The sequence below is a fragment of the Saccostrea echinata genome, unplaced genomic scaffold, assembly GCF_033153115.1.
Source record: "Saccostrea echinata isolate AGI-Se365-2 ecotype Australia unplaced genomic scaffold, CSIRO_AGI_Sech_v1 ptg000014l, whole genome shotgun sequence".
NCBI classification, from domain to species: domain Eukaryota; kingdom Metazoa; phylum Mollusca; class Bivalvia; order Ostreida; family Ostreidae; genus Saccostrea; species Saccostrea echinata.
In genome coordinates this window covers 1,737,394-1,809,482 of record NW_026889763.1, presented here as the reverse complement: position 1 = coordinate 1,809,482, position 72,089 = coordinate 1,737,394, and the positions used below count along the sequence as shown (strand labels likewise).

At 32.5% G+C, this 72,089-nt stretch overlaps 2 protein-coding genes across 2 annotated transcripts; both read left to right on the top strand.

Annotated features, from left to right (window-relative positions):
• Positions 1 to 16,714: 16,714 nt before the first annotated feature.
• LOC133187104 (probable glutamate receptor) lies at positions 16,715 to 60,056 on the top strand. Its single transcript, XM_061322464.1, has 13 exons — positions 16,715 to 16,782; positions 43,244 to 43,384; positions 44,634 to 44,963; positions 45,137 to 45,330; positions 46,032 to 46,208; positions 47,371 to 47,475; positions 47,627 to 47,848; positions 49,250 to 49,353; positions 50,877 to 50,967; positions 54,273 to 54,588; positions 55,063 to 55,280; positions 58,912 to 59,177; positions 59,613 to 60,056. Exons 2-13 carry the CDS (start codon positions 43,276 to 43,278, stop codon positions 60,007 to 60,009), a joined length of 2,529 nt encoding a protein of 842 aa, XP_061178448.1. The 5' UTR covers positions 16,715 to 16,782; positions 43,244 to 43,275; the 3' UTR covers positions 60,010 to 60,056.
• A 7,629-nt stretch (positions 60,057 to 67,685) lies between these two features.
• Positions 67,686 to 70,885, top strand: LOC133186978 (thrombospondin-1-like). Its single transcript, XM_061322356.1, has 5 exons — positions 67,686 to 67,743; positions 68,432 to 68,617; positions 69,147 to 69,317; positions 70,423 to 70,587; positions 70,797 to 70,885. The coding sequence occupies exons 1-5, from the start codon at positions 67,686 to 67,688 to the stop codon at positions 70,883 to 70,885; spliced, it is 669 nt and encodes a 222-aa protein (XP_061178340.1).
• The last annotated feature ends 1,204 nt before the right edge of the window (positions 70,886 to 72,089 follow it).

Here is a 72,089-nt window from a genome sequence, read left to right as displayed (position 1 = left end):
TATATTAAATAAAGATGTACAACGAAAACCAGCCCAAACCAACCCCATATCCACCCCTCCCTTAAAACGGCTAAATAATTAAAAAAAATTAATAAAAATACATAAGTTGTTAAACTAATGAAATAAATTAAAATCGTTGATTAAGTATAGTAAAAACTTTGGAACTTTAATTTACTATATAAAATCTTTGGAACTTTGATTTACTATAGTGAAAACTTTGGAACTTTGATTTACTATAGGGAAAACTTTGGAACTTTGATTTACTTTAGTGAAAACTTTGGAACTTTGATTTACTATAGTGATAACTTTGGAACTTTGATTTACTATAGTTAACTATAGTAAACTATAGTTAACTATAGTTTACTAAAGTATTTTTTTGGTAGGGGGGTACCAGTTGCGCCCAGTTATTACCAGACCTATGTTTGTATTTAATGTGAAGCAGAATTTATTCAAAATCTTATACATGAGAAGAAAAAAACACTAGTCTTGCTGTGGCCTTCAACTCGACATTAAGATATATCGACGACGTATTATCAATTAACAATAGTTATTTCCATTCATATGTATATATACGATATATCCCAGTGAGCTTGAAATAAAAGATACCACAGACTCTAACACATCGGTTTCATATTTGGATATTTTACTAGAAATAGACAATAATGGTAACCTAACAACTCTGCTTTATGATAAACGTGATGACTTCAGCTTTTCAATCGTTAACTTCCCTTTCTTATGCAGCAATATACCATTCTCACCTACATACGAGGTTTTTATCTCTCAGTTGATTCGATATGCAAAAGCTTGCTGTACGTTTGAACAACTTCTAAACGAGGTAAATTATTGACAAACAAGTTTATGAAACAAGAATATCAACAGTCTCCTTTGAAGTCATCATTTCGCAAGTTGTATGGTCGATACAATGACCTTGTCAGCAAATACAATCTATCATTAAGTCAAATGTTGACTGACGTTTTACATACTTATTGTTAGGCCATTACTTTCACGCTGAATTGTCAACGGATTTTTGCGTTTTTTCCCGATCATGACAAGGAGCACACGGTGGGTGTGACCGGTCAGCAGGGGATGCTCACTCCTCCAAAGCACCTTATCCCACGTCTGGTGATTTAGAGGTCTCTGTTTGCTCTGCTCCTGATTTATATTTCTAAAATGGACTTTTGGGCTTGATTACTGTTCGTTATATCAATATATTTCATCTTAAACATTATAGATGTAATTACTGATCATCTTTTGCTTATATCTATACTTATAAATTAATAAATTTTGCAAAAAAAAACTCCTAAACGCCTGCACCATAATTCATAAAAAATGCTCTATTATTCCACAAGTACTAGACATGAAATGATGTCCGCAAACTATATTCAGATTTCATTCGCATACTAATTATCGTAAATTTAATTAAAATTCTACTTTTATTTTCGATAAACAACCTTAAAATGGCAAAAAGAGAGTACGGTGGTGGTTATGGTTGCAGATCTTTGTTACTGTCATTTTTTTTATGAAATTGACGACAAGCAAGCGTTTAATTTTTTTGATAAAATGTCATCCATGAATTATTCAGTGAAAGCTTGATTTACGTTATACAGAAGAAAGTAGTTATGATTACTGATTAAAAAAACAAAATGTGCAAATCGTTTTCGCCAGTATCCGATCTTAGTTTTATACGTCTACATCTTCTCCGAAATTTCTAGAACATCAGATGGTATCGAACCAAATGTTGCATTAATAACACTACATGGATATAAAAATGTTTTTGATGTGAATGCTATATGGGCATGGAAAAAATGGTAAAGCAATTGATAACACTAAAAGGATCACTTCTAGGTAAATATATGTGTTGACCTATAGGCCGATATTGGTTTCAGTCTTTAGAAAAAGCTTATCGATATCCGTTCCGGTCGTTGACGTTAGGCCTCATGCGTGTAGTTTCTTGTTTCTCATGTATCGCTTTAGTTGTAGTCAACTTTGTGTTTATATGACCCTACCTCGGTATTTACAGATACATCCTTTGTATGAGGGTCCTTACTTGATGCCTGGGTAATGGCAACGAGACATAAAACCTTAACTGACCTTACCACATTCTTTTCTAATCCTGCATTTTTGACATAACATGTCGCCAATGCACACAATTTTCCCGAGGAATGAACTGCATCTTCTCTGCATAACGTAGTATCTCTCCAACTGGCACAACAGTACTATTACCCAGAGATGTTCTTGAAAGACAAACACAGCAATTTTTTGCTCGGTATGATTTTTTTGTCGTGACACCTGCAGTATCGAGTAACACAAAGTGAATGATTCGTGTCCTTGAACAAAGTGTGCTTACACTGAGGTATAGTTCCGGTTGATTGCGTTTAGTTAAAGAGATTTTATGATCTGCATTTCCATAAATGTCTTTTATATCAACAACAAACATATATTTAATGAAGAAAATAGAAGTAAAATGCAAAAGCCTGTATAAAAAAAAATTAAATTCGTGTTTATACGGGTGAAAATTTGAAAACACAAAAGTATTCCAATACGTGGATTCGAACCAGGACACTAAAAATATTCATGGTGAGAGTCTGCTGACTATCTTTCTGAGCTATACTGATTATGAATACAGATGTCATAGATATGAACCAGTATGATAGAAATAGGTTTTCGCATTTTTTGTAGGTTTTTTACGAATTTCAACCCTAGGGCAGGGGTGTCCCTAAAAAAAGTCTTGTTTTAAATTATTCCTTAGATCAAAATCTATCAAAATTTCATAATTTAATTTAGGGGCAGGCCTGCCCTGATGGACTTCTATGCCAAAATTCACGCAAAAATTAGTGCTTTAACGGACAAAATACAGACTGGTTTTGATCAACTTCGGAGGTTAATTTCAAAGTTGCAAATAAATAAATTTAGGTTCAAAATGCAAATTTCAAAAATTTAGACAAACATACGATAGAAAACAACTAAAGAGCATTGATTTTTAAATGTAACTTTTTCCGGAAAATTGTTCTCTCCTTTAGGTCAAATCTTTTGTTATAACGAATACATCCTTTGTGAATACATGTATATCGACAGAAAGGAGTGTTAACAAATTTACCAGTAATACAGTAAAATGTGTATATTCACCACTGAGAGCTTCGTGGCAACGAACCCGAAGTTCAATTTGTTTATATAGTAATAATAAACTTGCCAAAAAAAATGTCCATTAATGAACATGATTAATACGGTCTTATGGATGAATAAGCTGTTAAAATTTCATGCTTTACTCAACTTTTATGCATGAAGTCTTTTGTATTAAATAATGGGACTATGCATAGTTTAAGGTGTGAAAAGCTAATTTTAACATCCTTTCCCTTTTGGTATGACAAATTCACGTAAAATCTGCACATTCACTTATTTTTCCTTGATGGAAATGAAAACAAGACACCCTTGAAATACAATACGTATTAAATAATAGATCAGGTATCAAAATAAGTGTTGATAGCATGTAAAGAGAAAACGTCAATTAATTAGTGAAAATTTAGACTTTAAAGGTAAAAAAAAGACGGAGAGGAGGGGGATATCTATCTATTTATTCCGTTATATGCCTGTAATTAAATGTCAGTAAAAACTATGATATATTACTGGAATTATTCCGTCGTTCAATTCCCCGAACTTACGCGGGATTTCATCCAGTTTACTTTTATTTCACTCAATACTTATTATCGTTAATTTGATGTAGCCTCTGTGATCTTAATAATATACTTGATATTAAAGGACTAATTTTATGAGTCAGTTTTTCGTGGTTTGAGCAAGAAAGCAATTGGTTTGTGGGGATTTAAATTCATGCTTGAAGAAGTCCTTAGACATTATGTACATGTATTTGTTTTTTTTTTTTTTTTTTACATTTCGCGGAGGGCATGAATTCGTGGGTCTGGTCATTCCACGGAAATAGCGAAAATTAACCATGAAGAAAAGAAATGATTTCACGGTTTACTCATAAGTCATCTGGATTTTTTGGATTTTACAATCTTGCGCGTGCGCATTACATTCACGCTAAATCACGGTGTTCAAATCAATCTCCCTTGCAGAGTTGTCGTTCGTTTCTCTCTTATACACGAATGTGTGAGCCGTTGGTCGAGAGTGTGTTCAAATCAGAGAAGACAAAAGTAAATACTAAGTAGATATATATTTGTTATTGTATAATTTCTCTAATAAGAAATCATTAATGTATATGAACAGAATATATAGCAAATTTCCAATGAAAATTTACACGTATTTGATTTGTCATAGGCTTCGGAACCGGGGGGGGGGGGGGGGCTAGGGGGGCTTAGCCCCCATTCCCCCCCCACACTTTTTTTGCAAAGATTGGCATAATATGGGCATTGAAAACTGGGGCTTACCTTTTTTCGTTGGTTTAGCCCCCCCCCCCCCCACTTTCAAACAGCCACCCCACTTTCAATTTGCTTCTGACGTCTATATGTTTGTATTATCGAAATCGTTTCTGAGTTTATATCCATACAAATGTGATATTGTGGCCACGTGGGTAATCATTCGCCATCTCGGAGACACATTTATTATATGTTATTTATATATCTGGCCATCTCAACGGAGGCAAAAAGCTAATGATCATAGGAGCAACATTAATGTAACTACCCGATTTATTTTATCCCTCCTTTCTTTTATGCTTTTTTGAGGGGAACTGAAGGGGGGTGTTACAACTCCAGTTAGAATCACATCTTAGTGAAGTAGGCATTCTTTTTCCGCCAAAAATTACAATAACTACTATATAAAAATTATAGACTCGAATTTTTGGCCTTTAATACCGATAAATCGGAAGAATACTGTCTTTTGTTTTATGTATTTTAAACATTATTGGTACTTGAAGATTACCAATTTGTTTTTATTTTTTCTCAATTAAGCTTCTATTTTTATTACTTTTTCTATGTACTAATTCAAGGATATTACATTAATTTTCATCAAAACAGACAGTCTTTTACAGACTATATACCTGTCTATTACCTGTGTATATATAAAGTATATGTACGAAAGCCCAGAAGGCTCATTCGAGATTCGAGTTTCGAAATACGAGATTCGAAATTCGAGATTCGAAATTCGAGTTTCGAGATTCAAGATCCAAACTAACCAATCAAAAGGCGGATTCAATATTTGATTACTTCCCTTTATTAAGTTTTTATAATCAAGAAATCACTGAATATATTTATAACAAATTGGTCCTTTGATTAAATAATAATGCAAGATAAAATGTTATATGTATCAAAACAATGTAAAAATGAATTTTGGGTCACGTTTTGAAAAATGTATAAAAAATCTTATTTTCCTCATTAAACAAAACAAAAGATACATCTATAGAATATTATATGGTCTTATAGTTGAATTGCGAAATTATGTAACTAGTACATGGATGAGGGAGAAAATTATTATTGATATGAAATACTAAGGATCGTCTTTACACTGCACAGTAGTTTAATTAAGGATACATTTCATTACTTTTAAGGGTGCAAGGGTTAAAATTGTTACAAAAATTTTTACATCTTTACTTTAATAACTGCTTGTGTAAAAATACCAGCTTATCACATTTCTTCATTTTCATTACTTTGCTTGATATGTATCAGCAGTGTGCTCAACTCTTTGCTGTTGTCATATTTTCAATGAACATCCATAATTTCTTTTATTAAATTTGTTTGGAAAGGTGAAATTTATGTAAGCTCCGGCGTGATTCGAACTCAAGACTTGATTTATAGCTAACTGGTGTCAAACCCATTCTGCGCTACGCCGTTACGCAACAATTAAAAAAAAACAAAACAAAACAAAACAAACACAAAAAAAAACCCCAGAATTATATTAACATTCATTGTTTATTTCAAAAATACCTTACAATATGAATGTGTCGATATATCTATTTTATAAATGTCCGATATGCACATGGATGCATTCATAACAATGCCAACCCGTGCACGCACGGGTCAAAGTCTAGTAGAACTGAAGACAAGAGGGGAACGTGACGCTGAATCCCACCTATGGAATTTTAGGGGTGCGTACTTAATGCCGTGTTCATAGATTTGTATTGTTTGTAGGTTTTTCGAGATCGATCATTGTTCTTTATCATCAAATTATTCATTTTGCAAGGTTTGTGTTTGAATCCTTTTTTATCCCTCCTGCCACTTCCATTAAAATGAAAGTGAATTTACATGAGTTCATAAAATGCAATTAGAAGAGATAATTGTAAACTGACTTCAATTTTGCTCAAATAAAATCATATAATAAGTGCACAACAATTGTCCCCTCAGCCAAGTAAGTTTTGTCCTCAAACTTGATATAAACAATTATTAGAACAGGGGTTGTAGTTAATGACGTCTGCTATTTCAGGCCAATACTTTTTGGGAAGTCAAAAAGTTATTTCCGTCAATTGTCACTGGAACTTACAGGTTACACTTAAAGTTACACCTGAAAATGTTACCTCTGACTGTAAACCGCGGCAATCATCAAGTAGATATAACTGAAAGCACTATCAGACTTGTTCGTAGACTCATCATTGAAAGTTTTTAAACTATCATTTTCTTCGTTAAGTTTCTGGTTTTCCCACAAATGAGGGATTTCTTTGTTGGTTCGACTCACTTTCTTCAGAGTAGCAATAGTCTTTTCGTAGTGCAGGCTTTCTGGTACCTAGAAATAAATTCTTCCATATGTTTATCTTGGTCACTTTTGGCGTTCATCATGGAAAATAATTTTCGGCACGTTCCGTAATTCGCTGTCATGGCATCTTTCTGTTTAAATAGTTTTTGCTGCCATGCAAAATAACGAACACTACTCATCATATGAAGATTTGACCGCTATTTATTCAATTCTCAGTGTACCTTCAGGGTTGATACACTGCTGAAACGCAGCTGACCTTAGTGATCAGACAACAATTTGCAGCTACTTTGAATCTTTATTGAGCCTTGATAAAGACTAATAAAAGATTAAGAAAAACAAACCATTCTCACAAAAGAGGACACCTTATTGCATTTATGCTATAAATAAACTATTAGGAATATATCTCTAAGTAAGTGGTAACCAAAGGTACATTTGGAATACATTTTAAATGCAGCAAAACTGCTGAAAAACGCTCAATATTCACTAATGATAGGCATTACATGATCGAACTCGATTAACAACTCAAGAAAAATAATAAAAATATTTGACCTTAAGCAATTAGGTATTGGCAGTATTTTTCCAAGAATAACTTACATGGTTGCCATGGCAACACAGTGTAGTCATACAAAATTTGTTGCTTAGTTTTGGTTTATGTTACTGAGGAAAAACATGGAAATTCAAGACTGACAAATGTACATCTATAGGACTGTGGTAACACAGATAACATATGAAAATTCGGATTAATTGCTACTTTGCATTGTAAACATGGAAACAACGTACCAGTGGTTTAAAGTGATATATTTTTTGTTGCTTTAGGAATTTAGTTACCTTTTAATCAAGAAACACATTATTTGACTCACGTTTAATAATAGGCGCGGATCCAGGAATTTTTTCCGGGGTGGTAGTGAGGGGGGGGGGGGGTCACCACAGTCAAAAAAAATTTTCAACCCAAAAATTTCTTGACAAGCAGAAAAAAAAATATCCAGAAAATTTCTTGACAAGCAAGAAAAGAAGAAGGAAAAAACAACAACAACAACAAAAAACCCATTAAAAAAAAACAAAAACAAAAAAAACAAAACAAAAAAAAAACAAACAAAACAAAACAAAACAAAAAACAAAACTTCAGTTCCAAACGGTGAAAAGTACCTATTTCGTGGTTCGTGGTGGTGATGATGGGGTTCACATTTTCTAGGGGTGGTCCAAAGTCATTTTTTATTTGCTTCAGTATATACTTTTTGTAACTCTGCAAATTCCGGGGGGGGGGGGTGGGTGGTCAGGACCCCCTCCCCCCCCCCTCTAGATCCGCGCTTGAATAATACATATCTGATAGAACTAAAGTTGAATATCATATATTGGTGAAGTTTGATGAAGAAAATAACACTGTTGCTATGGTTACCAAGAAGAAAAAATGTTTGGTTTTGTTAATAGCAATATTAAACCCCACGTGGTAGTTTCTTGCATCCAGTTAGAGATTGTGTGGTAGTCAAAATCAAAAGTCAGGTTAGTTGTTCATAAATATCAATCATGTAAATCATATACGGTACCAATTTTGATGCACCAGATTCGCATTTCGACAAATTATGTCTCTTCAGTGATGCTCATGCCGAAGCGTTGGAAATCCAAAACATTTAAATAAAATAGACTTTGAAGAGCTGAAAAAAGTGCCAAAGACTGGAGCCCGATACTTCGAAGGATCAGAGCTATGCATGAGAGAGATAATCATTTATTTTGAAATAAATTTCTTAATTTTACCACAGCAATTAAATATATATCCGTATTTTCAAGCTAGTACCGAACTACTTAGCTACTGGGCTGTAGAAAACTCGGGGACTTACAGTTCACCAGCAGAGGCCTCGACCCAGGGGTCATAATGTAAACCATATACGGTACCAATTTTGATGCACCATATGCGCATAAAAGTTTTTGGAATCTATATACAAGAGTATGTATCTAAGGAAACAAAATCTTCTCTTTTTTTTATTTTTTTTTTTTTAGCTTTTTATGCATATTTTTGTGATCGGCTTGGGCCGATCACAGTTGATTCCATACTAGGCATCCGACAGTTTAACTATCTGAGCACACATTAATATTACACCCTGCAACACTTTGTTTACTATGCACTGACGGCTTCATGTAAATCTTTCTAAATTAACTATTAATTACTAACGAGCATTATTTTGATATACATGTATCTATCTTGAGATGCATACGTTTATACAATTGCGTAGTGAATAAACTTACATTTTCTATACATACGTAAGAACTTCATTCGGAAGTACTCCTCCAAAAGGTTGAAGTTTATTCGTACATTGCTGTTTCGGGAAAAAATTAAATATGCAAGTCAAATTAAATTAATGCCCTCTTCACACGGAGAGTTTAATTCACAGTAAATTAATGCGAATCAAACTATGCGAATTCAGGTACACATTTTAGTGATTAACATAATTTTCCTTTGTTTTCCACTCAAAAATAGCACAAGTACCTATATTTGACCATCGACATGTGGCCTGTGACTTAATTCTGTCCTTACGCATGCGTCAGAATTTAATTCGAATTAGCTTCGCTTAGCGTTCACACGGAGCTTATACGAAGTAATTTAATGCGCAGTAAACTAATTCGAATTAAACTAATTCGCGTTAAATTCTCCGTGTGAACGCGGATCAAATTTAATTCGCAGTAACTTACGTTTAATTCCAATTAAACTCTCCGTGTGAACAAGGCATTACTTCGCATTAATTTACTGCGAATTAAACTCTCCATGTGAACAGGGCATTAAATTCGCATTAGCTGTCATTTAAACGCAATTTATGCCCTGTTCACACGGAGAGTTTAATTCGCAGTAAATTAATGCGAAGTAATGCCCTGTTCACACGGAGAGTTTAATTTCGCAGTAAATTAATGAGAAGTAAAATGATGCGAATCAAACTAATGCGAATTAAATTGCGTTCACACGACAGCTAATGCGAAGTAAACTAATGCGGATCAAATTTGCATTAACGCGGATCAAATTTAATTCGCAGTAATTTACGTTTAATTCGAATTAAACTCTCCGTGTGAACAGGGCATAATTTTTTTTATTTATACAGTAAGGCTATTTGGTGAGGCTATTATGATGTCATTTTCAAATCATGTCACCTTATGTGGAGCAGATCCATTTGACATTGTCTGCACACATTTCAGTGATTGACATAATGTCCCTTTGTTTTTCACTAAAAAATAGAGTAAATACCTATATCTGACCACCGACATATGGCATGTAACTTTAATTTGTCATTACGCATGCGTCAAAATTTAATTCGAATTAGCTTCGCTTAGCGTTCACACGGAGTTATGCGAAGTAATTTAATGCGCAGTAAACTAATTCGAATTAAAATAATTCGCATTAAATTCTCCGTGTGAACGCGGTTCAAAGAACTGGGTACGTTACGTATAACAGAGCGGCCCTGTCTCCAAATTTGATTTCAGTTTCTTACAAACATGCCTATGATGTGTCCTTTCAAAATCATTTTATTTTTTTTAATTATCATAAACCGTTTTTCCGTCAGAGGTCTCGAAAAATGGGGAGTTTTCTTTAGAAATTACAAATTTTGACGTGATAACGTCATCACGGCGTAACTGATTTTGAAAGAAATCTGTGAATTCTCTGAGCCGGAAACTAGTAATGAAGCTTGATTCATCCAAACAGACGAGACAAGTAGTACTTCTTTAATTTAAAATTGTGCTCGTACCAAATTTATCATTTTTTATGTAAAAATTTCCTAATGATTTCTTCAATCATTTTCCGCATTGTCTATGAAGTTACATTAAAAATTTAAAAGACATGAATCAATATTAAAAAGAAAATTGGTACAAAGTTATCAAAATTGGATTTTTGGCAATGAAAAAGCCATCAACACCACTCCCCTTTTCCATTCCAACAAATGGCAGCGCTAATGATTTTTTTTTTAATAAGCGTATAAATTACTAACTATTACGGGGTTACGAGGTGTCTTAAACTGCGTTAAAAAATTTCTTTGATGTTAGGATTTCTTTTATAGATCGTTATTCATTCATTCCAGTGGATCCGCTTTACTGCATGGTTCATGTAAAATACACTAACCAGGAATAATCCCCAATATACTTACACACAATCACTTTCCATGTTAAAACCACAAGAGGAGATCGGTTATAAGAGTCCTTTCCAAGTTTTTTCTTTGTTTAGCGTCCATCCTAAATTCGAAAACATATCTTCCTATTCAAGAAAACACAAACAAAAAGGGAAAAAAACAACATTTTCAGAACAGTTATAGAATTTCTTATTATCATTTGAGACCTCTCCTCGACATAAAACTAAGTTAAACTACTAGTTTATTGAAATAAAAAAATTATACACCACTTAAAAAAAAGAGAGATGTAAATCCCAAAAGAGTAAAATGCATTTCAGAGATTCGTATTTGTTGATTTTAATTTGAGTTAACTTTGTGTTTGCGTTTCAAAGCTTTGTATTTATCAATTTTAATTTGTGTTTGTTTTTAATTTCATAACCTCACCTCAAAACCAATTCGTCCGCGTACGCTGCACATAGAAAAAAAAAACTTGGAATGCCCTTATCATAACTTGCGTTTACAGACCTTAAAAAATTTTGCTTCAAATAAAAACCGTGAATCTCCGAAGGCTTTTAAAAAGGGTGTGCATTTTGTTTAGATCCATTTCTCCCTGAACAAAATATTTTATATAGCAAATGCTAATAATTTAATTTTAGAGACAAATACACTACTATACATGTACATACTCATTATTTGATTAACAAAATCGAAGATTACATGCCTAAATCTGCGTAGTAAATTCGACAGGAAATGCACACGAATTCTCGGGAAGGGATTCAGATGCCTGTAGTACACTCTGACGGGCATAATTCCCTAAAAACTAAAAGTTATTAAAAAAAAGGATATCATATTTTGTGTATGATTTACATATAGAGTTTATCCACATCAGCTATGAAAATCTGCGCGTGTCGTCTTCAAAGCAATGCTGCATGAAGCGGCAGACACTTGCTTTGATATCGATCAGTAAAAGATCGATCAACGGTCACAGTCGAGTGGGAAGCCACAGGAAATTGGAAAGGGATGTATTTAGTTTTAAATCAAATTCTTGATATAATTTTTTTTTTTATTGGTATTCATTACAGTACATGTATAACTTGATTATCAGTAACACCCCCCCCCCCCCCACTTCTATTTACATAGAGACAAAATACAAATAATCGAGATGCACAATAACAGAACACTCACATAAAAGATCAAAATTCACTTTTGATAAGCTACATAGAGATTTTATTTCTATTTCAGTTATCAAATTATACGAAATCTGATGTTATTTTGTTACTTGTGAGAACAATTCGCAAAACACGTCATAGTGCTTCCTTGAGTTATCCTTGCCATTCCCGGATTATAATATCACTAGCTTGATTTTGTTTCTTTTTCATGTTAGTGTGTGATAAAAAATCTTTAAAAATATACCTAACAAACTGCTGACATGACGAAACATCAGATCTAGTCATCTACTAAGACAAAAACTGCATTAAAATAGATAAAGATTTTCTTTAGAACTCCTCCCTATGTTTACATGTTACACAACCGTAGGTAAGATATTTGAAATATTTCGGTGACAATGATAATTTTATCACTTCATTTGGATACATTAACTCTCTGGGGCATTTCCTTTGCAGTTCTTACAATTGTCCTTGTAATAACGATAAAATACTTTTAATTTTTTTTTTTCTGGAACGGATTATCATCATAGACCGACTTTGAATTTTTAAAATTCAGAGATAATGTGCACCGTTTTCAAAGAGGTGATATTGGACAGTACGCTCCTCCAGCCCCGATGAACATCCATTGGAATACTGAACATATTTCCTATGAAATGTGTTATTATTATTTCATGGATAATCTGGATAAAATCCTTTTGAAAATACTCGCTTACTTCAAGATTAACAACAGTGTACATGTAGTTAATATGTACATTCGTTTTTTTTATGCAGATAAATATCTATAGAGTAATCTTTTTTTTCATTTCAAGACTTGGGATGCCTTAAAAATGTATTAGGAAAGTAATTTCTGAAAAAATAGTAATCGAGTTAAACCATTGATTATGGGGCGGAAAGGGGGGTGTCTTGTCCACAAGTAATGCAGGATCGTGTTTGTATTTCTTACAGAACTAGGAACAGATAATCTTTATTTATAGACAAAAAAAGGTTGATTTTATCATGTTTCACTTAAATTTTCGTAGAAAATGCCGGAAGCGTACATCACTGTATACGTTTTTAAGCCTTATAAACTTGGTCAACATAATTATCTAAAATTCCTTGTAAATTATAAATTAAACCCGATTTTACTTGAAAACACCGATGTCAAATATTCCGATCAGCATCATAAACATATATATATAATTAATAATATAATCATCCATTCCCAGCTGCTGACCTTCAGTAAGTAAATGTAGGTCGGCAGTGGCAGATTTAGAAGTATTTAGTCATATATAAAACACTTCCTGATTATGCGATAAAACACTAGAATCCTTTAATTCTGAAATAAAAATCTGCAACAATACAGTAACAAGGATAGCAAGTTTTGGAAAGAAATGTTCAAGTGGTGACTGCTATACGCCAAGCTTCCCATCTACCTCCCCCCTTTCCCCGCCCCAATCATTAGCTATTGTCTTTGGATATTCATGAATCCCAGACATATATAAGTTGAAAAAGAATAAAACATACTTAAGAAAGCTGATGATTTTAAATAGAAATATTAAAAAATCTTTTCTTGAAGTCAGATAAAGTCAATGTCCACCATGAAGGAGACGCGCGTTTTAATTGGAGGTGCATGTAGGATTAAATGAAAATTAATTGTCTGAACCATCCTAACTGATGTCGTTAAATTATACTTTTTCACGCTATAAATATTGATTGAATATTTATCATAGTTGCGAAGACTGAAGAATTTGTTTCAAGTACATATTTTCAACATGATTGCTCTTTGTGACGTCATTTTTTCAATGCATTGCGTCATTAAGTTACATGTAATGTCCCATAATAAATTTCACTGAGAAAGGTTTATATGGTTTTCATTTGCATAAATAATTATATAAAATCAATTTTTTTTCAAATGCAGAATTGAATTTAAAAGACAATAAAAAATATTAAAGCCTTCAGATACAGAATTAAGCAATTAATTTCTTTAAAAATATAGATTTTATTGTGGAGAAAAGGTGACGTCTATCCAAAAATGCAGCATTTTTTACTTCAATATTTTGTAAAAACGGATGTGGCCACACTTTTGTAAGGTTATTTTTTCTCTTTAATATTAAAAATCGTAGTATATTTGTTCTTTCTGCAAAGTTTGGCATACATACTCGGATGCGGCCATATCGAAATATAGACCTGAAGAGGAGGAAAACGTCCAAAACAGGGGAATTCCGGAATATTAGACCGGTTTTGAACGTTATATTAATGAAAGGGCACGTGAGTTGAGAAAAATTGATTCCTTTTTCACACACAGGGAAACCTTAACAGTTAATTGATACAATTGATAAAATGTAATCGTGCGTTTAATTTTTGCCGATTTTACATGGCCGTAAATCGGTCTTAACGTACCCAGTTCTTTAATTCGCAGTAACTTACGTTTAATTCGAATTACACTCTCCGTGTGAACAGGGCATAAGAACGTGCTAATATTCTGTTTATTTATAGCATTGAGGACTTTCAGCATATTATCTTTTTTTAAGAAGTTTCAAATCTCATCATTTCAGTCTAGATTTATTTTGAATTTTACCATAATGTTGATTTTTAAGAGTGCTTGACACATCACATAGTCAAAACAAGAAATCACATTGCCCCACCTATCTACATGTAGGTGAGGAACTGAGCAGAGTACATGCATGACTGCTTAAGTTTTATTTCCTTGCAACTTTAATTAATAGCTCTGTAAAAAGTTTGATAGTTAATTTATCTGCAGAGTTATTTTTCTCTACAAAGATTTTTGTCAATTTGATTTCATGTCCTGTTTCACAAAATCAACGTTACATATTTCCGGTTACAAGAAAAATTTTGAAAGGCAACATAATGTGGTCATACTACTCTATATAACAACATTGCCCTGTTAAAATTTGTTCTTGAATTTAAATTTGGTATGGCTTTACACGTTATACTCGGTTGAGAAAAATTGTGAAATTAAATATATACATACATACTCATAGAAAAAATATTAATTTAAGTTAATTAAAATAAAAGATATATCTAAAAACGTATTTCAAGATATTTTATAATGCTAAATTTAAAAGGAATATTTCTTTCTGCTTATTTCAACAGTAAGGCTCTATTTAAAGAATTTAATTTTTTAAAGGTGAAAATTAAGACAACACCAATGCCTTTGAAAGTTGATCTCCAGTTATATAAAAAAAAAAACTAAAGTGCTTTTTAAACAGATAGGATCAGATTAAAACAAACAGAGCGTAAATTTGAAATCCCTTAGCAGCATTAAAACCATGACAACCTTTGCATTCAATAAGAAATATCACATTTTGCCCTTGGTATGTGTTACAAGGATCTTTCTCTATTATTTCGTTGTATTTTAACCTATAAGTGCTTATATTACTTATTTCAAGATATTTTATAATATTGACTTTATGATCCAATGCCGATCATTCTTTTAAAAGGAATATTTGTTTCTGTTTACTTCCATAGCAACGGTCTATTTAAAGAATTAATTTTCTAAATGTGAAAATTAAGACAACACTAATGCCTTTGAAAATAAATCTCCAGTTACATAAAAAAAATTAAAGTGCTTTTTAAACAGAGATGATCAGATTAAAACAAACAGAGAGTAAATCTGAAATCCTTTAGTAGCATTAAAACCATGGCAATCTTTGCCAATTAACAAGAAATATCACATTTTGCCCTTGGTACATGTATGTGAAACAAGGATTTTTGGATGTATTTTAACCTATAATTGCTTTTATTTTCAAGTGAATGACTTTTTAAAAATGAATGAGTAAAATAATTACATTTGAATACTTACATGTAGTTTCCATAGTAACACATATAATAGCTGATTTCACAGATATGTTTATCATGCATTTAACTTCAGGTCTTCAACTTTTGTTAAGTCATTAATACTTAAAAATACTTAATAAGCGTTACCTATGGGACTCTGAACATGTTAAAAATGTCATTTTTCAATCTTAAAGGCATGTTGCCATGATAACCATGACACATAGCAACCTATTTTTGTCTGATTGGAGTTTATGGTATCAAAGACTTTTATCAGAGAGAGTTTGGGGACATTCTGAGATTATGCGGTCCACAGCTGCTATGTTAGTTGCAAGTCATTACAAAGAATGACTCTTAAAAGACATATATCATAGAAACCTGAACAAGGAATACCTTCTTCGCAAAGGTTTTCGTGAAATAGCCGGTTTGAAAATATCTTTCTAGGGGGATCAAAAGAAAAAAAAAACCCAAGTTTATTATGAACTCAAGTTAATCCTGTTTTTATCGAGAGTTTTATGACAATTATTGAAATATTTTATATAAGTCATAACAATGTAGTTTTATACGCATCACTTAATTAAACATTTTTTTTTATTTTAATGATTACCTTCAGCAAGTAACAATGTTACATTGAAGATCGATACCTTGATAAAAGAGACACAGTTCTATCCTATTTGAGATCATCCTTTTAGACGAGTGAACCTGGTAGCGACTATATTGATTAGTGATAGACATTCGCTAGAAAGTTTGTGATATGCAGTTTAACACAATAATGCATTTTAACTTGTTATGTTTCAATTCAATTTACATTAGAAAACAACTCAATAATCAACGATTATCAATAATTAGGTGAAAATACATTAACTTTCGCATGCTAGGAGGAATTATAAAATTTTACATCGAAAAAGATGAATATATTGATGCGAACCTTAAAAAAATGTATGGAAATTTGATTCCACTAGGAATATGTATATTTAATCGAAAGGAAACATAAATGGAAACTACTGACATGTCTTTAAAAGTGATTCTTGTGAAAAAGAATGGACTTTGGCTTCCGGTGTTTAATTTACTTATTGTACTTCTCATTATTTGTTTTGTGGGAGGATCCAACATAACTATAGGTAAGCAATTAACTAGTATATATAAAAGCTTTTTTTGGAAATTAACTTTTATTTGAAGAGAAAACGTTAGATTATCAAATATTTGTCAAACGTTAAAAAATTTAAATGTTTTTCAACCACAAGGAAGAAATTCTTTGATATGGTTAAGGCTGCAGTTAATTAAACTGTGGGTAAAGATTCAAAATTACGATTGAATTGAAAGGCAGATTACCTGTACCAGACGGAAGCGCCTCTTGATAAAATACTTTTGCGAGTAACACCTTTTTAAGAAATATATTGAGACTTTTACTACAACTGTGACACAATAGTTTCTTGTATTTTTAAAGTTATACACGTATACGTGTCTTTGCTAGTCTATTTCATAGTACCCCCCGGTATTCATTCACAAATAATATACTAAAACCAGACCTACAGCAAATATTCATCCAATGTCACGCGAGCACAGAGGCATTTTGCGTGTGTGTATTTTTTTGTATTTTTTAACAAAGGGTCTGATATGACCTTGATATTTTGATACTTTTTTTCTATCCAGTAAGTTTATACATGTATATCCTAAATGTATGGGTGTTTAAGAAATATTTGTGAATATCTTGGACTTATTTTTAAAGGGTCTACGCTGTTGCTTTTTAGTCAATAGCCATGGTGTGTTAGTGGGGCAGAAATTTCAGATAAATGTCTGTTTCATCTACATCCATGGATACATCATCTATAACAAACCTTCAAAAAGAAATATACCTATCCCATAATAAAGAAACTTCTATTGTTTCCTTTCCTCCAACATATATATTATCCAGTTGTATGTCCTTTTGTTTGTTTGTCAAACATTTTGTTTTTCCAAGAGCATTTTTGTTAATTTTATGGTACACACATTGTTCCTCTGATAAGACAGTTTACTCTCATTTGGAATTGGTGATTTTTATTCCCTTAAACTATTGTAAAGTTAAAAGGTAGTTGTAGTAAAAAGTATGCTTAAACTTTTTAGCATTACAAGCATGATTTAAATTGATTTTGAAAAAATAAATAGAATGAAAGCAATATATATATATATATATATATATATATATATATATATATATATATATATATATATATATATATATATATATATATATATATCTTATAAAACAGAGGGGGGGGGGGGTTGGGGGGGGATTAACCTTAAGAGATGAGATTGTTGGTCATTTTCAAAAGCGTTAACCCTTAAGTGACTAAAATTCGAAGCATATTCTAATTTCTCAAAGCTTTCTCTTAAACTTTGAGAATGAAATATATGGAGATAACGAACAGTATTCAATCTCAAAAGTCCATTTAACAATACAAAATAGGAGCAGAGCAAACACGGACCTCCAAACATCAGAGGTGGGATCAGGTGCCATGGAGGAGTGATTATCCCCTGCCGACCGGTCACACCCGCCGCGTGCTCCTTGTCATGATCGGGAAATAACGGAAAAATCCGTCGACAATTCAGTGTGTAAATAATGGCCTAACAATTAGTATGAAAAACGTCAGTCAGCATTTGACTCAATGATAAATTGTATTTGCTGACAAGGTCATTGTATCGACCATAGAACTTACGAAATGATGACTTTAAAAGAGACAGCTGATATTCTTGTTTCATCAATTTATTTGTCAATAATTTACCTCGTTTTAGAAATTGTACATACGTAGAGCATGCTCTTGCGTATCGAATTAACTGAGAGATATATACCCCGTATGCAGGTGATGAAGGTATATTGCTGCATAAGTAAGGGAAGTTGACGATTGAAAAGTTAAAGTCATCACGTTTATCATAAAGCTTGGTTGTTAGATTACCATTAACGTCTTTTTCAAGTAAAATATCCAAATATGAAACAGATGTGTCAGAATCTGTGGTATCTTTTATCTCAAGCTCACCAGGATATATCGTATCGACATAAGAATGGAAATAGCCATTGTTAATTGATAATACTTCGTCGATATATCTAAATGTCGAGTTGAAGGCCACAGCAAGTGTTTTCTTCTTTTCACGTACAAGATTTTGGACAAATTCTGCTTCATATGAATACAAAAAAGGTCTGCTAATAACGGGGCGCAATTGGTACCCATAGGTATTCCAATAGATTGTTGGAAGACCTGGTCTCCAAAAACCACATAGAAATTGTCAATCAGAAACTCAAGCATCTTTTTAATGTCAACTTCAGAGTACTTGTGTGTACAATCAGAATGTTTTTAACAAAATAATTTTGAAAATGACCAATGATAAGGTTAGTATATTTACGAGTTCCATTTGTATTGAAAAAGCAGCTGTCAATGATATCAAAAAGCCTGGACTTTAATTTATCGTGGGGAATGGTTGTGTATAAAGATGAAAAGTCATCATAAGTTTTTAAGCTGTTGATTCTGGTAAAATCTTGTGATTTCAAAATTTCCAAAAGTTCCTTGGAATTTTTAAGTACCCACATCTGATTTACACCACTTCTCGAATATATTGTTGCACAGTACTCTTGAAGTTTCTCCTTCACCACTGCTAATATCTTAGTGAGGAGTGAAGATAGAGGCTTGGTTGAACATTTACTGGAACGCGCTATGTATCTTTGTTTGTAAGGATTTTTATAAAGTTTCAGAATCCAATATAAATATGATAAATCAAATTCATTTTGGTTGTTTGGAATATTAAAAATATTCAAAACTGACATATGATTTTGAAGAATTTCTTCCTTAGAAAGGGAACTATGAGTATAAGAATTAAGACATGAATCTATTACTACATGTATGAAATTTTGACTTACCTAAAAATCATTCAATATATCAATTTTCTACATATTTTCTTCTCTTATTTTTTCTCTGCCATTATTAATTATTTCATACATTTAATATAACACTATGTTTATGTTGTATTCTATCATGAAAACGTAATAAACCTGCAATAGAATTAATATCGAACATTTGGATACAAGCTGGGACAATGGCTTTAAGAACCACAATTCTCTCATTCAAAGTAATGGACCATACGACCTGTAGTGGCTGAACCTTAAGCCTTGTCATTATTTTCAGAGATAATGCCATGTTTTATGACAATGAATATCATAACTAGTATTTATTGACGGAACCAGAATAGTATGTTGTTTAATATATAATGTACTTAATAAACATATATTCAGAAGTCCTTGAAGTCTAACTAATGATACTCCTTAGAAAAGTGTTTCCTGCATAATTTTTCACTTACTCTTTCAAACTATTTTGCGAAAGCAATTCACATCAATCGATGTTTGACCTTATGTTAACATTTCCTTACTTATCAATATTTCATAGTGGCCTTTATTACGGTCATTATCTTAACAATGGCAATTTAAAATTCTACCAAGCTTGAAGTCATGTCAGGCATTTTGTTAGGAGATTCACGATTGAATACTCATACTTTTTTTTAATATAATTGAATTGTGATCTAAGACATGTACGAAAAAGAAATAAAAAGATTTTTAAGTACTTGCATTCACAAATAATTTTTTTCTGGATTGATTGATTGTATATTGTTTTACGTCCCATTCGAGAATCTTTCACTCATATAGAGACGTCACCATATAGGGCTTCAAATTTTGACCTTTACTCGGCACTCAGGGCCATTGAGCAGTGAGGGATCTTTATCGTGCCAACGCCTGCCGTGACACGGGGCCTCGGTTTTTAAGGTCTCATCTGAAGGACCCGCAACTTTCACTTCAAAGTGCCGAGCGCATGGCGAAGGAACAGTTGCTACCTATTTTTTATCGACTTAGGTCTGTCGCGGCCGAGATTCGAACTCACGACCTCCCGATCACGGAGCGAGCGCTCTACCGACTGAGCTACCGTGAACGGTTTTTCTGGATTGAGAAGGAAAACTGACATAAAATTTTTATTTTTACAAATTTTTATTTCGTAAACATAAATCGTATATTAAATGTTTATATTCGTGAAACATACTTTATCTTCAAGATGTCTAACAGATTGGGAAGATTCCGTGACGTTTTCCTTACTTTTATTATAATAAAACAAAGCCCACTTGTGAAAGTTAGCATCTAACCAGTTTTTACAATCGATTGATAAAGTGTTGATGATGATAATGAGTAAAAAAAAAAAAATCCACTTCACGTCATTTTCTCTGTTCGAAGATAACAATGCATTTAAGTCGTATTAGACGCAATTCTAACAAACTGAACATAAAGTAGAGCCAAAGCTTTTAAATTTTAGTGAGTGAAATTGATATCATCTCGCAAAATCCATTGTCTAATGAGTTATTTAGGGAAAAGGTGATGTTTGATCTCAATAAATGTAATGATCAAACTCTGTAAACTGCAATTTGTGTTTTTCCCATAATGCCATGGCATCTCAATTCCATGAGACAAAGAATAGCAGTTATATAAAAGTCAACTCAATGCTCTACTTAATCTTCTTGCGAAAGTATTGCTTTTTTACTGTTATAGGTTTAAATGTAATCAATATTTCAAGAAATTTACCCTTTTAAGGATCATAATTGTCTCTCTCTGAACACTAGTTTTGTTGTATTATTTTTGCTTTAGAAGAGGAAAATGCCCTATTGCGTGTAGACAATGTTCTCAACATACGAAACATTGATTAGTTTTGTCACTGAATTACAGATTTCATGTTTGTCATTTGCCAACAACTGTAATTTACATGGATGAGATAAGCATTTATTATATGTGCATATGGTAATGAGTAGTTGTATTGTGTTGCATTACATTTTTTTATGAAGTTGAGGTATCAACGAGATGTGCAATTGGATGTGTTATTGTTGATAGAAAGGATATTTGATAATAAGTGACATATTGTTCTTTGAAATCATTGCAAATTAAATTTGAAAACACTTATCAGGAGCTGGTGCCCTCTTAAATATTGTCTGCATGGTAATAACTATACACTTTTCCAGAGAGAGAGAGAGAGAGAGAGAGAGAGAGAGAGAGAGAGAGAGAGAGGGAGAGAGAGAGAGAGTGAATAGGTTAAAGGATATATTAGACTCTTATTTAAATTTCATTCTGTATTATTTTTTATTTACAAAACCAAAATCTTAATCGAAAAATACTTAATACCTGACATAAATTTTGAGGTAAACGTACATGATGGCATGGTAATTTACAAATTAAAACAAATAAAAATCACATCAATGTTTAGAGACTTGTTTCTCTTGAGGGACATCATAAAACCAATCGACATCAGTGCACTACAATTATTTAATAAACCCGTATTGAGTTTTTCTGACATCAGTTATAATATCAGACGAGACAAGTGCATTATTTCAAAAACTCACAATGTCAGAAGATTAGGTCTCTAGGTCATTATGCACTGGGTGTTCTTGTTTCAATTGTTTATATTATCTAGAGTTTCTTTATTGCCTGCAATCAATAAATATTTTGTTTTAACGTCTTTAAACACGATAATGAAATATATAGAAGATAATGATATAAATGAATAGAAATATATAACACATTTTATTTCCTCAAGAGAAATTTTTTTTCTGAATATCTGAAATTGTGATTTTTTTACTCTCCATTTTTGAAAAAATATACCGCCTAGATCCTCTTGCTTTTAATTCATACTTCTTATCTCTCCACTAATAATTGAACTACGCATAATAGTTTGACATTCCTGTTCTCAATTCCATATTTAAACACTCAAATTTTAGCTTAGAGACCATACTTTGATTCAAAATTGTTTTCAGAAATGGTTTTAACTTATCGAGATATACGGCAAGCTCTTAAGGGTCTTGATCTCATTAGCCCTTATTGACAATATAATACGGAAATTTCTGCATAAAGGGAATGTCTTAGAACATCAATTTTAATAACTTCTTTTCAATATCCTTTCACGAAGTAATTCTAATGAATGAAGTATTTGTGGGCAAAGATCTGGACCACAGCCCTTACTTTTCTACAAATATAAATTATTAGTTAATATAAGAAGATTCAGAATGTCAAAATGAATAACTTTATAGCAGGAATGTATTTCAAAATTTGGACTTTCATAGAAAGTGAATAATTTTCAGCCGTTTAAATTTACTATAAGGGACCTGGCCCTTTTTTTTGATATTCATCAACAGAACTAAGAAACTCTTCGTTCTCCATGACTTTATAATTAATTACTCTTAGTTTTTAGATATAAGACGAACATTAATTAAGGGATTGGTCCCTTCTGCCCTTTTTGGTGATATATATGGATATATACAAACTGGAATTATTTAAAATCGTCAAGTGAACAACTTTATTCAATAACTTCCTCTAAAAAATATAAATGCGAACAATGTATCACAAAAGAACTTAAGACCAAAATCTACTTGACAATATACATCGTTGATTCTTTTCGTTAATGAAATTCTGATTTTCATGAAACTGAAAAACTCAGCTTTGCAATTTTTATACAAGTATAAACTTACAAATCTATGAAGTTGGCAAAGAATTGACGGGGAAGACACCATGAAATTCAACCATCTTCGAAAGATCTTCTGTACATAGAATTTAAGGAGAGAGAGAAAAAAGAATAAAAAGTTAAAAAGACAGAAGACGCTAACAACAAGGTCTTTCGTCGAAGACGGAGGACCTTAACAAATCAAAATCTCTGGAAATCTCTAATGAATCTTAAAAGTTACATTTGTTAATCTTTTACCACGTGTATCATCCTTAATGGCAATGTCTTAATATGAAATTATATCGGTATTCTCATAAATCGTGGAGGTTTTATCATGAAGTAAACTGCAACATTATTAGACTAGGCATTACCTTTGTGATTTCAATCTTTCTGTATATAATATATTCTTTTTATTTTATTAGACATGTGATTTATTTATACATGTAATCTAACATGAAAGTCATCAGTCTTTACCTTCTATTTCATTATTAATCACATTTAAGGAATATCCCTAAAGAAAAAAAAATACCGTCTGTTTGTACGTCACATAATCGTGGTTGGGCCATCATTTTTTAACCTTTTAATGGAATAAATGCAAAGTTAATATTTATTCTGTCCCAGATTGAGATGAAAATATAACAATTTACGGTAGATAGAAATTCAAATCCTTGGTGAAATTTAGTTTATCGAAGTTTAGTAATTTAGAATTTTTAGTTAACTTTATACTTAAGAAATGATATTGATAAATCATCAAAGCTACTTATAAAATAATATCAATTTTTATCAATTTGTAGAGACATCTGAGCGTCTAAGATAAATTAAAGTGCTCCTCAAGGACGTCATCATGTGACGTTTATGATGAAATATATGGAGATAACGAACAGTATTCAAGCTCAAAAGTCCATTATACAATACAAAGTAGGAGCAGAGCAAACACGGACCTCCAAACATCAGAGGTGGGATCAGGTGCCATGGAGGAGTGATCATCCCCTGCCGACCGGTCACACCCGCCGCGTGCTCCTTGTCATGATCGGGAAATAACGGAAAAATCCGTCGACAATTCAGTGTGTAAATAATGGCCTAACAATTAGTATGAAAAACGTCAGTCAGCATTTGACTCAATGATAAATTGTATTTGCTGACAAGGTCATTGTATCGACCATAGAACTTACGAAATGATGACTTTAAAAGAGACAGCTGATATTCTTGTTTCATCAACTTATTTGTCAATAATTTACCTCGTTTAAGAAATTGGTCATACGTAAAGCATGCTCTTGCGTATCGAATCAACTGGGAGAGATACACCCCATATGCAGGCGATAAGGGTATATTGCTGCAGAAGTAAGGGAAGTTGACGATTGAAAAGTTAAAGTCATCACGTTTATCATAAAGCTTGGTTGTTAGATTACCATTAACGTCTTTTTCTAGTAAAATATCCAAATATGAAAAAGATGTGTCAGACTCTGAGGTATCCTTTATTTCAAGGTCAATGGGATATATTGTGTCGACATATGAATGGAAATAACTATTGTTATTTAATAATACTTCGTCGATATATCTAAATGTTGAATTGAAGGCCACGGCAAGAGATTTTTTATCTTATGTATAAGAGTTTGAATGAATTCTGCTATATATATGAATAAAAAAATAGATCTGCTAGCAACGGTGCGCAATTGGTACCCAGAGGAATTCCAATAGATTGTTGGAAGACCTGGTCTCCAAAAACCACATAGATATTGTCAATCAGAAACTCAAGCATTTTTTTTAATATCAACTTCAGAGTACTTGTGTGTTCAATTAGAATGTTTTTTAAAAAAAATAATTTTGCAAATGACTAATGACAAGGTAAGTAAATTAACGAGTTCCATTTTCATTGAAAAAGCAGCTGTCACTGATATCAAATTGCGTGGACTTAAATTATTCTAGGGAAAAATTGTATACAGAGTTGAAATATCGTAAGTTTTTATGTAATTGATTTAGTAAAATTTTGTGGTTTCAAATTTTCAAAAAGTTCCTTGAAATTTTTAAGTAATATCCACATCTGATTTACACCACTTCTCGAATATATTGTTGTATAGTACTCCTGAAGTTTCTCCTTCAATGCTGTTAATATTTTAGTGAGGAGTAAAGAAAGAGGCCTGGTAGAACATTGTAGGTTTTTTTCACTTCTGAATTGGTGAACACAGAAGGATAGATGGTTTTCATATTGCTACTCAATCGTTAATGCGAGATTTTGACATACATCTGATACAATTAGTACATTCTGACAAAGTGCCAAGGTCTTCTTTTTCATGTCTGGCCCATCACCTGGCGTAATCTTCCACAGAATTCAAAATATTTATGAAATTATGATTCCAGTTGAAAGATTGAGGTTCCTAAATTTTGGCCCTTTTAAAATAATAAGTAATTTAAAGTCCTCATTATTAATTATGTTTACGTCACCTGTAATAACGTGTCCAAGAGGACTTTAGTTGTAGGTTGTTGGAGGATTATGTTTCATAACAATGAACTCAGTTTGTTTGAATAGCTCAATGTCCAAGCTCTGTAAAGTTTTCTTGTAATTAAAAAGTTTGGAAGCAAAAGTCAATGTAAACTTGTAGGATATTCTGGGTGTAGACTTCAAATGGAAATACGATGGATGGAATACAAGATTGGACCCTTTAGAGATTAAGAATATTACTTAATTATATTAACCTCGTCAATTCATTTGTTGGCATATTGAAGTTTAAGGACAAAAAGGATGGATTTAGTTGTATTTTCTTCTGTAAAACTTGGCTGTTTAAAAGCCTAAAATTTGCAACATCCATAACCACAAATCCGAGCATGTAACCTGGTGTCGAGGAACCTAAATATGGATTTCCTTGACTATTACAAATAGACTATTCAAAACTTTCAAAGGGACAGAGTTAAGTTTGGTGCGAATGTTAAGAAGGCCTAACTGTTTATTTACATAAGGTAGTAGTGAATCAAAGGAGACATCGTGTATACTATAAACCAACTTTTATTCGCGTGCGAGAAATATTCGCGAGTTTCGCGACCTACTTTAACTCGCGAATTTTAATCGCAGCGAACAATTTATTTTGCTTTGTTTTTGTATAGAATAATTCCTCAGTCGCGAAAATTAATCGTCGCGGATTGATTTGAAACTGACTAATCGCGAATAAAAGTTGATGCGAATAATAGTTGGTTTGCAGTAATAGGTTTATTGTAAGACCGATGTCCATGACTACGCTTACATCTCTTTGTTCTGTTATGGATATGATCAATAAGGCATGATGTACTGTTTGTTTGTGTTTCATACTATTTATTTATTTGTGTACAATAAGACATATATTCTGTGTTAACTTCTATAAATTTAAAAAACGAAGTACATAGCGAGCAACAATAAAATAAGAAATAATGTATAGGAAAAATTTTCTATCTGAATTTCTAAAAATAGTGATTTGATGATTTTATTACTCTATTCCTGAAAACTGTACCGTCTGGTTCTTGTTGTTTTCATTTCATTAGTCATATTCTCTCATCTAATACCAAAATACAACACATCCATAATTCAAGAACCTTATATCATTTGTATTCTGGTATGTTTCTATTCTTGTCTTAATATGAAACTCTATAAGTAATCATTTTCATCATGGAGGTTTGTGACGGTACAAATTGTCGTTCTGTGCATATTGTCGTTGGTGAACAATATGAACCTAACCTCACCTTACTGCAAATATTGTTGTCCATTGACAAGTATTGTCGCCCACTGAAAAAGTAAATAGGGAGAATTCACCATGCATCGGACACCCTAACGCTCGTACTTCAACAAGTTCAACATGTTCCAGATATTGCTAACTACTGAACATTATCAAAATGAAGCTTAACATGTATTTCGTGATTAAAATATGAAATTGTGATACAATTCTTTTGCTAATTACTGAGAAAATATCATTAAAATACGAGTTTTTGGAATGAACCACAATTTACCATGGATCGGACAATATTTACCATGCATCGTACAAACGGTATATTGAAGAGGAAAAACGTCCTACCTTCATCGCGATGGCCTTCAAAATATCTGAAATGCGTATAAATTAGTGAGATGAAAATATTGTTATGCTTCAATTAAAAATTAACTCTCTTATTCAATTTGATTGACTATATCGTTGACAAATGAGGAGATATATTGAGTTGCATCACATCACCTAGGATAGGCCTTGCGATGAAATGCCTCTTGATGACAACTTGCGCCTTGGTCAATGGGGTTATCATAGATCTTCTAGTTTGAAGAATTAAAGAGAGCTCACTTCTTCTTGTCATATATCGACAACCTGTATTTTCACTGAATATTTGGAGTTTATATTTTATTATTTTTGTATAAGCCGCTGTCAGTTTTGTATCATTGATGTTATTTCTAAAAAGGAAGTTATTATCCATGCAACGGACAATGCCCGATGCATGGTTTATTTGTGTACAATGTATGTTGAAATGAACACATTATTAAAAAAATAAGTCTAAGAAAATAAATACATGTGCAAACTTGAAATGATTTTTTTTTTTAATTTCAATAAAATTAACAAAATTAGCATTAACATAATTCACCTAAGACAGACTCGTTCCTTTGAAGTCTAATGAAAGAAAGACAACTCTGAAAATTGAAAATTTGCGAAACCATAACACTCTGGTTACTCCCCTTTCATGGTTCAGATATGGCATCATTTCAAGACCATTATCGTGGTATTTTTATCATAAAATGACAGGAAAAATCTTCTGCTTTAAGAAAGAAACAAGACAAATTATAAAGACATTCAGGTTTGAAACAAGTTTATTGCTTAAAGTTGTGCGACACATGTACATATTGCCGCTGGAAGCAATACACACTCACTGTGCATACTCTCACTGTAGATATTATCGCCCGATAATTATAATTGTTTTAGGATATTTTTTGTTGTTTTGTGAATGTAATGCATGTTTAAATCACAAAGAATTGTCTCATTGGCATATTGCATGAAGTATTATTTTAATAGTCTGGGTTACTCTTTAAATATTGATATTCGTGAATTAAAATGAAAATGGTATTCAAATTGAATATTACAGCTTTTAATGTCATTTTTAATTCTTATGAAGCTAAAATGCTTCAATTAAAATAAAAGTTGCAGCATGAGGAGACAGAATGGTGCAGTTAATCTAATTAATATAATTTCATTTGATAATATATATTTTTTTCTTATTCTCTATCCTATTCCAGTAATACATTCTTCAAACAAACTTTTTGCGACAGAATATGCGGATATCGTTGCCGACCACAATATGTGCCAGCATGTAAGATATATTTTGTCGTCCATTCTTCAGGAAAAAAAAAGAGCTAATCTCGGCGCAAACTGTCGCCAGTGTCAATATGTACCGATGGACGACAATGAAAGATCGATGAAGATAACGAACAGTATCATGCTGAAAGTCCATTGAAACGACACAAATTTGGAGCAGAGCAAACACGAACCTCTAAAAACATCAGATTTGGGGTAAGTTGCAATAGAGGAGGAAGCGTCTCTTGTCGACCGGTCACACCTTCCATGTAGTACTTGCCATTATCGGACAAACGGAAAAATGCGTAGACACTTCAGCGTGGAAATAATGGCCTAACAATTTGCAGGAAAAAATATAAGAAAACATTCAATTTAACGCAGACAGGTTATATTTGCTAACAAGGTCATTGTATCGATCATAGAAATTGCAAAAGTGTTGACTTCAAACAAGACAGTTGATATCCTTGCACCATCAACTTTTAATAATTGTTCGTTCAATTTGTCGCAAAAAGTCTTTTAAAGCATAATTGTCTAATTATGTGTGTTATTCAAGCTGTACAGCCATCTGAGTTTTCCCTCTTTTATATAATTACCATATATACTCAAATCTTAGCTATAGTTAACAATAGTTTACTATTGTATTTTTTTGTTAGGGTAGGGTCGAAGCAACAAGAGGCCAACCTGAGTCTCAAAACCTCTCAGACAAATGAATACTTAGTCCATATATGTAGAATCCAAAAACTTCAAAGATATAAATATATCCATGATTTCATCAGTTTTAAATAAAGTATGTTAAGGCTTGACGCCAATCTTACAGATTAAACCTTATTGTTGAAGCAGAAATTTCTATATTCTGTTTAAAAGTTTGCCTCCCAATTGTTAGCCTACCCTAGCCCAGGGGTAATGATTTGAACAAATCTGAATCTTCACTAAATGGGGAATTTGTAATTGTATAAAAATTATTGAAGTCCTTAACAAGTAAAAAAAGAGAAGAATGAGAGGTCTATTACCTTTAATTCCTATCCCTAGCTGTATTCTTTATTGTGACCGAACCCTAGGGACTGGGAACATAATTTAAACAAATTTGAACCTACATTTTTTGATCATATTCTAAAAGCTTTTTAATAACTCTTGTCTTTTCTGGCTCAGTGATTCTTTTTAAATAACACATCCCTACTGATTATCTCCCCTTTTATGAAGAAGTGGCCATCATTTCAAGGAATACGCAGTGCAATTAAGTTGCGCAATGAAAATAACAGCGATTTTTTTGCGATGAGACACAGATTCTTTATCAGGATGAGCGGAAATTTATGTTTGTACTTTACTAATATCGGACAAAAGTAATATGGCTAAAACTACTTAATGGGGACGATTAGATATCATGTCACGAGATGTGGAATTTACATCATTTTAGCAAATATATTTAAGTAATGAGGGCATACAATTTCAAAAGTGCAAGAGCATAACAAAGTTGAAGTTCTAAGTTTGGTTTATAAATATTTTCAAAATCCTTTGTTGTTTGTGAAAAATACTGCTATCCTATATAGTTTTTCTGTTTAGTTGCCTATACCTTGCTATATGGAATTTAACAGATCACAGAACAGCATGCAATAGTAAGATTTGATATATCCTAATATGCACTTTAGAATTTTGATTCATGAAATATGAAATGGGAACAAGGACTTTGTAATTCAATATTATAATTAGTTCTGAATGATGCTCTTTTTCTTGCATGATACACTAGACAAAATTGCTAACGCACCACTTATTATTCTTATTTGTGAATTGATCATTTTCCTGATTGGTACTAATATATAAAATATGCCATCTTTTCCAAAACAGTTGGATTGACAAATGTTTTGGTGTCATGTCAAGACCCTTAAAGGACCTTCTTGTCCGAAAACCAATTTCCCGACGTGCACTGCGCTCAGTTTTTTCCAAAATATGAAGTTGGTGATTACCGATGGTGGCCCGTGAGGTTGCGACGGGAGCAGTCTCCCACTTAAAAATCAAATGATATATCCTGATTGACTACCATATCGTAGTAGTAATCCAGTGCCTTGACGTCCCTACCAAATCCACCCAACTTCCGGTTGCCCCAATTTTGTGGAACAATCTTGAAGTTATTGTGTGGTGCTTACTTAATGCCGTCGCTATCTATTGTAAACATTTTTATGATTGTTTATTCATTTTCAACAATCTTTCGTCAAAGAAATGCATAATCTTTTAATTGTTTTAATTTTTCACGAATTTCTTCAAAGGAACCCCCTGCAGACACCATACTGGCTGCCTTAGCACGCTCTTCTAGAGTCAAACGCCGCATACGGTGTAACTTTTTTCCTGAGTTTTTAATTAGTACAAACATAAAGAACACAACCACAAAGAAAAATATTTAAATTTATTCCACCAAAAAAGTATGGACATGATTTTAATTTTTTCTATGAAGTGGTTATGCTTCAGTTAACATTGTTGTCATTTATCAGTTGAAACATTTAAGCGTCTCTTTTTTTATTAAAGTAACATAATTATATATCAAAAACATCATAAACAAGTTTTGAAAAGAAAAATATTAATTTATTTAGGTGGTGCGTTAGCAATTTTGTCTAGTGTATACTACATATATGATTTTTCTATTGTCCTGGGCTTTTCATCTAATGACTCTTACTTGACACTGACCTGCTTTACATGAATATTACATTGTACATACTATCAATCTATATCTTTAGAATCCGGAGAGGAAATAAGTTTATATCGATCATTTCTATTTACCTTCATCAGGCCCTCTTCAAAAGTACAATTACTGACTTGTCACATTTACACTAGTCATTGACATTGTATGATTTGGACGAAATTAATTTTCTGTCCTTTTCATGACCAGAAATCAGACAAACATGTATTTCGTGTTTCTGCGGTATGCAGCAGTTGTGTTCAACGTTTTTGAGTAAAGTGAAATTATATTTTCTGTAACTTATGAAATCCCAAGAGAAGTTGATCGCATGGGCAACGCGTATATTGCAAGAGAATGAAATAAATGTATAATTGTCTGTTTTAACGTGGAAATTTAAAGTGCTCTCACAATAGGGCATTGAATCGGTTATCCATTCGAAAATATATATTTTTGATTTGGTGTTTGTTTACTCTAAATACACTTAAAATATTGAATCAGTCATATACTTTCTTTTCATGAACTAGATGTTTCAATTGAAAAAGTATTTTACTTCAATCATAGCACTTCTGACAAACAACAAATATAAACAATGGTTGAAGGTAAATGAAACTACTGTAAATAAATTCATAAATGAATGAAAATTGAAATAAAACAACGTTTAAGAAAAGAGCTAAAAAAAAAAAAAAGCTGCACAACTAAGGTACATTTTACGTCCGTCTGGAAATGATGCTTACTTCTCTATGACACGTGATCCCAACTCTTATGTTTTTAGAGGTTCGTGTTTGCTCTGTTCCAAATTTGTATTGTATACAAATTGTAGACTTCTGAGCTTGATAACTGGTCGTTATCTTTAAATTTCATGTACACTTTCCCTATTTTTGGATACATCTTGTGATGAGTTTTGACGCTTCAGATTGCAATAGTTGAAATTAAGTTATTGTGATAAAAAAAACTGATGAAAAAATCAAAGAAATGATAAGGCAATGGGTTTTTTTCATTCACAGTTTTTTCGCTTAAAAGTGATATCAACAATTTAAAACAATTTCGAATAGGTGATTTCTCCTATTTATTTTGAATAGTTGATATCACCGATCCGAAAAGTGATATCACCTAATCGAGTAAGTAATATCACCATTTGAATAGATACAAATATATACCAGATCGACGCCTCATACATTCAACCTGTAGGGGATAGGCTTTTATATTCAGAGATAATGCCTTGTTTGACGACAATCAATATCATGCATATCTGTTAGTTACTAACAGGGTTAAAAGAGTATAATATGTAATGTTTGATATCCAAAATATAAATATAAGTTGTTTTCCTAGTAGCTTTAGTTACGTTATTCCTTAATAACGTGTTTCTTGCACAAACAAATCAATGGAAAATTTCTACTAATTTATTCATTTAAACCTTTGTTAAAAAACATTTTAATTCAATCAACGTTTGTCCTTTATTAACATTTCCTTCCCAATTCATCTATATTTCATTGCTTCCATTGTTACTGCCATTCTTTACGCCATGACATTTGAAAATTCTTCTGAATGTGAAGTCCTCTCTGCCATCTATTCGATAATACCGGGATTTACATTTCCTTTTTTCTCTGTAATAAATTTTTGAAAGTTAGGTTACTTGATTTCTTGATAGTTACACCTGAATGTAAATTTCCGCAAGTAAATTGTCTGGAGCTTAATATGCATGTCAATCTCGAGCGGCTGTCTTTGTGTATGTGGGCAGGGACTTTTGAAATTAAAATGGGATGCCTCGTGTATTTTAAATCTATTAGACAGCATTTTTTATTTATATTTACAAGTTTCATGCACAAATTCATGTAAATATAAGGAATCACTGTCTAGTTTGTTGGGTATGCCAGGGACATCAACGGCAGCTGGAAACGTGGAACGATTTATCCCACGTTTCCAGCCATCGTTGATGCCCTGGCATACCCAACAAACTAGACAGTAATTCCTTAAATAGATCCAAATTAGTTTTTTTTTTTTTTTTTTTTTTTTGACTTACAAATCGTAATGCTCACAATTTTATATATGATAATAAGTTTCATAAGGAAAAAACACCAAAAAACAAATTTATTTTTCGGAGTATTCATTGAAAATTTTTTTATGAATTCACAAGAAAAAAAGAAATAATTTGTAGGATATTTTCTTATTAAAAACAAATCAGAATTTTTTTTTTTTTTTTTTTTTTTTTTTTTTTTTTTTTTTGAAAATGTCGATGCTTTTTATGTAAGAAGGAATCACTGGTAAGAATATAAACAACAGAAGCTTTTCAAAAAAAAAAAAAAAAACTCTAAACACGGTAATCTATAGAATTCCATATACGACAGCCAACTGCTTACTGCCTACTGCTCACTGCCAACTGCTTACTGCCAACTGCTAACTGCTTACTGCCAACTGCTAACTGCCAACTGCCACACATATTTGAATAAATGTTCATATTTATATTTATATTTATGTGAATTTAAAAAAAAAAACAGGCGCGGATCCAGGAATTTTTTCCAGGAGGGGTCCACCCCAGTAAATAAAATCCAACCCAGAAATTGACAAGAAAAAACAAAACAAAAACGCAAACGTAAACTCCTTTCCTAAACGTGAAAAATTATTTCGGCGGGGTAGGTGGGGGGGGGGGGGAGGGAGGTTTGACTTCTTATGCTTAATATCTTCATGTCTATGACTTTTCATACCAACTTAACACGGATCCGCGTTTTCTAGGGGGGGGGGGAGGAAGGGGGTCCAAGGTCACTTTTAGTTGGTGAAGTTTATACATTTAATAAATGTACAAATTTCAAAGGAGTGGACCGAAACCCCACTCCCCCCTCTAGATCTGTTCATCTAAAACATAACTTTTTTGTAAAAAGAAGAGATATAAATCTTTAATTTGAGAAAAATTTTCACTATAGAAATTAACGGAAAATGGAAATTTATTTTCAAAACATCTTCCCCAGCGAAAAAACAAATCCTTTTTTCATTTTTTATTCTTTCCAAAGGTTTTGTTGACTCACGGGGGGGGGGGGGCACGTGTTTAAAGATTAAAAGGAGGAAAATAATCATTTTATTACCAATTTCAAATGAGATAACAAATAAAAAATGAACTTTATCATTTTATTAATTTCATATGTTGAATTTACATAAGTTAAAACATACGGTGAGATTTAAGAGTCATTTATCCATTTTCATGAGTATTTGAAAATCTGGTGATGTTTTCAGCCTGATTTCAATTGATAAAATTTTCTATCCTTATGATAGGAGTTGTATATAAGAGCATTAAACTTTTTGTCACTAGTTTTTTAAAATAATTACTTTATATTAATGAACTTTTCTTTGCATTCAAACAAGTTTTAATGTCCAAATTGCCATTATAATGAATAAAAAGTGGGTGGAAAATGTAGGCAGAATCGAGAGTTAGCGTGCGTAGTTCTTACAATAATAACAAAATTTGGAGGACTTGGGAATTTTTAAACTGTAAAGGCGAGGAAGGAGTAAATCGGAAGAAGGAGTATTTCCTCTTAAAAACAAAACATTTAATTTATACATTTCGTCGCAAGCAAATAATTTGGTAGCTTTTTTGGACGCGAGAAGAGCGGGGGCTGGGGGGGGGGGGGGGGGGGGAGTTCACATACGACAAAAGAACAAACTTTCAGAATGGTCTTGAGTAACATTTGTTGGTATATGTATTTATAATAGAAATATTACTGAAAGTTATAATAACAAATAACTTTTGCCGAGTATAAAACATCTAGTACATTTTATATATTTCGGTGTTTCTTTTTACACTAGGAAAAGTACTTATGTGTGGGAATTTTCATATGTATCTTATGTAAATCGTTTTAATGGCTAATGATAGACCTGTAAAAACATTCGTGGTGGTGGTGGTGGGCGTACCCACTAAATTTCCAACATATACTACATACATTAGTGCTCCCTCAATAAAGACGCCTGTGACTTTTTTTTATTCCTTGTCAATTATGTTGGGTTGTGCCCCCCCCCCCCCACACTGAAATTGCGCTTTGCTTTGGCTGAGAGCAACTATTTTTACATAGAGTAAAAGGCCTTTATGATTTTTTATTAGTATATCTGATATAAATGTATATACCAACAGAATTAAGCATGCGTATTAAAGATATTAAAGATAACAAAACAGGCAATATCATCTATGAGCAGTGGCAGTTGGCAGTAAGCAGTAAGCAGTAAGCAGTTGGCAGTAAGCAGTTGGCTGTCGTATATAGAATTCCATAGTTATCTTTAATAATAAGACAAGAAAATGTTTTGAATATTGAAGAAAAGTAAAAAACGGGCATAATTCACAACCGAAAAAAAATTAAAAAATGGTAAGGAATTAAAATTTCTTTACCACATAATTTTTCGAAAAGATTAAGAAATATCTTCTAGCAATTAAAAATATTTCAGGAAACTTTACTTTTTAGCTCACCTGAGCCGAAGGCTCAAGTGAGCTTTTCTGATCACATTTTGTCTGTAGTCCGTCTGTCCGTCTGTAAACTTTTCACATTTTCGACTTGTCCAGAACCACTGGGCCAACTTCAACCAAACTTGCCACAAAGTATTCTTGGGTGAAGGGGATTCAAGTTTGTTCAAATGAAGGGCCACGCCTTCTTCCAATTGGAGATAATTATGAATTCGTGAAAAATTAATGGCATCATTAAAAAATCTTTTTCTCAAGAACCACTGTGCTTGAAAATATGAAACTTATTTGGAAGCATCCTCAGGTAGTGTAGATTCAAATTTGTTCAAATCATGACCCCCGGGGTCGGGTGGGGCCACAATGGGCGATCAATGTTTTACATAGGAATATAAAGGAAAAATCTTTAAAAATCTTCTTTTCAAGAACAGCAAAGCCATGATTGGTCATATTTACATGGAAGCATCCTCAGATAGTGTAGACTCAAGTTTGTTCAAATCATGACCCCCGGGGGTCGGGTGGGGCCACAATGGGCGATCAATGTTTTACATAGGAATATATAGGAAAAATCTTAAAAAATGTTCTTTTCAAGAACAGCAAAGCCATGATTGGTCATATTTACTTGGAAGCATCCTCAGGTAGTGTAGATTCAAGTTTGTTCAAATCATGACCCCCGGGGGTCGGGTGGGGCCACAATGGGCGATCAAAGTTTTACATAGGAATATATAGGAAAAATCTTTAACAATCTTCTTCTCAAGAATAGCAAATCCATGATCGGTCATATTTACATGGAAGCATCCTCAGATAGTGTAGATTCAAGTTTGTTCAAATCATGACCCCTGGGGGTCGGGTGGGGCAACAATGGGTGATCAAAGTTTTACATAGGAATACGTAGTAAAAATCTTTAAAAAAAAAAAAACAACTATTTCTTAAGAACAGCAAAGCCATGATTGGTCAAATTTATATGGAAGCATTCTTAGATAGTGTAGATTGAAGTTTGTTCAAACATGACCCCTAGGGGTTGGATGGGGCCGCAATGGGTGATCAAAGTTTTATATAGGAATAGATAGGAAAAATCTTTAAAAATCTTGTACTTAAGAACTAAAGCCACGATTGGTCATATTTAAATGGAAGCATCCTCAGGTAATGTAGATTCAAATTTGTTCAATTCATCCCCCCCCCCCGAACCACTTTTATATTTAAACTTTTCAACCTTTCAAGGCTTTTTCCTAGCCATAGTGCTTAGGTGAGCGATGTGGCCCCTGGGCCTCTTGTTTTTCTATTACTTTACAGTTATACAGTAATTACACAGCTGAAAGTCTATTTCCTTTCTATAAGATAAAAAAAAACCATGCTTAAATTTAGATTTCTATGACGCACCTGCAAAGAACTCAAAACAAAGTAGGATTAAACCTTTCCATTTTCAGTGAGTAGAATCGATATCATCTCACAAAATCTATAGTATAATGAGTAATTTAGAGGGAAAAAGAGTATTCTTCACTTGTTTGGTGTACTAATCAATCGTTCTGAAATGTAACTGCAATTAGTGCTGTTCTATAATTCGATGCAATATCAAATTTGTTAGACAAAGACTAAGAGTATAATTCAATGTCAAACCAATGCTTTACTTAGTTTTCAAGTGATACTTTATTAATGATTATATGTTATTACTTTATCAAGATTTCAACAATTTATATCATTATTATTTTTTCTTAATGTCTTATTTTTTCGCGCTATTTTTACTGTTAGAGGCTGAATTTATAATGTATTTTTGTAATGATGCGAATTTATTTTTCTCAAATGCGAGATTGATTACTTTGGCTATTGAAATAAAGATTTTGACATTTGCCAACTACTCTTATTTACACTAATAAGACAAAATATTCATTTTATGTGTGTAAGTTACTCAGTTAATTAAATAATAGTGCACAATAGTTTTGTGTGTAAAATTAATAACGAGTATCAACAACGAATAAAATTAAATACGATTTCCGAATAGAACAATGTGAAAAAATTATCCTTTTTTATATATTTGCAGATATCTGTTTGAGTAACATCTAAAACGCCATTATTTAAATAATGTATGGTGATTATCAGATAAATTATTCAGAGAGAGAGAGAGAGAGAGTCATGATTAGACAAAGTGCTATGAAACTTATTTTCAGTAAACTCAAATAATTTTACTGGATTTGCCTGAAAAAAAAATCCCATATTCTAAAAGAAGACCTGATTCTAAGTTATGTCATAAGCTATTATGATGACTCTATGCTCTGTTTGATTTAGCCTGATTTATCATTGTCAAAGACTTTTTATCTAATAACCGTTTACTGTTCAAATACCTCTTGAAAGTTAAATCATTAACTGACATATTTACGCTTATCATCCACATTGTATCATTTTGATCATTTTGATTTCATGTCATTTCGATGTGATGAGAAAAATAAACGTGAAATTGGTATTTTTATCTTTGATTGTGCAATGGTAGGAAGTGAATGTGTTCAATAAAAAAAACCAAAGAATAATATGCTACGTGTTTTGTGATATCCGGAGCAAAATAGGCCACGCAAGCACTGTGCATATTGCAAAAGTATATGAAAATAATGTTTTAAATGAAATATATGGAGGTAATGAACAGTATTCAAACTCAAAAGTCCATAAAAATACAAAATAGGAGCAGAGCAAAGACGGACCTCCAAACATCAGAGGTGGGATCAGGTGCCATGGAGGAGTAGGCATCCCCTGCCGAGCGGTCACACCCGCCGTGTGCTCCTTGTCATGATAGGGAAATAACGGAAAAATCCGTCGACAATTCAGTGTGTAAATAATGGCCTAACAATTAGAATGAAAAACGTCAGTCAGCATTTGACTCAATGATAAATTGTATTTGCTGACAAGGTCATTGTATCGACCATATAACTTACGAAATGATGACTTCAAACGGGACAGCTGAAATTAAATGTAAATCATACATGGTACCAGTTTTGATGCGCCAGATGCACATTTCGACAAATTATGTTTCCAAACTGATTCTCGTGCCAACAAGTTGGAAATCCAAAGTATTTAAATAAAAAGACTTTGAAGAGCTGAAAAAAGGTGCCAAAGACTGGAACAAATACCTCAAAGGATCAGAGCTATGCATGAGGGAGATAATCCTTAATTTTGAAATAAATTTCTCAATTTTACCATAGCAATTAAACATACTCGTATATCCGTATTTTTAAGCTAGAACCGACGTATTAGCTACTGGGCTGTAGAGACCCTTGGGGACTTACAGTCCACAAGCAGAGGCCTCGACCCAGGGGTCATAAATACCTTTTTAACTTTGACAAGTAAAGTGCTCAAGAAAATACGATAGGGAATCAGATATGAATTCAGAAATATACACGTTTGATCTGAGGTTTTCATTTCTTCATAATAACAGAAATATAATTCGAAATACTTATCTTATAAGGAAGCCGTGCACTTTAATCATTAAAATGTAAATTTGCTGCAAAATGTCGAGATAAGTGAGGGTTATTGTTAAGTTGCTTTTAAATTTAGACTTAAATGTAAACACTGGTGATGATATTCAAATAAATTAATAAATATCATTCCATATTCGTATTCTATATAATACAAGTATTAAAATTCATATATCTATCAGAAACAAAACCGATACAGCAAGGATATATAATTATGAATAAGATTCATTCCAAATTTCTACCACATTGCGTGAACATTTAACATTTTATAAATTGAAGTTAAATGTCAATTCCATTCCCGTACAATAATCATACTGCTTATGCGACCAGGTTCCCTTAGGGTAGCAGAATTTACATTGAATATTATTCTGTTAAATATTAAAATACATCTGTTGCATATCAATGAAGCTCCATTAAGGACACAAAATACGTTTTGGTCTATTTTTCTTCATAGAAAGGACATGGTATCAATTTGATACAAATTATAGCTTGAAGATGATAAATTTAAATGTGACAAAGTCAGTAACTATACTTCTTAAGAGGCCTTTTGACGGTAACTTGTCATAATCGAAATCAACTACTTTCCTCTCAATATTTTAAAGATATATGGCATCGTCAGGGCTTATAATGACATTGGATTCCTATGTCTTTTGTTCCCATCTCTTAATTCAACGATTCATATTTAATGGGATATCTTGTCATATTTGCAACATTTTCTGAGAATTTTATTAGGAAACCTTTCATATGTCAACCACACTCTAATGGTATCAAGATGAGTCAGAGTATATACAAGTAAACAAACTCTAGATCTCCCCTTTTTGTTAAAATGGAAAAGGCGGCTTCCTTACAATTGCGGAGTGTATTGTGACAAAACCCTTTTGTTTTGAAATGATAACATGCAAAGTAAAGAGTGTATTGATATCTTATAAAAACATGAATGCAGAGCATGAATTATACTTTCTAGGCAATAGATTGCTATGCGTTGTATTTTCCACATAATTCCACATCATTTCTTTTTGTTTTCCTCTCTTGGATCTGCTTAGCACTGTTCTCAAGTTCATCTAAGAAAATCAAAACTCTTTCCTTTGATTTAAATTGTCAATACATTTTATCAAGGGAATCAAACTGTGTATAACTTTCTTGATATCGAAGAAACAAGAATATTTAAATAACCGATATAAAATTTGTATGAACATTCTTACTTGAAAGACTGTTAAGTGAAACACTTTTTGTCAACTTTATAACATATAATGGTTTCCAGGGGTATAACTCTCAGGCAACAACAATTAAGCGGAACACTTAATGATTGGCATTAAAAATATACAATTGCTAAAATCCTGACAAAAGAAACCTTTAAAACTAATCCTTTTGCTACCACATTGCAGGAAAAAAGAACCTTGTTGAACTGCATGAATCAAGTTTATGACATGTTTAAACCTCTAGTGTATCCAGCTAACAAGTGACAAATCAATGTGAATAAAATATTCCCATTTTGATGTTTACCTCAATACAATCAATCTAGTAATTAGTCAGCCGTAATGATTTCCACTAGAATATGTATATATAATCATCCCTAGTGTGTTGCTTATGTCTTTTGTTCCAATAATTACTTTTTGTACTTTAGTACTTCAAAATTAAATAAAATTAAAAACTTTTATGTGGATATAAAGTAATTGATGTGAAGAAGCACGTTGTTGTTAATTACGTGTCATTATGACGGATGATTACAATATACTTCAAAGAGTTAATCATGCTACATGCACGAAATAATATTTTTCCCTGATATCCTTGGCAAAATAAGAGAATATAATACTCTTTAATTTAGAACACTTGAAATTGAAAATCATTACAAACTATTGTCGTAACCCTGCTATTAATTAAAAGGAGAACAAAACCCCAAAGGGTAAATCCAGAAATTAAATGAAGCATTAAGTTTTTGTTTTGTTTTTTGTTTTTTTCAAAACAAGTCACAACCGTAAAACTCAGAACATGAGCAACAGGAATAAATATTAAATTGGTTAATTGTTCATCGTAAAAATACACTTCGTGGTTAAAATCGCTACAAAACAACACGCTTCAAAATTAAATCAATTCTAATTAGAAATATAGCACGCTATTGATTTGCCAAGTAAACATACTCAAAATGTTTTGAGAACTAATGAGATTGAGGAGAGATTAAAGAGACAATATCTGCGAGAAGTACCATAATGTCAGTACAGCTCTAGAGCACAATAACCACTATTTAATTTCAAACGCTGGATCTTACTCTGGCATCGGGATATTGTTCTAAAGTTTTATGTACTTTGAAATATTAATGTGATCAAGTGTAATCCATACTAAGAACTGTCGTCTGCTGATTTGTTTGCTTAATTTCTGGGAGATATCATGTACGTGTTCCTCGCAGAAATTGGAATGCTTCTCCTGGTTTTCTTTGAGCATGGGATTTCTGTGCCAAACACAATAGGCAAGTTGATATTTGACTTTTACGGCTTATTCTTGGAATCTTCGATGTATAAGCGTAGAATATAATGATGCTCTGTAGAATCAAGTGATCTATTGATTTTTCCTTTGAATGAGATTACATTTGTCATGAAATAGTCAACATATTATCCAGAATACTGACGAATTAGTTTTAATGTAAATATCACACTTTGCTTTGATAAATTCATTAGAAAATTGCATTGCAGACTGGTATATCATTTATGTTAGATTAAAAAAAAATACTTTTAATATTTTACTTGCTCTTCAAAAAAGAATAACCTGGTTGTTAATAGTAGTCATTGAAATTAATACTTCTCTGCTGATAAAAAAAAGAGAGTCCAACCAGACTGTTTTTGCCTCAATTCATACTGTTTACAGAGACCTACAGAATTCTACCCTATGGCTAATATTCTTTTACTTGTACATTTTTGGATCAAAATAGATTTTTAAAAAATGGTGAAAAAGAGCAGCAAAGGTTCACTCTTTGCATAAAAATGAACTGTTATATTTTTAAATCAACTGTCACTCAAATTTCAAACGTTTTCATGCAGAGGCAACAACTTGCATTTTAACTTACAATAACCATTCTGTTTAGCATCCCAGTACATGATAGTGTGCTATGTAGTTAAATCGATTAAAAACATCAAGAAAACAGACAGCAATAATTTTAGAATATCAATGTGGTAAAAAATAGAAATAAATATCAAATAATATTTTTGTTATAAAATTGGCAAGGATATCATTATGTTCATTCTAAATGTGCCATATTGATCATTTTTAGAGAGATTAAAGGCACCGTAAAATGCAATAGAATATCTTTCTTTGCCTAGAATACCAACATACAGATATTTATCTTAAATACAGAATAAAAAAGAAGGGATCACACCTCATTCTTGATTGCATGTTGAAGTTTTCTATGCATTTTGACTGTGTCAGAGCAATTTCAGCAAAATCAGATTGATTTGGTTGTGACCCCCAGAAAAGAGAACCCGTCTAAGTGAGCAGTGTATGGTGTTGATCTGACATATACATTTAATAGAAAGGTTATTGCAATTATACAATAGAAGTTGTTACTAAATTTGTGTATGCAAATAAGTTCTTGCCAGAAAATCATTTCAAATTTGCATCTCTGCCAAAGAAAACAAATGTTACTAAATTAGAATAAGAAGGACACGTACCGTTTAATGCCAGTCTTTTTTTTAAGCGAAGACACGAGTTAAGTTACTTTGAAATTCAGTGACTCCACCGCTGTATCATTGGATCAGAAAACACGTTATTTTCACTGCAAAGGCGTGGGTAAAAACAGGATGTAATTAATTTGCAATCACTATCTCTGACCTGAATTAATTTTTTCCGGGTAAATAAATATTTCTTTTGCAGATAAATCAACTATGAATTTGGAATTTGTTTTCATAAACATCAATCACTTTTCAGTTGTGAAACAGATATTTTCTCTGAAATTTTGTTTCGATTAAAACGGCATTGAAAAATTCTATACAATAGGTTGTCTATTAGAAGTTGGCCTCTTACTTAACTTTATTAAATCAATATAATCTTTGATGATAATATAATTAAATAATTTTTTTGCTCCAACAAATGTTTATTTCAAGATATGTATTTTCAACAGCTTATGATTGATGATTGATTTTTTTTTTTTTTAGCAATTTATGCTAGAGAAAAATAATCCATTTTTGTTATGAATATCAATATTTACCTTACCTCATTAATACTAAAAACATCTTCTTTTTTTTAGGTATAATCAATAGCGGATGTTCCCACCAGCAGATGGACAATGACAGTTTGAGGTCTTCCACACTAGAACTGAACAACAGCACTATAAACATAATATGGGCTCAAGCAGATTTCTCAGAAATGTACCAAGTTCTTCAAAAAGGTGAACAAATGCTGACGAATAAATAAAAAAAAAACGGATAAAGTATTTAACAATTGCTAAGCATTCATAAATATAAAAATCCAATTCTGTATCTTATATAGAAAAAGGTCAAAAACTATGACAAAGACACTGTTCCTTTTCTCCCCTTCACATTTGCCATGTGAAAGGAATGTTGCTTTCCTCATCGAGAGACCATTTTAATCATTGCGCTATAACGCAGAAGGCTAAAATCATGCAAGAACAATATTTCATTTAACCTACAATGTAACTTTTATTAAACTGATTTGAATATTGATAAGGGTACAATTTTAAATGCATCATTCATCAATATGAAAATTTACAGGTATCAAAACTTTTAATCCCGTGTATTTGGTTTAGAAAAAGCGAAAGGCCAAAATTGTTTGTTGAGCCGTTCCTAGGATAAAGTTTGTACGGTATGCAGTTCTTTTGATTATGCATACGGAAATAACCAATCTTTTTTAAACTTTTTTGAGCAATGTGCAACTTCAAACCTTCATCGGTATATTTGACTTCTCTGTATGAGTAAAAAAAAATTCTCGAATGGAACGAAACACATCAACCATTCAATTAATCAATCAATAATTTAATTCTTATCGTAACACGTAATATTATTGGACAAAAAATTTACTATATATTGTATAAATTGGGTTGCCTACGTCACAATGATTTGCGACAAAAACGTATCGATCCACCTGACGTTAAATTCAAATTTTGTACAATTTGAAGTCATTTTTTATGGGCAATCATCTCTTTTCTAACACTAAATGAATGAAAATTTAATTATAAGGAATGAATTTAATAGCTACCCAATTTATACGGTATAAAGTGGGTTGGAACAGTTTATGTTTTTTTTTACAAACCGCTTCGCGGTTTATAAAGCGTTTTGACTGGTTATTAAATTTATTGTAAATTCTATTAAATTCTGTTAAATTCATTCCTTAAATCAATGAATCAGTCAAATTCACAATGAGTTTAGAGAAGGAATGGCGAACATCACTCTTAATTGTCTGTAAACTGCCTCAACCCACTTTAAACCGTATAAATTGAGTAGCTATTAAATTCATTCCTTAAATCAATGAACCAGTCAAATCGATTCTGGTTAGAGTACTGAAAATTTCTTAAAGTTGTACATTTTACATATTAGGTACTTGCTAATAATTCTTTTTTTAAAGTTCGTTTTTACTACAGGTAGTATGGTTTTTGTTAACAAGAATATTTCATGTTTTAGTCACAGAATTGAAAAAGAACAGCGCCGATCTTGTTTATGTCAATTCAACCAATCATCGAATCATATTGACAATTTCATACTTGAACACCACGCCCACTCTGCACCTAAATGACGTAGACCAAGAGAGTGTGGAAGACCTCGTGGCGCCAGACAAGTATTCCTATTGCCACGAAGTGAAACCAGCGCTACACAGTGGACAAACAGAAGCATGTTTATCAATTAAATTTGGAGAAAACTATTTTGATGAAGAAACCATAACAGTTATGGTTGCTCGAATTTTGACGCATCTGCATTGGAAATCCATGATAACATTTTTTGAAAATGCGACTGGTAATCAAAATAAAGCTATGAATTTCATGCGTATTAGAGTGTAAATGTTGACTTTATTAATTTTGATAAGACAATGACTTTGTTGCATTCAAAAGTTTTTGGGTATATCTAGTCTCAAAACGTTTAAGGTATTGAGATGAAGGTAAAATTAAATATCTTATCTCTAATTTCAGCACACAATGTAGGTAGAATCCTGAACAGAGTAAATGAGATCGGTCTGAATCACAGGACATATAATGTTGACAGTTTAAGGAACGCAGAGGAAATTCGGAGCGTACTTGATTTAATTCACAATGAGTTTACAGAAGGAATGGCGAACATCACTCTTGTCTGTAATTTGAACTGTACTCGTCGTATACTGAATGAGGTAATAAATTATTAATTTGATGAAGTGTTTATGCTGAATGATCCATCTAACATATTGTCAGTTAATGATACCAGAGATAAAGACATAAAGAAATGATCATGAACCTGAAATTTCATTTCGTGCCAAATGTTGAATCAACATGTTGGCTATCGTATACATGTTACAACTTAAAAAAAAGCATGTAATTATCTTTATTTACACATATATGGTGATCTCCTTAGTGATGAGCCTTGAACTAAAAATGTAGTGTATATCTAAATTATGAATGAAGTCAGTAACCTCTTATTTCCCCAGTGTTACAACTATCAATCAATATACTGGGTTTTGAAACATAAATGAGAGAAAATTTTAAAATCAATCTGATCTTGAACAATTAAATTGGTTAAGATGATAGTGCACAAAAATCAAATAATAAAAAAAAGTTTGATAACACATGATGTAAAGGGTTTGTATATCAAGGATCCGATAATAAAACCTTATGTTTGATTTGTTGTAAGTAATAATGGAAATGTACTCTTCCTTTTCACAACAGATACTATGCAAAAAATGCGTCTAAGTATTAAAAATTAATAATGCCTCATAATTTGTACAAACACACTTGTATTTTTTCATTCGTACAAAGAAAAAAAATGGCAGTCATGCAGTGTCAATTTTAATTTTTTTTTCTTCATGTTTTACTTGCAAACGTGTTTATTTTAAAGGCAAATAAGTATGATACTCTGCCAGTTAATTTTCGACGCACGGCACTTCGAGATCACACTTTTTGGTTTGTGATTACGGAGCTTCCAAATGATTTGACTGACCTAACGAATGCTTCAAGCGTGCTTGACAATGTATGTGTGTTAAATCTCAACGTCACTTCTTCAGAAACCGTAATGGTAAGTTTTGAGCATATTTTCCCAGTAATTTAACTAAATATACATGTAGATTTCAAACACTATCTTGTTAGAGATGAGTGTTAACTATGGTGCTAACAAAAATCTGTCCAATGAAAGACCTCATCAATTCAGTTTTGATTACTAGTCAAAACAGAAAACTGGCGGGTTAGGCCGGTCAACAGGGAATGCTTAATTCTCTAAGACAGCTGATCCGAACTCTGTTGTTTCCCAGGGGTTCGTTTTTTTCTGCTGTTTTGTATTTTAACAGGATTTATGAGATTGATTGCTTTTCGTTATCTTCACTCTTTTTCATGGTTAGAAGGAGAATCTGCAGAAGAAGAATGAATTTTTGAAGATCTTGATACTCGGGTTCTAAAGTTTGTTGAATATATATTGATTTTAGATCTTAATGAAAGCGTTCCGTAAATTTCAAGGTTGTTACAGTCTTCAGGTTAATGAATGTCTAAATCAAATATTGATAATTGAAGCCCATCGTATACTTCAGCACTTTAATGACATCAGATCTATTGCTTATTAATCAAATTGTATAGTGTGATCAAAAACGAAGCAGTAATACAACTACGCAGTACAATTAAGGTGCGCAATGGAAATAGTGGTGTTTTTTGTGATAAAAAATACATTCTTTATCAGAATGGCGATTTTTTACTGCTTTACTATTATCGGAAAAATGTAATATGCTTAAGATCGGAGAAGATTTTTTTAATTTAGTCCTATATTCGGCATTTAAGACAATTGAACACTGAGTTTCTTTATCGTTCTAATGCCTACTGTGACAAGTGACCTCGGTTTTTAAGGTCTCATCCGAAAGACCAGTGACTTTCACTACTAGTGCCGGGCGCTCGGTGAAGGAACAGTCACTATCTATGTATGAGGCGGCAAGGCGAACGAGAATCGAACCTTGGCCGCCCGGTCATGAAGCAAGTGCCCTACCGCTAGGTTACTGTGATCGGTAAAAATAGTACAGTTTAGTGGAAGAAGCTTTGCAATGATATTTTTATTCCTCAAAATTTCACAATTAATTCTCTGCCCCAGAAAATTTATGTTTACAAACACAGTGTAATCCTAGCAATTCAGAGTATTTCAATGTTTTGATGAGAAGAAAAAGATAAAACAATCAACCACTTTTTTGAACGACTTTTAGGATGCCAATGGATTCATTGATAAGCAGACAATGTTTCATCAACTCGAGAACATGACCGAGCTTGTAAAAATAACTGGTTCTACCAACGCAGTATTGGCACTAAAAGTAAGTTTTTTTTTTCATTCATTTTATTTGATAGACCTCATCGTCTTTCCAAACTTAGAAAAATAAATGTTATAGAAGAGTTTGAATAGCGCTAAGCCCAATGTATGGAGTTTCTAACACTACTTCTAGGTCATGATTTTCTTCATTTTAGAACTACAGCCAGAGTATATTTAGTCCGAAATCTTGCCGAACATATCCGGTATCAACACTGATGTGGAAGGAATATGCAGGAAACGGCACGCCAGTACTGGTTAGAGAATTTGAAAACGTTGGAGAAGTAGAAATCAATGGGAAATTGAGTTTTCATTCAAAAATTTTTCCGAACGTCGACTTTGGATTCAACATGCGAAATTTGCTTGTTACAACGACATGGGTAATGTTTTTAGTATTCTGTATGATTTCATTAAAAAAGTGTTCATATTATTTGATTTATTTGCTACGGAAGCGTATTATTGCCATTTTGACACTTTTTATTTTTTAATTTCTACACATTAATGTGTAAAATTTACACTTTAATGTGAAAAATTTACACTTCAATCTTACACTTTAATGTGTAAATTTTACACTTTAATCTGTAAAATTTACACTTTAATCTGTAAATTTTACACTTTAATCTGTAAATTTTACACTTTAATCTGTAAAATTTACACTTTATTCTGTAAAATTTACACTTTAATCTGTAAATTTTACACTTTAATCTGTAAAGTTTACACAATAATCTGTAAAATTTACACTTTAATGTGTAAAATCTATTATCATGATGTAAAATATAACAGTTAAAATTACGGTCATTTTAGAACGTAACAATAAAGGAAACATCATTGAATCAAAGGATATTAATTTCTATGCTGTTCCAAAATTAATATAAACTCATATACTTTAATTATTTATGCATGTTTATACTTTAATAATTAATATTTTAATTGTTTATTTAAAAATTCTCAATTTAATAAGTAATTCAATTGTGCCCGTAATACATGTAGAATGTAATTTGATTAATACTATCAATAATTGAACTTCTGAGCGCATCAAATGAATTTGCGTTTAATGATATCAATATTATATTTATTGAGAAGATATAAATGTGTTTGATTTGCTCTTCACATCCACTAAATTCATAATTCTCTTAAATATTCTATGAAAGTTTCATATTAGTCATACATTAAGATGAATGAAGTTGCAAAATTGATTATGTAAATTAGACAGATAAAAAGTGTAAATTTTACAGACTAAAGTGTAAAATTTACACATTAAAGTGTAAAATTTACAGATTAAACTGTACATTTTACAGATTAAAGTGTAAATTTTACACATTAAAGTGTAAAATTTACACATTAAAGTGTAAAATTAACAGATTAATGTGTAAAATTTACAGATCAAAGTGTAAATTTTACACATTAAAGTGTAAATTTTACACATTTAACTGTAAAATTTACAGATTAAAATGTGGAAAATGAAAAATAAAAAAGTGTCCAAGTGGCACTAATACGCTTCCGTAAATTGCCTACGTGTTTCAATAGACGTTCCAGATCCGCATTTGGGATCCCGCAGGTGCGCATCCCAAATACAAATATTGTTTTATATATTTCTTTCGCTAATAACGGAGAAACTAAAAGGTATATAGTTTACGTACAGAAGATTCCAATAGCAGAATTTGTTTAAGATCACAATAGCAAAAATTTACCTATATCATCTGATTCAAGCAAAATAAAAAAAAAATCACAACAGTATTGTTATGCTAAAATATCATTTAAATCATCTTTTTACTCTATAGTGGCCGCCATTTACAGAAAGAATCCAAAAAGAAGGCAAAACCGTGGACTATGTAGGTTTTTGTGCTGATTTGTTAGATGAACTTGCCAATGAATTAAATTTTACGTATGTATATTATTCATTTTTATGCATATGTCACAAAGATTTTCTGGAAAATTATGCTTATAGTAATCTATCATTCATTGTTTACTTTTGAGGCTTGCTCATTTATCGGACGTTTATCTAATATAGATAATACCAATAAAATAAAGATTCTGCACCATTTTATTAAGAGAAAGAAGTAGATGGCGTAAAGAAAGCACAAATCTTCGTAAAACTGCATTTTCTTTGTATTATATTTAGATTACATCGGATCAAAAAATTAAGTATAAAAAACCCGAAAAATTCGATTGATTGAATCTACTGACCTGTTGTAGAGTCAAGTACAATTGTTTTTGTACAAAAACTGGAAACATGATTTCAATATAGAAACAATTTCCTATTTTAAATACTTACGTGAAATATATGGAGATAACGATCAGTATTCAAGCTCAGAAGTCTATTCAAACAATACAAATTAGGAGCAGAGCAAACACAGACCTCTAAAACATCAGAGGTGGGATCATGGAGGAGTCAGCATCCCCTGCCGACGGCCACATCCTCCTTGTGCTCCTTGTCATAATCTAGAAATAACGGGAAAATGTAAGAATTCTCCCGCAGATGTAACTGTCATTTCTTCTTTGCTCCATAGTAGATCTCTCATTTAAAATCATTTTCAAATGTTTTGATTTTTTTGCGGACAAACGAACACCGGAAAAGACAAACAGGCAGAACTTTGTTTTCAAAAAGACAGGTGAATGTAAAAAAAAATTGATCGTCATTCAGCTTAATTTTTACTTTTGACATGCATGCATTCAGTACATGTAAATGTCGATAATCATAAATGTTCTGTTTTTAGAGATGTTAACTTGTCAAAAGAACCCCTTTTCCATCTTGACGAGTATATTTAATTACCGGGGTATCAGATTTATAGTAACAGAAATCAATTTAAAGGAGAGTTGAAAATATGCAATATTTTTACCGAGTGCCATCATTAAATAGTGATAAGTATACATGTATACGTAAACAGTGAAAATTAAGACAACAATTGTGCAATCCATTTCAGTGTGAATTCCGATCATGTTCTTTTCTCCATTCCCATTTGCGTGATCGGGAGGTCGTGAGTTCGAATCTCGGCGCGACAGACCTAAGTCGATAAAAAATAGGTAGCAACTGTTCCTTCGCCATGCGCTCGGCACTTTGAAGTGAAAGTTGCGGGTCCTTCGGATGAGACCTTAAAAACCGAGGCCCCGTGTCACGGCAGGCGTTGGCACGATAAAGATCCCTCACTGCTCAAAGGCCCTGAGTGCCGAGTAAAGGTCAAAATTTGAAGCCCTTCACCGGTATATGGTGACGTCTCTATATGAGTGAAAAATTCTCGAATGGGACGTAAAACAATATACAATCAATCAATCATTCCCATTTGACTACATGTATTTCCTATTCTCCATGTGTGTTACTCTATTCCAACACTTTGTCTATTCCAATACATTTGTCTCCCATGCATTTTGAACTAGACAGGTTTCTCTGTATATACTGTTTACATTCAGGTACACCTACACTGAACCTCCAGATAACGAATTCGGACGAATCTATCCGAACAGAACGTGGAGTGGAATGATTGGTCAGCTTGAAAGAAGAGTAAGTCAAAAAAGGATCAATACCCGTACAAGTGTAATTAAAAGTACGAGTATTCCTTTTATAGGAATGATCGGCATAGGATGATAAAGCCAGCATTATGAAATTCTTGGAATAAGTTTTTAGACATTTCTTTTCATTTTAATTGACTTGGAAAAATATTTTTTCAAAGAGTATAGATCTTTATATATTTAATTTCACATTATTTCTCAAATGAGTATGGCGTATAAAGAATAGAGCTATAAAAATGCTTTTCTTTACGTACCAAATTTAAATTGAAGAACAAACATATTTTAGCTGGTCAATATTGTTATATAGAGTAGTACATTGTATGACAGCTTTATGTCTTGCCTTTAAAAAATATTTTGTAACTGGAAAGACGTAATGTTGACATTTTTGTGGAATGGGATGAGAGACATGAAATCAAATGGGCTTAACCTTTGTAGAGAAAAATAACTCTTCGGATAAATTAACTATCAAACTTAATTATAAAATTGCAAGGAAATAGACTTTAGTCAATTTTGTAAAATTTTCTTATGAACAGGATAAGTAGTTATGTTCAGAAATATTCCTAGCAAAGTCAGGGCGAAGAAAATAGCTTAAACAACCTTGTACATAATTTGCAGAACGAATGTTTCCCGCTATACTCCAAACGAATTGTGAGCCGTTTGCAAAAAACAATCGATATATTCTATAATTAGAGATAGCGTCATGATTAAATGTTATGTGATAGCTATGAGATGTGATGTGTCAATCCCTTTTTTTTTAAATATTCAATACGGTAAAATTCAAAATTCATCTGTCGCCCGCGTTTCGCAGTGGATAGAGCGTTCGTTCTAGAGTCGCGGAGTAAGGAGTTGATCCTTACGTCGCGGGTTCGAATCCCACTGTGAGACGTTGAGACCGGTCCTTCGGATGAGACCATATAAACCGAGGTCCCGTGTCGCAGTAGATGCTGGCACGAAAAAGATCCCTCACTTCTCAATGGCCGTGAGTGCCGAGTATGGGTCAAAATTTGTAGCTCTCCACCGGCAAGTGGTAACGTCTCCATATGAGTGAAAAATTCTCGAGAGGGACGTTAAACAGTAAACAAACAAGCCAGCAAATCAAAATACATCTAAACTGAAATCGATGAGATTTGAAACTTCTTTAAAATGCTGAAAATGCTGAAAGTCCACAATGCCATAAATAGACAGAATAGGATAAGTCGCACTTTCTTAATTCGATTTGACTTGAATATTTTTGTTGCTATCCGAAACACTAATGAACGAATAAACTTCACCCCTTAGGGGACGTGTACTTCCAAATGAAATTCTTACTCAAGTAAAGAAAAATATAAATTTATTCACCATGTAACTGTATAAACGTTTGCGTTTCAAGGTAAATCCACAGAAATAATCCCCATTTGTACTTAACATGTTATGTCAGATTTAGATGATGCTGTCAGTGCATAGTAAAAAAGTAATTTGTGCAAGTAGTTATTTGTACGTAGATACTTAAATTTACCGGATGCCTCATATGGAATCAACTGTGATTGGCCGAAGCCGACCACAAAAACAATTATGTAACTGTGTAGGCGATGCATGGTTAAGGTACAACTCATCTTAAGTAGTACTACTTCATTTATTTACAGTGCTTTGACCTTGGACAGATAACACACAGATATATGATAAAGCATACAATTGATAACAACTTGTATCATTTTTTTTTTTGAAATAACGTGTATGTAGAAAAATAAAGATCTTTAAAATATCTTAGTGTCTTACACAATGAACAATGTAATAATCACCATGACAGTCAGTATTGTTCCGTTCAATTGTCGTTTTGTCGACAATTTCTTAATCAAAATAAATAAATTCGAAATTCTTCTATAAATAACTATTTTAAATTAAAGTTTTAAAGTCACAGGTTTAATCATAGCACATGTAAATCCAAGTTGTGGCCAAGATTGCATTATAGTAAATTGAAGTTTTTAAAGTGAAAAAGGTAGTTATTCAATGTTTTCAAAGTTATCTCCATTATTAACTACAGATTTCGTAATATCAGAGTATTTTGTTGTAGTTAATTTTAGTTTGCCATGGTTAGCTCTTATTAACTATAGTATTTTTGATAAGATTGTACGTGAACGCAATATGCTATTTTTCATCTCCTGTTTACTGCCTGTTTAAAGACCAAGGACAAGGCTCTTAAAAAATCGAGTCAACCATTGTCATGCAATGCATGTTAATCAGATATTCTATATCCAACCTAAAGCTTCATGTTTAATTTACTATCTGGGTGCAAAAGATCATAAAACGGGCACATTCAAATTTTGGAGTCCTTTTGTCAGAGATAAAGGTCAGGATTATTCATGTTATCATGCATTTGGTGATGAACTTCCTAATATAATTTTGTATAGAATTTATATATTTATTAAATAGTGTAGTTAGAACAAAATATCTATTGATTAGTGTCTCTTAAACAAAGGTCAAAACAAATGGTCAAATGTCAGGACTAATGATTAGTTTATTACATGTCAAAGGACTCATGATAAATTTATACATGTCAAAGGTCGAGACTAATGATAAGTTCATTACATGTCAAAGGTCAGGACTAATGATAAGTTTATTACATGTCAAAGGTCAGGACTAATGATAACTTTATTACATGTGAAAGGTCGGGACTGATGATAACTTTATTACATGTCAAAGGTCAGGACTAATTACAAGTTTATTAAATGTCAAAGGTCAGGACTAATGATAAGTTTATTACATGTCAAAGGTCAGGACTAATGATAAGTTTATTACATTTAAAGGTCGGGACTAATGATAAGTTTATTACATGTCAAAGGTCAGTACTAATGATAAATTATTACTTGTCAAAGGTCGGGACTAATGATCTGTTTATTACATGTCTATGCAATGATTCGATATAATTTTTTAACCCTTAGCATAAATGTGTTTTAAATTGAATATTCAGAGTTCATATTCACTACACAATAAAATAGTTTTGAAAGCAACTGAATGAAAAAAAAAAAACCAAAAAAATATTGCTTAAAGCACAGTTCTGAGCACTTTTACAATTTTTTAATTTTTTGAATTAGTTCTCTTGTTTTCACATTTTCAAGTGATTGTAATTTAGAAACAAAAACTCTTCCATTAGAATTAAAGTACACAAAATATGTTATTTTATAGTTGCCGAAACCATGAAAAGTTATTAATCAAGATATTGTTTAAAAAATACAAAAATGTTTCCATATATTTTACACAAGTTCTCAGTCATCTTTCTTGAAAAATTGCTTTTTACTCTCACGTTTTTAATATTTTTAGGAGGTAGATTTAATGGTTGCAGGAGCATCTATACAAGGTTCTAGGGAGAATGTTATGGATTTCACACATCCGTTTTATTACGACACAACCACGATTTTGATCAAACGACCAGATCCAGATGAAAACAAGATGTTTACTTTGGCAAAGCCTTTTAAAATAGAAGTAATTATATGCATATTCTTTGTACTTCCGGTGTCTGCATTCTTATTGTTTATTATTGAGAAGTTATCGCCGTATTACAAGATTCATGGTCCGGAGGGAAGGCAAAACTACCAGACCTCTTTTTGGTACATGTTTGGAGCTCTACTAACTCAAGGTTTGTTGGAATCCAATTCTTCAGATATATGTCATGAACAAGTATAATTTTTAAAGAAGTAAAAAAGAATGAAAATTTTAATACGTACTGGTATTAAGATACATTTAGTTGTCAATACAACAAACAGTTTCATTTTAAGGGTACTCAACGCAAACAAAAATTTGATGCCTGGAATGATATATATATTTTTGACTGATTTTGATTTGAAATGACGTAAATAACAAATCCCTAAAATATAAAGACATCGTAGGTTTTCTTTGGTACATGTACTTAGATACTAGACTTTGTGTCGCTCTCTATATAATTCTATACAAAATTTTGCACAACTTTTTCATCTTATGACAAAATCTTATAAAATTCCTGGTAATCATATTAATCAGGTTACCAATTTAAATATAAATCTATGAGAAATATGGCTGATTTCTGAAAAAAAAAGTTTGTTTGTGTTATTTATCCTTAATATAACATACACAGGAGGAGAGAGCCTGCCTAATTCACAGAGTGGTCGGACAATGATTACTTTTTTCTGGTTATTTTCCATCATCATGGTGGCAACGTACAGTGGAAATCTAATTGCTTTCCTAACAGTCACCATAGACAAACCTCCATTTAATTCCCTAGAAGAACTGGTTGAGCAAGATGAATATAAATGGGGAATTTTATCAGGAACATATTTTGTGACATGGTTCCAGGTATTCTTTCCATTCTTGCGTTAAAATTTTTAAATCTGAGTCATACTAGCTGTACATTTTATTTAAGGTAGACATATACTAAAGCCATCATCTATATATCCTCCATTCATTAGGTTTTCAATACAATTTTGCATTTTGTGCAATTAAAAAAAGATAAATTATACACTCAAAGATTGTTAAAATACAAAACTCTTGATATGGACAAGTAGCATTTTGAATGAACTGATATGTGTGATGAAATCTAAGGAAAAGAAACAGTAATCGAGCTCGGAAGTCCATGGGACTTTATGGATAGGGAGTAGAGCAAACAGGGACCTTTAAAATATCAGAGGTGGGTTACGGTGTCATGGATGAATAAACATCCCCTGTCGACAAGTCACACTCGCCGTGTGTTTCTTGTCATGATTTGGCAAACGGAAAAATCCGTAGAAAAATTCAGTGTTAAAATAATTGCCTAACAATTTGAATGAAAAATGACAGTCATTCGACTTAACGATTGATTGCATTTGTTAAAATTCCCATCATCCTTTTTACACATAGGCATTACAATAATAGCTCGTCAAGTTTTATAGTAAAAGCAAAGTCCAATTAGTCCTTTCACCATGACTGCAGTACTGTTCTTTCGCAGGACAAATTAATTAAGTTTGATGAAGTTTTAGTTTGCAGATAACAAAATGCCGTTTATGAACAATTGCTATACAGTCATATTAACCACACTTTATGAATTTGCCATACAAAGGAACAAACCGCAGTCATCGCGAGTCTTTTATGCAAGGATACCCACCTTCCTCCAATTTGGTATCAGCTCTTTTAACTTTAATATTTCTTTTGTCCTTAAATTGCAATTTTGGTCTAGAATGATGTTGAGGACAAAATTTATATTTGAATTTAAAATTACATCTCTTGTCACAGAGACAATACAAGATGCAAGACTTGTATATTTACCTTACCTATATTTTTTGTAACCCACCCATCCCCCTACTTGAAAAACCGGGTTGTAAAGTGATGGAGGGCCCGTCCGTCCATGGTCAATCCGTTACGCTTTGGGTTCCCCTCTCTTTTCCGCAACTCCACCTATTACACTGAATAAAATTTAATAAGACTTTCACATACGCAGGTGAGTTAAGGCTAGGTATAGTCATTTCTATGCAAATAATCTAATTAAAATGTCTAAGGACTATATTTATTATACAGAGAAAGTTAAAACATACTTGGTAGCCACGACATGAGATAGCCAGTACACATTATGACGTCATACTATAACGTCATTGTTCTTTACTACACAAGATTATAATGGATATCAACAAAAATGCTTCGGCGCAAGGACATGCTCTATTTTATTTAACTGAAACAAGGTATATTTAGAATCAAAATATTCCAAAGTTTTCTGGTATTGCTGCTCAAATACCAACAGCTTGTTGTATAATTTCTATTTGTAAAGTTTAAGTTGAATATGGGTATAAATATACAGTCCGGTATAATTTTCCTCAATTCCGATCAAATGAGAAAATGCCTAGGATTTGTGTAGCAGTTAAATTAATCTATAGAATATTTTTCTTAGCATTATACAATTTTTATGTAAAAATAAATAGGGTAATCCCTTGCGCCAAAGCTGTTTTGTTGATGTGTTTTATTACCTCCAGTAGGTAAGATCAGTGACGTCATTATATGACGTCATAATGTGTACTGGCTATAACATATCGTGGGTACTAAGTTTGCATAGGAAAATAAATCAACACTTTCTTTGAATAATAAATATACCTTTTATGATTTTTCACTAGCTCATTTGCATAGAAACGCCTATACCTAGCCTTACCTCACATGTATAATCTTTATAACATAATGTCATTGTTACCTCCTAGTTTTGATTAGACACACATCTGGGTTTTCCCACAGCAAAACATGAACACTGTCATTTACTCTTATAATATTGGAGATATCCATCTCTTACCCGCAACTCCTCTTATATCACTGTATAAAATTTAATGAGAATTTCACAATTTTTTTAATAATGTCATTGTGCAAATGTCATTGTGCAACTCAAATTTTACGTTTTGATCAGACACATATTAAAGGTTTTCCAATACATAGCAATACTTGGACACTGCCGTTTTTACTGTAATGTTGGTGTAACAATCTCTTATCCACAACCTCTTCTGTATCACGGAATAAAATTTAATTAGGCTTTTGCAGAAACTTTATTACGTAGTGTCATTGTGGCCCTAGTCTCCTGTTTACTTTAGATCAGACACATATTTGTTTTTTTACCATAGCAAACATGAATTTTGTCATAATAATCATATGGGAGCGGGGTTATCTCTTTGTGAGGTCATTGCTCACAGTTCCTCTAGTTAATGAAATATATGGAGATAACGAACAGTATTCAAGCTCAAAAGTCCATTAAACAATACAAAATAGGAGCAGAGCAAACACGGACCTCCAAACATCAGAGGTGGGATCAGGTGCCATGAAGGAGTGAGCATCCCCTGCCGACCGGTCACATCCGCCGTGTGCTCTTGTCATGATCGGGAAATAACGGAAAAATCCGTCGACAATTCAGTGTGTAAGTAATGGCCTAACAATTAGTATGAAAAACGTCAGTCAGCATTTGACTCAATGATAAATTGTATTTGCTGACAAGGTCATTGTATCGACCATAGAACTTACGAAATGATGACTTTAAACGAGACAGCTGATATTCTTGTTTCATCAACTTATTTGTCAATAATTTACCTCGTTTTAGAAATTGTACATACGTAGAGCATGCTCTTGCGTATCGAATCAACTGAGAGATATAAACTTGTTTAAAGAACTTCAGCAAGGGCTTTATTTCGAGTTAAATTCAGTCTTAAGTAAATTTCAAATGTAGTACATGTATAATGGAATACACTTTGATTGCAAATTAAAATCCTATATATATCCGATAAGGTTAAATTCTCACTTTTTAGCCAAAAAAATTCTTAAAAAGTGGGAGCAAATGCAAATATCAAATTTGCAGATAATATGAGATGGACCAACGAGAAAGAAAAAATTCTACATTTTACATGACTTTGAATGCAAGACAATACATCCATCTTGACAAGGTTACCACGGCAAATTGTTTGCAAGATGTCTAAAATTTTCTATTCAATTCTGCTAACATTTGAGGAAGGAGAAACTGATTCTAAACATGAGTAAATTAAAATGAGTCTAAAACTGATTACTGTAGATTCCTTATTTTACGTGAGTACTTAATATCGCGAAATAGCCCAAGGGCGTCAAATCGCGAGAACAATAATTCGCGAATGGGTCATTTATCTAGAGGATTTTCATACATTAAAGCACCATAAAAAATAAAAGCGAGTAATTTTATTTCGCGAGTGGTGCTTCTCGCGTACTTACGCGATAATTTATTCCTCGCGTACATATAGGAATCTACAGTATGGATTGAGCAGGGTTTGTCTGTGAACCTTTATCAGGGTGAATGGAGAATGCTGTGTTGCCAAAATCATTTCGAAAAGTTGAAAGTAATTATTAATCATTTGCAAATGAATTTTTCTACATGCAAATGTCTCATGAAATTGAATAAATTCTCATATTAGTTTGTATTTCTTAACATTTTTTAAATATGTTACGTTTATATTTGTTGTAGGAAACTCCTTTTGAAATTCTTCAAAAGGTATGGACTGGGATTAAAACATTCAATGAAACAGATCCAGATGTTTTACATCCTGATCCGAACGTTCATATTAATAAAATGTACAAAGAAAAGTATGTTTACATTGGTGATAAATCCTATATGGAGGTACGGAAGGCAAATAGATGTGAACTCGTGACGGCGACTGAAGAAATTCCGAATATGTCATACGGAGTTGGTCTTCCTAACAATTCTTTGTACACCAAAATGTTTTCTGATAAGTAAGAAATTAAGTACTTCTGAATGAATAAATGAATTTGAAAAGAATGTTATAACAAACAGTTGTATTTAAATAGAAGCGAAAATATTTTTAAAAATACATAATATAAAATTCTTTCAAAGAACACCTTCTTCAATATATACAGTAGTACAAATATATCCTAATACTTTTATTTTTTACGTTTCATACAATATTGCATATTCTTCTATTTAAACAGGATACTTTCCCTGCAAGAGGGTGGAATATTACAGACTTTCGAACAAAAACACTGGCCGTTGTATTTAAATAGAAGCGAAAATATTTTAAAAAATACATAATATAAAATTCTTTCAAAGAACACCTTCTTCAATATATACCGGTACAGTAGTACAAATATATCCTAATACTTTTATTTTTTACGTTTCATACAATATTGCATATTCTTCTATTTAAACAGGATACTTTCCCTGCAAGAGGGTGGAATATTACAGACTTTCAAACAAAAACACTGGCCCCGTGAAGAATTCTGTCATGGTTCTTTGGTGGCAGAAGCAAAAGAAATACGATTAATAGATGTTCAGGCAGCTTTTATCGTAGTTGGTGCTGGGCTAGCTCTCGGGACTATAGTGTTATTTTTGGAAAAAATTGTTAAACATTTATCACATAAATTTTGTGTGAAAAAAGACCACAATCCTTGTACGCATATAAGGACTGTTCCAACAATGGAGTTAGAACTGGTTGGACCTGATTTAAATGGAATATCTAGTGGAGTATATACAATTGATGAATGTGAGATAATTCCACATATTAATAATGGAGTGCATCAGACACACAGCTCAGATGGATACGGATAAGAAAATTAATTTGAAGTGCATAGTTAAATTTAATTTTTTTATTTCTGATTACGAAGAAAACTTTCTTGTTACCTAAATTATGAAAATATGTTTATGAAAACATTGCATAGTTAATCAACTTTAAAAAAATATATATATCTTAAAGTCAAATATTGCCATCAATATTTTCAATAACAGTTTATGTTAATTATAAGCATCCAAATTAACATAAAATGATTTTGATAAAAAGTGACGTTTCTCAGACAATTGTGTACTTTTGCTGTTGATCAAATATGATTAGATTAAATTATACGTATTAATACTGGATCAGGAGACTGCTTCCAAATTTTTCAATTATTAACTATTCTGTCTTGTCAGAAAATAAAGAGGCGCCAAAACATCAACACATGGTTTACGGCGGAATACACAAGGACAACATAACATACAAACGAACGTGATAGCACAAAGACAATTCCGGAATACTACATTCCTACTCCCTTAAGTTCATTTATGAAGATAAAATTTACTATATACTTGACTCAAGGAAAAAAAAACAGCTTAATACTGATCAATATTTAAATAATTTTCAAAATTCTAGCACATACTACATTTACACAGTTTGTTTAGCTTCAACCTAAATCATTCATAATGCATGTGATTTTTCACAAGATATGAATAGTTAAGACGATGACAAAGAATCGTTCCCCATAACCTACGCACAGCTTGTTTAAGGGTTACGTAGTCGTCCAGATATGCAGGTTTTTTAAGAAATGAGACGATCAATACGAGGGCTGTCTTCTGAGTTATTTCTCTACATATCCACTGTCCACTTGGAAAGCTTTTCGCAATAACTGCATCTCCTTTCATGAATGCTCGTCCTCTCGCATGTAAATCGTGATATTGCTTGAATTTTCTCTGACGGGTTCCTACTCGTTCTCGAATCTCTGGCTTGACGAATTCTAGCTTTGTCTGCAAATCCAGATTCATGAGTAATTCTGCTGGGGCAACACCTGACGTGGTCTGTGGCCTGGTTCGGTAGTTTGACAAAAACCTTTGCAATTTGGTCATCAGCGATCCAGAGCCTTTTTCCATTCTCTTCATCTCTTCCTTAAAAATTTTAATTGCAAGATCGGCCAAAGCATTGGAAGTTGGTTGGTGCGGTGAGGTCTTCACGTGATGAAAACCATTCTCTAATGTAAAAATGGCAAATTCGTGACTTGTGAAACAGGTCCCATTTTCTCCGACAAGTACATCAGGAATTCCATGCGTTGCAAATGCCTGTCTAAATTTTTTTTCAATTGTCAGCTCAGATGTAGAAGTAGATATTTTGTAGACCTAAATCCACTTGCTCTACACATCGATGATGGTCAAAAACATGGATCCCATAAAGGGTTCTGCATGATCTGCTTGTATTCTAAACCATGGAAGATCTGGCCATTCCCAGGGGTGTAACGGTGCCACTGCTGGCGAAGAGCTTTGCATCTGGCAATCTTCATATCTGAATACTTTCCTCTTAATGTCTTCATCTAGTCCCGGCCACCATAAGAAGCTCCTAGCTAGACTTTTCATTCGGATTATTCTAGGATGTCCCTCGTGTAATAGATCCAATAATTTTTCTCTTCTTAGTTCTGTAATCACCACAAAGAATACATTCTACATGTGTACTGAGTTCGTTTCGTCTGCTGAAGTAAAGATGAAATTTCTCATCACTTTTCTACTCTTTCCATCCATTCTGTTTGAAATAAATCACATGACAAAGGTGTGGATCCAACTGTGTCCATTTCTCACATTCTTCAGCGTGTACAGGTGTACCATTTAAGTGTTCGATGAGTAAAATGGTCTCACCTGCGAAGGGTACATCGACACACTCCTCGAGTGGTAGATGTCACATGCAGTCTAAAAATACCATTCTTCTTACCCTTCTTGTACAATATTTCATATTCATATCCTGCAAGGATTAACACCCATATCTGAATTCGAGCTGCGGTCATTGTTGTGAAAGCAGTTTAGAATAGTCCCTCTCGTGGTTTATGGTCTGTATATATGACAAATTTATGACCATAGAGATCGAGGTACTTTGGAAGTTTTTAATCTCCGAAAATAATTGCGAGTCCCTCTCTTTTCTAACTGAGAGTAGTTCTTTCAGCTAGAGCAAGTGTTCTTGACACATAAGCTCCTTGGTTTCTCCCATTCATCTGTGAAGTGTGACAACACATCTCCCAGTCAGTTCGTGAGGCATGACAGGACCTGACAAGCTTCTTGGTTGAATTAAAATAGACTAGTAGTGATGAAGATCTCAAAAGGTTTTCTGCCTCTTGCATAGTCTTTAACAGTTTAGAACCCTAAGATCATGGTACACCTAAAAGTTCATGTAATGGTGCTAGCACAGTTGACAAATTTTGTACGTAGCAACGTAGTTAAGCATTCCAAGGAAGGCATGCAGTTCTTCGGTGTTACTAGGTTCCGGTAAGTTCTTAATAGCTTACACTTTGTCTTCAGTTGACTGTCTTCCATGCTTGTTTATGCGGCGATGCCCAAGTTACGTAACTTCATCGGCCATGAACACACCCTTTTCTTTTTTCATTCGAACTCCAGTTGTTTCCAACTTCTCTAACACTTGTTCAAGATTCTGTAAATGCTCAGAACAGTTTTTCTCTGTCAAGAGCTGGTATGTCATTTAAGCGAACAATAATACTGGATATGCCTTGAAGCAAATTCTCAATAGTTTTCTGAAATATACCAGGAGTAGACGAGATTCCAAATGGTAGACGATTGTACGGAAAAGTCCTTTATGAGTGTTGATAGTGGTATATTTCTTGGAATCTTCATCTAACTCTAATTGCTGATAGGACTGGATCAGGTCGAGCTTGGAATACCGTTTTTTCCACCTCCTAATATAGCAAATATACTTGTCAAAATTTCTAAGTCCCCACTTTTTTTATTTAAAAAAAATTTTAAAACGATTACATCAATTTGAAGTGGCTTAAAATTCTGTCTACAATTTACAATGCTAACCTGACAAGGCCAAAAAATTGCAATAGAATGTGTGATTACTCTACGGTGACTTTTTTGTTGAAAAGCATGAAGTACGAGTTCCATTTGTTTTCCGGGTGAATTTTTCAATTTTTTTCCGTGTGTTTTCTATGTTTAGTTGTTTACGAAAAAGAAATTGAGTTAAATGCGGCGTATGTCCGCACAAGAATGCACAAGAGAAATTTACATGCTCCAAGCTGGTCGTAGTTTACGATAGGTTTGTTTACTTTCACTATATGTATTTATTTTGTTTACAACCTTTGAGAATACCGTCCGAAAGATCAACAGAGCTTCCGTTAATTCCTTACATTTATTAGATTTTGAACAGAAACCAAAAAAAAATCATCCTAGGGTTTATCTGGAAATTCACTGGAATCGGAACCGGAAGTGCAGACCTACTTCGATGGCCAAGACGTAGTGTAATAACACATCAACAGGACTGCTATGAGAATTACTCACCATTGTGGAAGGAACCTAACTGCATTTGCAACTGCACAACACACATTGAAAATTAATGGAAGTCTCTTCAGTGACCAAACTGTACGGAACATTTGATTGATTGATTGTATGTTGCTTTACGTCCCATTCGAGAATTTTTTCACTCATATAGAGACGTCACCATATACCGGTAAAGGGCTTCAAATTTTGATCTTTACTCGGCACTCAGGGCCTTTGAGCAGTGAGGGATCTTTATCGTGCCAACACCTGCCGTGACACGGGGCCTCGGTTTTTAAGGTCTCATCCGAAGGACTTTCACTTCAAAGTGCCGAGCGCATGGCGAAGGAACAGTTGCTACCCCTTTTTTTTATCGGCTTAGGTCAGTCGCGGCTGAGATTCGAACTCACGACCTCCCGATCACGGAGCGAGCGCTTTGTACGGAACAAACTGGAGGAGTGGAGTACGTGTGAGGAGACGTATGTCCTGTACATGTACGCTTGATATTGTGGACAAGGCACAAACAATTTCGGTTAGCCCCTTGTCATCAACACCTCAAGCTTAAAGAACATGTATGGGACAAGACAGACCAGAGAGTGAGACAACTGTTCCAGCTGCAGAATCTAGCGGAACTATAGGGAAACCTAGTCAACACATGGAAAAACATGGAGTAACCTTAAATAAAGATTTTTTCTTCGATATTTTGAACTTTTGAGGAGCAGATCCCGTGTCAACCGGTCACACCCGCCATGAGCCCTATACATTGATCTGATATTATGTGTACTCCGTACTCAAATTATATTTAAAAGCAACGGCTTTACAATTGGTATGAAATAAATCAGTCAAAACACGACCCAATGAAAAGTTGTATTTACAAACAAGGCCATTATACCGACCGTAAAATTTGAGAAAAACTTACTTTAAGCGGGATTGTTGAAATCCTTGTAAGTTTAACTTCCTTGTCATTAACTCGCGCGGTTTAAAAATTGATTGTACTCAGAGCATACTCTTTCATATCGAATCAGTTGGGAGACATGAACACCTTATGCAGGTGTTGTTGGACTATTACTGTTTAAATAAGGGAAGTTGACCATGGAAAAGCTGAGGTTATTCCGTTTGTCATACAGTTTACTTTTAAGTTGGCCATTATATAATTATCTATAGTCAGTAAAACATCCAAATATGAATCAGCAAACACTGCAGTGTCTTTTATTTGGGGATCAATGAGTCGACATATGAATGAAAGTAACTATTGTTAGCTGATAAAATGTCGTCGATATGTCTAAATCTTGAGTTGAAAACCAGGGCAAGAGTTTCCTTCTCATGTAGAAGCTTTTTAATAAATTCTGTTTCATGGAATATAAAAAAAAAAAAAACAGGTCGGCTAATAAAGGATCGGAATTAGTGTCCATCAGATTGTTGGAATAACTAGCCCCAGTATCATGAAACACCTTAAGCTTAATTTAAAATCTTTATGTCGTACTAAAATGTTGTAGAAGTCAAGCAGCGTAAAATTAAAATATTTTACTATATACTGCTTTACAAAAGTGTTTTACTGCAAATTTAGAGATTAATTCAATAATTAATAAACAAATAACACACGTTTGGCTTAAGTCTAAGTCTTCATGATTCTGGCTCCAGGTCTCCAAAGACTACAAAGATATTTTCAATGACGAACCCCAAAATCTTTTAAATATCAACTTCAGAGTACTCGAACTTGTACGTAGAATTAGAATGATTTTTGCAAAGTAATTCTGTCAATGACCAATCACAATGACCAATCACAATGACCAATCTCAATGACCAATCTCAATGACCAATCACAATGACCAATCACAATGACCAATCTCAATGACCAATCACAATGACCAATCACAATGACCAATCACAATGACCAATCTCAATGACCAATCTCAATGACCAATCACAATGACCAATCTCAATGTCCAATCTCAATGACCAATCACAATGACCAATCTCAATGACCAATCTCAATGACCAATCACAATGACCAATCTCAATGACCAATCTCAATGACCAATCACAATGACCAATCTCAATAACCAATCTCAAGGAATGAAAATTTACGAGTTCCATTTTCATTAAGGAAGCAGTTTGTCAAAAACCCTGCTCTAATTAATTCATCGTTAGGAATGATTGTAAAAAGCGTAGAAAAGTTATATATGTTTTGATGCTATTGATGTTTGAAAAGTTTTGAGATTTTTAATTTTTCATACGTTCTTTGGAGTTTTTAGAATCCACGTTTGATTTTCACTACTTCTTGAATATGTTGTAGCATAATACTCTGAAGTTTCTCTTTACGGCAGTTTATATTTTGTTGAGGGGTTAGGATAGGGGCTTGTTTGTATAAATGAAAGCATACTGTAAATATGTAATAAAATGATGCCAAATATCGAATTAAAACTTGAAGAACATTATATCGACATTGATCTCTGAAATCTCAATATGTCTACAAATAAAACTATACCATGAATACTTACGAAAAAGTGAAATATTTACGAAAACGTGATGTGCAATATTAAGTTAAAACTTGACTTAAAAATATGTTTTAAACATTGTTTAGAAATTTTTAGTAAGAGAATGACGATTTAAGTGATTAAATCTTTAATATTTCTCCATTTATTTTTAAAAATATTGTCATCATAACAACCTAAGGATTGCCTAGAAAAACTTAAGACAATGATTTAAACTGTTGTTGGTCTTTAATATTACTTGTATGTAATAAACACTTGCTTTTAATTTATTTAAAAAAAAAAAGAACGTGAAAGGTTTCAACAATGAGGTATAGTTGTAATCATGTGTAGAAAAAACTGACGAAGCAAGACACACATTTCTGAAAAGAGGCTTGTAATTTTCACTTTAAGATGAAACTTTTCAGAAATCACAAGCAAATAAAAGACAACCATATCACTTGCCAGGATCATATTGCAAAATGTAATCTACTGCTTTAGAACCATAGAGTGGCCGGTATCGGGTCCAGAATTCTTGAAAAGGGGGCCAATCAGGTTATGGGTCTAGGGGACATGTATATATGCAATATCTAACAACAACAAAAAAATGATTTCTTAATCTTGATATGTAAACTTAATTTTGGTCACAAAAGTGGAGCAGGTCCCCTGGCCCCCCTAAATCCGCCAGTCGCTTTTATTGAGAACTGGTGATATTCAAAGGTTTATCATTGTAGTCGATATACACATTTCTTTACCAACTTTTGGACAGTCGCTATCGAGCTCCAATTTTTGCCGTGATTATCACAAAAGCGAAGATAAATTTGCATGCCATACATGTATTAAACTACCTCCCTTTCTTTTTAAAATCATGAAGGTCTTTGAACACATTTTTCATGGTATTTGAAAGAAACAGACTATAGCAATTTCCTGTTTACTGCCAATTTTATTAATCTCACTAGTTCTACCCTATAACTTTTGTATGAGTTAACGAAGACGACATTTATTGACTTCAAATAAATTCAAATAACATTTGTGGGGGTGCCTAAATTCAAATTTAAAAAAAAATATTTATCCTTGCCTTTCTTTTTAAAAAAAAATATTGAAATTTTAAAGATATTAGAATAATTTGCTAAGAAACAATTATGTCAACAACTTTAGCGTCGAAGAATAACATTACATTTCTACGTTTACAATAGTGCACAAGGGTTAGGATATAAGATTAAAATTTAAACAATCATTCATACAACCAAACATTTTGAATCAGAAATAGATACTTTGCCTTTAATTAAACATTAAATAGTAATTAAATATACGTACATGTAGGTATTTAGATTGTGCGGAATCATTAAGTGTTCAACTCTTACAATTAACGCTTATTATAATTAAAAAGTCTGTACACTGTACAAAGTATCACTGTCCTATGATATCAAAGAATGTCTTTCTTTATAAAACAATTATTTAAATCATTTTCACAATGTGAATTCTGGAAAAAATAAATTTTCCCATTTTGACATATGCATGTATTTTAAATCTGGTATAATTTATTGAACAGATTTTGTAAAAGATCGGTTTGGAAAATTTTGATGGGGCATTTAAACATGAAACAAAAGCTAATGAAAGAACATACTACACATTGAAACTAGAGCTCAAGCAAGGACAAAGAACCACAATTGTCTGTTGTTGTAGAGGACCAGAGGATCCAATTTATTTGGTACATTGAATTTACATTTCACTCTGTATTTTATACAATTATGTGCAATGGATGGACAAAGCTTTGGGAAATGGATAATTACCATTTACTTCATATCTACTACAAGTAAGTTTAAATTGAAATTAAATTTCATTATTTTTTTTTCCCAGAAGGCGGTGATTTGTAGATTTCAATCATGTCAGTTGACCAGAGTGATAAATGTGATATTCATTGATAAACATGCAGTTCTAGTCCAAGAATCTATAGGGGTACTAGTATTTTTTTCTTCAACCAAGGATAAATGAAAATAGTATGCTTAAACTCAATAAATTTTAAGTGTATTTATATATATTCAAAACAAAATTAGGCTCCGGGGCCATAAAACTTAGTTAAGCTCACCTTTGATCTCAGTCTCCCTTTTCTACTAATTATTCCTCTGTAAAATTGAGACTGAAATAAAAAATGAGCTTGTCTACGCCTGATATTCTTGTGACTGATGACTTTAAAGACAGGTTTAATCTATATGTGATTTAATTGATTTAAAAAAGTATGTTTAGGTTTTAAATCTTGCTTATTTCTTTATAAAGTATTATGGTAGACAATTGCTCTTAATACTCAGTATTTTAAGATCAGGAGAGAACAGAATATCTTGCTCGAGGAAGGCACCATAATACATGTATTAAATGCATTTCGGCCTTCTTTTCGAGCAAACGAAATTCATATTTCTAAATAACTCAGCGCATTGCATGTACATGTATTGAAGTAAATAAAAGTTGACTTGGATGTGCTTTTAACTTGATTATACTCTGTTTAGTTTTGCAGTCTGATGGAAGGAGACCTGTTAAAGGGCACTGGGGGGAGTGGGGCCCCTGGTCTGGGTGTGCTGCCTCCTGTGGCTCCGGTATTTCCACAAGAACAGCAAAGTGGATTATGAACGGCATTACCACACAACATCTGTTTTATGATCTCATTGAATGCTCAGCCGAGGTCAATTGTCCTGGTATGTAACGATTATCATTAATTTGTACTATCGGAATAGTCAGGGTTTTTTTTTTTTTTAATTTATAGTTGTACTTTGCAGGTGATTATTTTTTTAATCTTCAACATAAAGATATTATGATTTTAAAAATTGTAAAATTCATATACCTAGTGTAATTTGACATTTTAGAACAGCTTACCTTCTAATGAAATAAGCGTTTTAAAAAGTAATATTTCTTTTAGAATGCTTCCTTTTACACCTTCCTAAGCGGATTTTTTTCAATGGTCGCAACAGTTGATCCGAATGTTAAAAAAAATTAGAGATTTTTTTTTGGTTTATACTTAGTACGTAAATTGTTGCATTATTGATCACTATGTCACATTGAAGGACCAGTCCACTTTATTATGCATAAATTATGTCTTTAACAAACCGGTTCTGATATGTTTAACCAATTGATTAACAGAAAAGTTTTTCCAAGGAATTTGGATAGTAAATAAACAGAGGACATAAATATTGCAATTTTTTTAACATCACTATAACATTTTTTCAGAGGATGGGTATTGGGGCATGTGGACTAGATGGAGCACCTGTCCAGTGATGTGCGGGGGTGGTGTTCAGAAGCGCCACCGGAAATGTGACAATCCAAAGCCTACTAATGGAGGAAGGGAATGTGGAGGGCATGACTCTGAAAAACAAGTCTGCAACAATAGAACGTGCCCAGGTACATCGCTGATGTTAGAAAACAAATCCTAAAATGATTTATATTTCTCTTTAGAATTTTTCGTCTAAAATTAAGAATATCTTTTCTTGTGAACAAAAATTCAATGGACTTCTCTTCAGGATTTTTCGTCTAAAAATTAAGAATATCTTTCCTTATGAACACAAAAATTCAATGGACTTGAAGGATGATATTCAGTCTATAAAAGTCTACATGTATATTGAACGTTCTGATCGAATAAAAAACAAAGTTTTTCATCACAGTCAATCAAAACTTTGGTGGCATATGTCTGCCCCCTACATGCAAGATAAATTATGTTAACATGCGAGAAAAGTATGTCAATATGTAAGATAATGCAAAATAGATATGTCGACATGCAAGTAACTAATCTTTTAAGAAAACCTGATATCAATATGGTTAAATTTACTTACTTACGCCAGTATCTGACATCAAACATGCAAGATAATTATGTAGACATACAACTTATCTATGTCAACATGCAAAATAATTATGTCGACATGCGAGATAATTATGTAGGCATGTCGCTAATTATTTTGATTTTCAACTTATTTAGGTCAACATGCAAGTTAAATTTTAACATGGAAAATATTTATGTCAACATGCAAGATAATAGTTGCATGTCAACATACATATCTCGCATTTCTTCATAAATACTAGTATCTCGCATATTGACATAAATAAGTCTCATGTGTACATGATTATGCTGCATCTAGGACGATATCAGATACTATCAGACACTAAGTTAATTTACAAATGTTAAAATCAGATTCTCTAAAAAGATTGGTAACGTGCATGTCAAAATAATTATCTTTCATGTAGACAAAAACATTATCTTGCATGCTGAAATACTTTTTCTCGCATGTTAAAATGATTTATCTTGCATGTAGGGGGCAAAAAATGTGCCACCATACAAACAACATAGTTTACATTTGATGATTGAGACTTTGACGTATTTGACATAATCCCAGAGGGTTGTAAATGTTTAAAGCCATCCCTCCTCCAATACGGAAATGATATTAACAACCAAGATTATTGTTGAGCAACAAAATATCTAGAAAGACAACATAGAACTCTTTTATAATTACAGGTATTCCAAAAGATTTTGATCCAATCATATGTATGACAGATGTTTTTATATGTAAAAGTGCTAAGTTCTGCATCCCACGGAAGTTTGAATGTGATGCTAAACTTGATTGTGACGACGGAAGTGACGAAATTGATTGTGTAATAGCGGTACAATCGGAAACCACAGGTAAATTTTCTTTTTCTTTTTTTTTTTTTTTAAATCATTTTTATTACTTTCATTGAAAAGATTGCTAAAATTGAATCACAAACTGAGAAGCCAGTTTAATAAAAAAAAATAATAATAAGCTAGAAGCTTCTATACCTCGCACAAATTAAAAGAATTTACGATTTGTGTATATTGTCCATCTATGACAATCTTCTTTCTTTCTTTTGCAGACAGTTCTGGATGTATGTTTTATAAATCAACAAGAGTGTTAAACTTGGTTCTCTTATTCCCAATTTTGGCACTTGTTTGGCCTTTATAACAATTTAAGACATTATTCTGTATATTCTGTTTATGATGTGCTTAATATTTTTTATACTTCTTTTTTACAATAAATGTTAAAGGTGCTTGGACACAGATTTGAAGTTAATATTTTCTCAAGTTCTCGGTATAATATCATGACTTATATGTTGCTATAGCATTTTAAACGGAAATAAAATAAAAAAAACTTATTTTATCTGGAAATAATTGAAACTACAAATTTTGGGACGCGTTTGATTGATACATCCTAGCACTTTCATAAAGCAAATTTTATCCTTGATACTTAAGTAAAGTAAATTTTTTGTTGTGTATTAATGAAATATATTCAAACTATAATCCAGAAAATTCAGAGCAGAAATGTAAGAAAGCAAAACCAACTCACCAGTATTGTCAGTCCGAGCTCAGTGATGTGTGCAGAGTTTAACAAGTTGAACACACCCGGTGAAACGTAAACATTAACGATAACAGAGCTCCTGCCCTGTTTACAAAAACAGTTTACGTTTCACGGGTGTGTTCAATTTGTTAAATTCTGCACACATCACTGAGCACGGACTGACAATACCGGTGAGTTGGTTTTGCTTTCTCACATTTCTACTCTTTATTTTCTGGATTATAGTTTAATATTTTTCATTAATGCACAACAAATTTTCTACTTTTCTTAAGTATTAAGGATAAAGTTTACTTTGTGAAAGTGCATAGATGTGTCAATCAAACGCGTCCCGAAATTTGTAGTTTTAATAATTTCCAGATAAAATAATTTTTTTTATTTTATTTCCATGTGAATTACTATAAAAACATATAAGTCATGATATTATACCGACAATTTGAGAAAATATTAACTTCAAATCTGTGTCCAAGCACCTTTAAAAACTGTTATTAAATATTTAAAAAAAATATATAACTGACCTTATCAGGGCCCCCTCCTCCACAGGGCTCATACAAAGGATGCATATTCAAAATTTTAAAATTTTGCATGCAAGAACTCTGTCTTCTTGAAAATTAAACTGTCATCTTATCCACCTTTGAACTTCTTTCAATATTTTTGTGTATGTTCAACACACACTTTGTTCCATGCATCTTTATAGTCAATCTTCTGTCATCTCCGCAACATTACTGAATGACCTGAATAAATCTTTATTTAACGAGCTTTTGACATTTATCATTTTGATATTGCCTGGTTCAAACTGAAGTTGATAATGGTTCTA

Excerpts from the sequence above, each read along its gene's own strand:
- LOC133187104 (XM_061322464.1), top strand. The coding sequence starts at position 43,276 with ATGGACAATGACAGTTTGAGGTCTTCCACACTAGAACTGAACAACAGC. Across the intron at positions 45,331-46,031 it reads CTCGTCGTATACTGAATGAG|GCAAATAAGTATGATACTCT; the intron begins GTAATAAATTAT and ends TTTATTTTAAAG. Across the intron at positions 50,968-54,272 it reads TTGGTCAGCTTGAAAGAAGA|GAGGTAGATTTAATGGTTGC; the intron begins GTAAGTCAAAAA and ends TAATATTTTTAG.
- LOC133186978 (XM_061322356.1), top strand. The coding sequence starts at position 67,686 with ATGGATGGACAAAGCTTTGGGAAATGGATAATTACCATTTACTTCATA. Across the intron at positions 68,618-69,146 it reads AGCCGAGGTCAATTGTCCTG|AGGATGGGTATTGGGGCATG; the intron begins GTATGTAACGAT and ends ACATTTTTTCAG. Across the intron at positions 69,318-70,422 it reads CAACAATAGAACGTGCCCAG|GTATTCCAAAAGATTTTGAT; the intron begins GTACATCGCTGA and ends TTATAATTACAG.